The sequence below is a fragment of the Mytilus galloprovincialis genome, chromosome 4, assembly GCF_965363235.1.
Source record: "Mytilus galloprovincialis chromosome 4, xbMytGall1.hap1.1, whole genome shotgun sequence".
Classification (NCBI taxonomy): domain Eukaryota; kingdom Metazoa; phylum Mollusca; class Bivalvia; order Mytilida; family Mytilidae; genus Mytilus; species Mytilus galloprovincialis.
In genome coordinates, this window is record NC_134841.1 from 11,156,314 (window position 1) to 11,217,261 (window position 60,948).

General features: G+C 32.0%; 3 protein-coding genes across 4 annotated transcripts in view; 1 reads left to right on the forward strand and 2 right to left on the reverse strand.

The window, feature by feature from the left end:
• Positions 1-1,754, reverse strand: part of LOC143070486 (toll-like receptor 2) — a 2,643-nt gene extending 889 nt beyond the window's left edge. Inside the window, exon 1 of the mRNA XM_076244759.1 lies at positions 1-1,754. This exon is cut by the window's left edge and continues 889 nt beyond it. Within this exon, the coding sequence (XP_076100874.1) occupies positions 1-1,744 (1,744 nt within the window). The 5' untranslated portion in view covers positions 1,745-1,754.
• Positions 1,755-20,718: 18,964 nt separating this feature from the next.
• LOC143071338 (toll-like receptor 6) lies at positions 20,719-24,254 on the reverse strand. Its single transcript, XM_076245581.1, has one exon. It carries the CDS (start codon positions 24,207-24,209, stop codon positions 22,068-22,070), a length of 2,142 nt encoding a protein of 713 aa, XP_076101696.1. The 5' UTR covers positions 24,210-24,254; the 3' UTR covers positions 20,719-22,067.
• Positions 24,255-31,566: 7,312 nt separating this feature from the next.
• On the forward strand, positions 31,567-60,664 carry LOC143071339 (stabilizer of axonemal microtubules 2-like). 2 transcript variants are annotated; one of them, XM_076245584.1, is made up of 5 exons: positions 31,567-31,720; positions 40,439-40,612; positions 51,063-51,175; positions 54,699-54,785; positions 56,242-60,664. In XM_076245584.1, exons 1-5 carry the CDS (start codon positions 31,689-31,691, stop codon positions 57,201-57,203), a joined length of 1,368 nt encoding a protein of 455 aa, XP_076101699.1. In that variant the 5' UTR covers positions 31,567-31,688; the 3' UTR covers positions 57,204-60,664. The 2 variants fall into 2 exon arrangements, with proteins under 2 accessions (XP_076101699.1, XP_076101698.1); XM_076245583.1 differs by lacking the exons at positions 31,567-31,720; positions 40,439-40,612 and adding an exon at positions 45,489-46,218.
• Positions 60,665-60,948: the final 284 nt, after the last annotated feature.

Here is a 60,948-nt window from a genome sequence, read left to right on the forward strand (position 1 = left end):
CCCACTTCCGGTCTGATTCACAGTAAATGATAAAAGCATCGTATTCAAAGCTTTCGGAGGAATTTAATCTGATGTATCCTTTTCTCTTCCATTTACTTACTCGAAAAAGATAAATTAAGTTCCGAATGTTGGCTTGACAGTTTAACATTAGAATCAACACCACAGTCACGAGAAAAAGTGATACAACAATTACTATTATTATTGTTAAAATCGGACTCCATGTTGAACAGTCGGCGTCTGTTGGTTTATAGTCCACGAGAAGAAGGTGTTTCTTGTTCTCTGGGTATATGCACGCGTAGAATATTGGCCAATTTATCAGTATTTTATAAATGTTTGACGATCGGCAATAATCAACAAACCATTTCTGAGCACATGTACACCAGAATTCATTATGCGATATGTCAAATTTGGTCAACGACTGCAATAACTGGATCGGAAATGATGATTCATTAATAACTCGAATGTAATTTCCATCCAAATGTAGTTTTCTCAAAGATTTCAGATTTCCAAACACACTTCGATTCCATGTTGTAATTCTATTACCTTTTAGATTAAGGGAATGTAAAAGTGGCATTTGCTGAAATAATCTTTCTGGCAATATCGCTATATGGGTTGCTTGTAAAATCAGTTCAGTTAAATTCACGAGTGGATAAAATATTTTCCGAAATATAACAGGGTCCTTCGGCATATGATTTTTTGTTAAATCTAGTGTTGTCAGACTACGTGTATAGTTGAAAAGTTCACTAGAATTATATAAATACCTATTCCTTTTACCCCTTTCCTTGTCAAAATGGAACCGATTGTTAGCAAATCTCAATACTTTCAAAGAATGACTCCTAAACGCTCTTTTTTTAATTATTGACAAATATGGTGTCCAACTTATGGAAAGTGTATTCAAACTTGTAAGATGCGACAAAATGTTATTTTCTAGCACCGCTAGACGGTTTTTGTCAAGTATAAGTATTCGAAGATTTTCAAGACACCTAAAGGACATTGGATGCAATTTACGAATTGCGTTTTCTGTTAGATCCAGGCGAATTAACTTGGGCACTAAAGACTGTCCTGTTGTTTCGGAACAGAAATTTGGAATTTCAAATAAGTTATTAGCAGTTAAAATTAGTTTTATAACAGAGTGTAAACCAGTTGCATTTAAGAATACGATTTCATTTCTTTCGACGATAAGTTTATCTATCTTTGAAAACTGCGACATCATACTGCCATTAAAATTCAAGAATGTGTAGTCCGTTATAAAGAGATTTTTCAGCGTGTAATTTTTGAAACCAGAGAATAAGTCCATTGGAAGCATTGTCCATCCATTGTGTATAAAACTCATATTTTCCATTAGTTGTTTGTTTAAACTCTGGAAAGACATTTTCAGGGAAGAAATGTTCAACATCTTTTCACTTGATATTTGTAAATATCTAAGATATTTCAGCTCCTGAAATGCATCTGCAGTCAGTACTTTTATTGAATTGTTTCTGAAGGTCAAACTAGTTAAGTTATTGTTCGAAACATTTCGGAATGTGTCCATGTTGATACGTGATAGGACATTGTTTTCCAATTGCAATTTCACTACATAACTCGGTACTCTTGGAATATACGTCAAACGTCTACATCTTGCGCTACTATGATTCTTACTGCAGTTGCAGAATTTTTCCAAACATGGTACATCGCTTTTTTCTGTCCAAACTTCAACATAAATGATCCAAAATAAGCAAAGAAAATATGTATGTAACATTTCCATTCTTACTTGTTCTGACACTTCGACATTAATGCTCTTGATGTTTATGTTAGGTCATGAAATTTGTTATAACAACTTCCTTCCGAACCATCGCTTTATTGAACTCACGGACAATAATACCATCTTGTGCCATTTTCACCCATAGCAAAACATGAATTAGTTCTCATGAAAATAAAAGGACTTTGATATCATTTTGACTGATTTTTTCATTATAATATGTTCTTTTTTTATTTTACAAAATAGTGTCAAACAAGGAAATAAAGGATACACTTGTTTCGAATTCATACTTTAATGTATGATGATAGCTTTCAAATATCCCATGATGACATTTTTCTTTAGATGCTTATCCCAGCTGTCTTCCAAAACCAATTTTCAGCATGAAAACCTTCATAATATAGTATGTTAATTTTCTATTCATTTATTTTACAGAAAACATTTTCAAGAAATCTGCCAATCCTTCAAAACACCTCATAGATACACAGTTTAATTTGTGTATTTCGAAGTTATATGTACGTAGTCAGGAATATGGTAGTTGTTAATATCGAATATAGTTACTATGTATGTTGGCGTTTGTTTTTGTAGAAGTTAAGTGTTTCTATTGTTCCTTTGTTTTCCGCTAATAGTTTATGTGTTCCCCTCGGTTTTAGTTTGTAAGCCGGATGTGTTTTCTTTCAAATGATTTATGACTTTTGAACACTGGTATACTATTTTTGTTTTTCTTTTGCAAGTTTCGGAGATAAAGATATGTGTTGTATGTGCGGCACATGTTCAAGGTAATTGATTTTGGTTCTGTATGCTCTTCGGTTAACAATTTCTCGAAAGTAAATAGTTTATTGTTTTGAATCACGACGTACGAGAAGATAGAAAAGCTTCAAGTTCTTTTTTAAATTTTGGCGGCTTTTAACAATTTTTAAACTTCATGATGCAAATGACATGAACCTCCGTCATCAGTATCTGAATTGACATAATTAAAGCTGTCAAAGATTAAAACTTTGCAATTTTTTTATAACAGAGTTATTGTACTAACAAACCACCATCAGAAACGAAAAAGTAAGTCTCTTTTGAGATGATACATGCCCAAATATTATGATTTAATAGAAAAATTGATTCTCGTTGACTCATCGTGCACAAGAACAACGTCGCCAACTTTAATTTGTTCATTGTTATTTCCATATGCTTTGTGATATTCCCTGAATGATGTTACATAGTCATTTTTCCATCTTGTCCAAAAGTGTCTGAATAATTCTCTTTGCTGTTCATTTTGTTTAGTTAGTGATGAATAGTCCATAAACACGGGTTCACTGTTGTCCTGTTCTGAATGTGGATAAGATAACGATCTTATTCTTCTACCACATAAGAGGTGCGATGGAGTAAGTGGTTCACTGTCGTTGATATTCGTTGAGGTGTATGTTAGTGGTCTGTCGTTCATCACACTTTCTACTTCCGTAACAATAGTGCACAAGGTTTGAAAATCGACCAATGATTTTCCGAGAACTTCTTTTAACGCAGTTTTTGTTACTGCTATTAGTCTCTCCTAAAATCCACCATACCAGGGAGCACGATTCGGAATAAATCTCCACTGTACACCTAAATCTGCGATTTTACTTTGTACATTTTGCGATTCAATTATTTGTTTGATTTCTTTTGAAGCTGCAACAAAGGTCAACGCATTGTCTGTAATAACCAATTTCGGTGTAGACCTGCGACTTGTGAAACGGCGAAAAGCTTGCATAAAACATTCTGCTAATAAATTCGGTAAAACCTCTAAATGTACTCCTCTTGTTGACGCACATGTAAATAAGCACACGTATGCCTTCGTTATATTTTTGTGCTCATCCCTTACATGTAGTGCTCCTGTAAAGTCAATACCGGTCACAGTGAATGGCGGTTCATCTTGTAGGCGTGCTTTGGGTAAAGGCGGCGGATTCGGAGCCTTATACGAAGTTCCATTTACTTTACGACATGCAGTACATTTACGTAAAATCTTATTAACAAATTGACGAATACACGGTATCCAAAAGTTTTGACGTATATGCAATATGGTACTACTAGTTCCTGAGTGTAGTAAATTCTCGTGTGCATCTCGTACTATCAACGTTGTTAGCTGCGTGTTTGCTGGTAACAAAATAGGAAATTTGGCGGACTCGGGAATCGGTGCATTCTCTATCCTTCCTTTACATCGGATAATATTGTTCTGATCCAGAAATAAATTCAACTGACGAATCTTTGATACATTCTTTGTACGATCTCCCTTTACTAGCGTGTGGTATTCCTCCGGGTAGTTTAATATTTGGCATGACCTTATCCAAAATTGTGCTGACTTCTGTATTTCTTTTACATTACATGGACCAACTGTTCTGTCTATCTTTGATAATCTACAGTTTTGAATAAAGCGTAATACATAGGCTGTGGTTCGTAATAGTTTATTGTATGAAGAGAATCGTTCAATTCCCACCAAATTGTGAATTCCTGTTGTTCTATTCTCAAGTGTTGGTTGCTGGACATCAATGTTATCAGTTAATGTAGATAGTACAGAGTTATCTTCAATCGTATGAACCGGGCGTTTTGTTGTATCTATTATCCATGACGGACCATGCCCCTATAGCATGCTTTCTGCATATTGTGTGGCCGTTATTCCGCGTGTAAGTATGTCTGCTGGATTTTGATCTGTCGGACAGTATCGCCATCTATAGGGTCTTGTTAACTCGTTAATTTCAACTACTCTGTTTGTAATAAATCGTTTTAGTGTTTTTTTTCGACATCAGCCAATTCAATACTATTTGACTGTCAGACCATAATTCTACGTTGCTAATGTTGGTAAACGTGGATAAAATGTGTTTTGTAAGTCTCGCGCCAATTACAGCTGCTATTAACTCTAACTGCGGTAGTGTTCAACTTTTAACCGGAGCTACTCTTGCTTTCGCCATAATCAATTTGGATTCATTCCCGTTGCAAAGATAGGCTACGGAGCCGTAAGCTTTCAAGCTGGAATCAGAAAATACTTGTAGTGTTAACGATGTGGTTTCGTTTTGTGTACCGGTAAAATAACGTCTCGGAAAAGGAGTCTTGATACTCTTTTGAATGTTTGTTGCGATGTCAATCCATGTTTCGCCTAACTTTGTAGGTAAGATCTCATCCCATTCGTAGTTTTTGCGCCAAAGTTCTTGGAGAAATAATTTTGCTCTGATTGTGATTGGACTCAAGAGGCCTAATGGGTCATATATTTTCGATGATTGCTTCAATATCTCTCGTTTAGTGATATCTGTTTCCGCTGTTAAGTGAATTTCAGGTTGTGCGAAATAAAGTTCGTCTTTGTACATCCCAACGCATTCCTAGTACTTTCGGTTTGGTGCCCTTGTCTAGTATTTTATCAGCGCATGTTATTTTCCGTAAAAGCTGACTGTTCGATGTCCACGATCGGAGATTAAATCCACCTTTTGTTATTAATTCTCTAGCCTCTTTGTAATACTGTACGGCTTTGTTCTCGTTACTTACGCTCGATATAATATTATCAACATAAATGTCCTGTTCAATCATTTTAGCTGTGTCACTATTCTTTCCTTGAGTCTGCACATGTTTGAGTAGTGTTGCGTTCAGAATAAAGGGGGAGCATGTAGCGCCAAAAAGAACAGACATAAAACGATATGTCACCAATTTACTGTTTATGTTTTCTGCATCAGACATCCATAAAAATCTTGTCGCATCTCTGTCATGTTCGTGTAAACCTACATGTAAGAATACCTTTTCGATATCAGTTGAAATTGCGATGGCGTTTAATCGGAAACGCAATAATAGTTTTGTCAAGTCATTAAGGAGGGGTGGTGTATTTATCAGACAGTCGTTTAAGCTCGGGTACTGATCAGATTGTCTACAACTACAATCGTATACAATGCGAATTGGTGTGGTTATCGAATCTTTCCTAACTGGGTGGTGCGGTATATAATGTACTGTCTTGTCGTTACATTCTTCACCATCGATTTTTTCAATGAAACCTTTAAGCTCTTGGTTCTTTATAATATCGTCATACATTTTCAACATACCTGGTTCCCTGTCTAGCCTTCTGATTACAGATTCGGTTCTTCGTTTGGCAATACTAAAATTTGTCGGAAGTTGATCATGTTCTCTTTTCCATGGTAATTTTGCGATATATTGTCCGCCTTGAAATTCAATGAAAGTGTTCTGATACGTTTTTAAGTAATCTTCATTTTCTTGATCTAATTCTTTAGAGTTTATTCCCATTGATTCCAAGTTCCAAAATGATGCGATGTCGAACTTCTCGGTTTTATGCGAAATAAGCATTTGAAGTACTGATAGTGAGTATGTAGGTAAAAGGTAACCTAGTTTCGATTTAACAGCAGTAGGTCCATCTCCGCGGATGATTTTGTCTTCAATAAACTGCCAATAGTAATCTGCTCCTATCAATACTGTAATTTCAAACATACTTTCGTCGGTAATCGGATGCGCTAAATTCAAGCCTTGTAAATAAATGTAGTTTTTTTTTCAAGTCTAGTCTTCGGACATGATTCTGTAACGGAACAGCTATTTTCGGTACAACAAGAACCTCAATAGGTATTTTCTGTCTCGTCTGTGTTTCTACCAATAAAGTACACTTACCTAAGTGTCGAATGTTATTACCTGTGTCTCCGAAACAAGCCAGCTGTATTGTTTCTGTGCTGTAGATTTCAAGTTTTATTTTTAAAGCAAGATCTTCTGTTATGAACGAACGTTGTGAACCTTCATCAAAAAATATATTTGCGTCTATACCTGTACTGTCAGACCAAACGGGGGCAACTGCTGTTTTCAGTAATACGCTTGAATGTATGGGAGCTTTACTTTGGACATGTGTACTTCTTTTATCGACCATTGACTCATTACATAAGCTAGTATGATGTTTTTTCTTGCAATGACGGCATACATGTTTAGACTTACATTCACTGGCACGGTGCGTACCGAGACAATTAAAGCAAAGATTACTGCGTTTTACAATATTTTTCGTTCTTGTGTGTCTGTAACTCGTGTACAGTTCGTCGGTGCCTGAATTTCTTGACAGAATATGCATGGCCTCGCGGACAGAAAACGTTGGTTACTTTTTACATTATCGACTCTTCTTTGCATATATGATTCCTTTCCGTAACTGGGAGATTTTGTTTCAGTGAGAAACGTGCATGTAGGCGTTGCATAACTTTGTCGGATACCGTAATCCTGACCTGCTTCGATAATACTTATCTCGTTCTGAATAGTTTTACGTAAATCGTATAAAATCCATGTGTTTGATCCATGGTCTCTCGCTAAGTGTTTCCTTACTTCTCCGGGAAGCTTGCTCAACATTATTGGGACCAGTAATGTGCCGTAAGTGTCTTGCGATTGGACTAACGCTTCCAATCCGCGTACGGATGCCTCTATGCGATCATAAAATATGTGTAAACTGGGTAAATCATTATTGGGTGGTGTAATGTCTAACAATGCCTTCATGTGTGCTTGCGTACTCTTACTAGATTGTCCGTATCTTTCTTTTAATACGTTAATTGCCTCCTTATAATTAGCGTTTGTCAATGCGAACCCACCAATTGTATGTGAGGCTTCACCTCCAAGTTGTGATTTCAAATAGTTGAATTTCTGGTAGATTCGGGTTCATTTGTACTGCTGATTCGAAAGAATCCCAGAAAGATTGCCATTCAATAATATTTCCACTGAAATTGGGTAAAGTTAATCTCGGAAGGTGGTGTGTTTGATTGCTGCACTTTGACAATAATGGTGCAATAAAACTCTGTTGCTGATTTTCAATACATGAAGTTGGAATAAAAGGTGGTGCTTCATAATTCCATGTTTGATATGATGAAGTAGACTGCTGATGATTTATCGAATTGTCTAAACTCTGTATGAATATACGCAAGTGTTTTAGTTTAGTTTCTAAATCTAAAGTATACTCACCTGTGTTGAGAATTTCTTCTTCAATATCCTCTGCATCGATTGCACTTATAACTTGTTGATTCAAATCTTCTAAAAGTTTCTTCTTCTGTTCCACACTTTCGAATGTTGCTAAAAGATCTACCCTGGCTAACTCCGCTTCGTTTTTCAAATCGTCGATTTTCCTTAAATGTCTTGTAACAACACTTCTGTTCGCTTTCCTTATCGATTTCAGCTTATTCAAATCCATTGGTCACGGCACCAAAATGTCGGGAATACGTGAATTAAGGAATAAAACGTTGCATGTTCTAATAATGTAATCGATCTATATAAATGCCCAAGTATACAAGTGACACGTCACAAAGTCTTGACGTTACAATATAAGACATAAATGACGCTCCGGCGTTGTGTTCGCGCCGTATTTACAACACCAGTAGTCAACACTTCGGTGTAGACATGAATATAAATAATGTGGTCATTTTTATAAATTTCCTGTTTACAAAACTTTGAATTTTTCGAAAAAAACTAAGGATGTTCTTACCCCAGGCATAGATTACCTAAGCCGTATTTGGCACAACTTTTTGGAATGTTTGATCCTCAATGCTCTTCAACTTTGTACTTGTTTGGCTTTATAAATATTTTGATATGAGCGTCACTGATGAGTCTTAAGTAGACGAAACGCGCGTTTGGCGTACTAAATTATAATCCTAGTACCTTTGATAACGTTTTACACCACTTGGTCGCCATCTCTATGTGCTCGGTTCAGACTCCAATCATTATATTTGTTTTACGAATTTATCAAACCTTCTACAAGTAGGATATTGAACAGTATAAAATAGACCTATTAAACAAAACTGAATAAAGTTAAAGAGTATCAAAAGTCATCTGTCATATTTTGTCCGATTTTTTTTTTTTTTTTAATAAATCATGAATAAATTGCATGTTCGTTAAAGAAATAATTTAGGTCAACACAAATAATACTAAATCCATTGCTTTTAAGAATAAAGTAGAGGCTAATGCCTTCCCAATTATAATACGCCAAATTTAAATTGAAACACACTCGTTAAGCAATATTTATGCAGCTTTATTGATACATTTTGAAAAATCATATAATAACAACAACCCTAACAACATTTTAAAACTAATGTACACAAAAAAGGCCTTTCTTTGATTGTATTTTTACATTAAGTGTCAATCTTAATACAATGTTTAACGTGGTACACCAAGACAAATAAAGTGACAACCTCCAAGATATGAATCGAATGGGTTTTAACAAAATTAATCTACAATTATGTTGAGTACATATAAGTCGCATTTAGCTCAACTTTTCGGAATTTTATGTTTTCAATGCTCTTCAACTTTGTATATGATTTAGATACTTCCAACTATTATGATTTGAGCGCCACCGTCAAATGTTGACGACAAAAGCGTATGCCGTACCAAACTAAAATCCCGGCAGCAGTGATGAGTTCTTTTTAGAACAAAATATTATTGTCGACTCTACAGAATAGCTGTAGGAGGATCCTTGAATGGTTTCATGACAGCTTTCGTAATCACAAACCAAAACAGATCTTCACCTAACTCTTGTTGATACTGCAAATGTGGTGTCGTGTCAAGTAAAGACCTGATAGAATTGGTCATGTGACTTGAATCTATTTGACTCTGCATTATAAGAACTAACGCATCTTTCCCATAGCGTCTTCTTCGTTCTTGTACAAGATCAAGTTCCCATTGGCACCATTCACTTTTTGTAAAATTATTCGACATAACAACAATCACTTTCCAACTTTTGCCTACATAAATTGTTATATTGTCTGTGATCGATTCTCCAACATCAAAATCTCAATAATGAACGCAGACTTTTAAATCAATTTCTTCAAGACGTTTAAGGAGTTCAGAATGGACCCATTTCCGGTCTGAATCACAGTAAATGACAAAAGCGTCGTCTTCAAAGCTTTCAGAGGAACTTAATCTGATGTATCCTTTTCTCTTCCAATTGCTTACTCGAAAAAGATAAATCAAATTCCGAATGTTGACTTGACAGTTTAACATCAGAATTAGCACCACAGTCACGAGAAAAAGTGATACACCACAACAATAACAATTATTATTGTTAAAATCGGACTCCATGTTGAACAGTCGGCGTCTGTTGGTTTATAGTCCACGAGTTGAAGGTGTTTCTTGTCCTCTGGGTATCCACATGAGTACAAATTTGGCCAATGTGTCAGTATTTTAGAAATGTTTGAGGATCGACAATAATCAACAAACCATTTCTGAGCACATGTACACCAGAATTCATTGTGTGATATGTCTAACTCTTTCAAAGAATGTAGTAACTGGATCGGAAATGATGATTCATTAATAACTCGAATATGATTCCCATCCAAATATAATTTTCTCAAAGACTTCAGATTTTCGAACACACTTTGGTTCCATGTTGTGATTCTATTGCCTTTAAGATTAAGGGTCTCTAAAAATGGCATCTCTTGAAATAATCCTTCCGGCAATGACGCTATATAAGTTGCCTGTAAAATCATTTTATTTACATTTGATATTGGATACAACATTTGCCGAAATATACCAGGATCTTTTGCCATATAATTATTTGTTAAATCTAGTTCCATCAGACTTTGTGTGTTATCGAACAGTTCGCTAGGGTTAAATAAATGTTTTCCTTTATTATTTTTCTCCTTATCAAAACGGAATCCATTGTTAACAAATCTTAAACTTTGCAAAGAAGAACAATTAAACGCTCCTGGTTTAATTACTGACAGATGAGGTATCCAACTAATCGAAAGTGATTCTAAGTTTGTAAGACTGGAAACAATTCTATTTTCTAAGACCATTAGACGGTTTTTATCCAGTGTAAGATGTGTGAGATTATGTAGACACTTAAAAGACCTTGGGCGTAGTTTTCGAATTGCGTTATCTGTCATATCAAGGCGAGATAACTTGGGTACTAACGACCGTCCTGCTTCATCTGCACAGAAATTTGGAATTTCAAACATGTTATTTGCAGTTAGAATGAGTTCAATAACTGAGTGTAAACCACTTGCATTTAGGAATACGAGTTCATTTCTTTCGACATAAAGTTTATGTATCTCTAAAAATTCCGACAACAGACTGCATTGAAAGTCGTAAACGTGTTGTCGTTAAACTGTAGTTTTTTAGTGTGTAATTTCTGAAACCAGAGAATAGGCCCATTGGAAGCATCGTCCATCCATTGTTTATAAAATGCATATTGTCCATTACGTGCTTATGTAAACTTTTGAACGACAGTTTTAAGTAAGAAATATTTAATTTCTTCTCTTGCGATATTTCTAAATATTTCAGATATTTCAGGTTATAGAAAGCGTCTGAAGTCAACATTTTTATTGAATCGTCAATGAATGTTAAACTAGTTATGTTATTGTTCGAAACATTTTGAAAAATGTCCATGCTGATATGAGATAGACGGTTCTTTTTCAAATTTAAGTTTTCTACATAATTTGGTATTCTCGGAATATAATCCAAACCGCTGCATTTTGCACTTTTTTGTTTCAATTTACAGATGCAAAATCTTTTCAAACATGGTACATCGCTTTTTCCTGCCAGAACCTGAACATGAGTTAGCCAAATAAAGCAAAGATAGTATAAATATAAGAATTCCATTCCTGCTAGTACTAATTTACCAACAAAAATATTAATGATATTTATATTTGGTCGGTAAATATTATATAAAATTTCGACTTAGATTCGAACGATTTCGTTATTGAAAACCTAAAATGATACCATCAATTTTGTCATTTATATAAAAGGTAAATGATGTATTAGTTCCTCATATAATTTAAAGCCCTTTGATCTTTTGGGTTTTTCGTTTTGTAAAAACGTTGAAAACAAGGAAATAAAAGTAAAATAACAAAAATACTGCACTCCGAGGAAATGTTTTTGACAGGAAAGTCCCTAATCAAATGGCAAAATCAAAAGATCAAACACATGAAACAAATGGACAACAACTTTATTTACCTTGTTTTGTGTAGGATTCACCCTTAAACAAAATAACTTCATTATTGCAAAATCACATATATCCACCGGTTACTAGTAAAAGGCTTTAATTGTTTTTAAGACATTCATTATATTTTCGATAACCCAAATTTTTCTCCACGAGGCAGATTGTCAAAACATTTAAAATCTAAATCTATCTTGCAACAAAACTTCGAATCGTACGTGTATTTTGAAGTCCGTACAACATTGTGCCGTATATATTTAAAGGGGTACTAGCTACGACAAAAACAAATCCGATTTTTTTTAATCCTTAATGAAAGTAAAATAGTGAAATGTAATTTTCTTTTTAACAGCCAGTTTGGTTCAAATAAGAAACATCACTGATGACTTATTCCCTTGCAAGTAAATAATTCGACCTCATTGAGTCCTTCAATTCAGCTCCCGAGCAAAAGATAGATTACACATTAATAAAGCGTGTTCGGTTATAAAAAGAATAATAATGTCAATATTGGCAGTTAAACAAGGTTAAAACTTTTGATTGACTGATTCGATCCACAAAAACGCATTCTTATAAAGGAAAAAAGCGATGATTAACATGTATTTTAAGCCTATAATATAAAATTCAAACAGATCTATAAAAATCCAATTGCACGAAATCTCTGTCTGTTTTAATCTATATTCATGTTTATATCGGGTTATATGACCGTCGACAGTCTTCGGATGTCCCCACGATGGTTGACTAAATGGCTTCCAAACAAGAATATCTACGAAATGAGAATACATATTATCAAGATCATGCATTGTAATTGTTAAATAATTTTTATAGATTGGATAAACGTTTTAGTATGTTTAAAATCAAAAATGCCAATTTTAGTCATATCGATGAACCTGCATTTGACAGCTAATTTCCCTTTACCATTTAATCAAATTAATAATTCTGTAATACGGTTTTAAACTGTCATTTTTACAAATTTCGACAAGTTTTTAATTTTACAGAACGTTTGTTATCTTTTCGGTGCAAGCACAAACTAATATAAAACCGTTTTGTTCTTATGTTGGGACAACAGCTATTGATCATTATATTTTTGCGTAATCATCGGATAAATGTTATTTACGGATTGGTTATATAAACTTTCCCCTTAAAACCGTTAGATGACGAAATTTCCGCCAGTTAGTTTAATGTATGATATGCTTCAAATACTATATCTGTATCTTGATCTTTTTAATGTTTGTTACATTTTTGAAAGGATGTTAATTTAAAAGTACTAATTCATAAGGAAACGTTCTTGTAAATAGTAGCAATAAAAATGAATTGAATTAAAAACAAAATTTCCATATAATTCGTACATTTACCTCCTTAAACAAAGAGTACAGCAGGCTATATGAATCTTGTGTAAAATTGGTATAAAAATATGCTGATTTTGTTCTATTTGGTGAAATAAATACAGGGACAATTTACCACACCATTTTAATTTTCTACCGTACTAATTTTGCAATCGTTATGAAAATAACGAAATGAAGATAATATGATCAGGCAGCTCCCGTTGTTGGTTGGTTAACTGTAAAAGTGGGTATTTGCGCCTTTTTAATTGTTTTTTAATCTCTGGGATTCCTTTTATGTAGGCTAGAACAAATCTTTTCCTTTTTAGTGTAAAAACAAATGAAAGGTTCCGAAAGTATACTATATAAAAAAAGTTTTGACATATGATCGACATAACTGTTAAATTTAAAAAGATAAACCTCATTAGAATAAATTTCAAAACTGTCAATTGCAGTCAGACTTTACATATTGCTATTTATTTGTTCATATGCTCCAATAGATATTTTATTGCATGTTGATCTTTTACTTGTTTTATTTTTTCTTTAACAGATTTAACATATTCTATATCATACAATATAATATTATTAAATTTCCACAAACGATTCCCAATATTGAAATCACTTATTTTAAAGTGTAGAACTATTGTTGAATGATCAGATCTGTAGCTGTTTTGAATTTCTACTTCTTTTACATTTTGATAGAAACTCCGAGATATTAGAAAAAAAATCAAGCCTAGTTTAAATTAACAAGTGTTATATTTTTACCTTCAATTGTAATATCTACACCAAGGAAATTTCCATTATCATCTTTTTTCATCTTATTTATTTTATATTCAAGATTATTTGCAAAAAATATGGCAACTCCTCTTTGATTGGAAGCAAAAGAATTAAAAATGCATTCTCCTCCCCATTGGTTTCTAATAAATGATTCATCTTTTTCAGTAAGTGTGTGTCTTGCAGACAGTAAATATGACAGAGTTTTAATTTCAAGTTTTCGAACACATCTCTCCATTTCTCTCTAGAATTCAAATCTTGACAGTTGTATGAGAAAAATTTTAATGAATCCTTAGTTATTTAAATAGCTTAGATATAGCATAAACTTTCCATTTATGATTTTCATTCCTTAAATTACACTTTGACTCATACAACTGTCTATGAAATAACAAAGCTGTAATATTATATCTGAATAAACAAGTTAATATACAAATCTACCTTCATCCATAAATAAATCTTTATAAAACATTGTGCAAACATCATAAGAATTTAAATAAATAAAAAAAGCAAGAGTAACAACAATCATGATTGTCATATTATAATATGTTTTCTGATTTTTATAAATAAAAACAAATTTTGGATTACCTGTTTCCAAAGAAAGGGGTTAATGGAGAAAATACCTAACAAACTTATACCCACTCAAACTAAATTACAACAATCAAAGAGAGACAATCCAAAATATTATCTCCCCTTAATTGTAAGATTGCAAACCATATGTGTTTGTCAAGGTTTTAGTCAGTATATTAAGGTTATTTTCAAAGTCTTATTTTGATATTATTTTTTTTCCTATTGTCCAAAGAAAGACATTGGTCTAATAACCTAAAAATGGACACATGTTTTAACACTTCAAAATGTTTTCCTTACATATGTTGGTTAATTATAAGGAGGATGCAAACTACATGTACAAAATGTACTACAATAACAACAAAAAAATAATCAACCAATTGAACAAAGCAACACAAAAAATCGATTTAGCATACAGTAGCATGCACTTTCATATAAATGAACACAAGCAATTGCAAACATGTTTCAAAAGTTACCATGTAAGCATTCCAAGCTTAAAGCAAATAAAATAAAATGGCTGTAGCCAATAAGTACAACTTGGGTTCAACCCTAAACTATAACTATTCTCTCAGAAGTAATTTATCAATTAAGACATTAACATTTCAGCCAGTGGTTAAATATCCAAATGAAAAATGAATATATAAATGCATATTTAAAAAGTTGTCTGAAAAAGAGAACTGATTCCCTTTTCTTTTTTCTTTCTTTAAAATTATTTTCCATTGATTCATTAATATTTGATTATTTATTTAAAAGTAATATGAGGTGATATTCTGTATTTTTGATTATTTAAATGAGAGTTTCATGTAAATAGATAGTTTTAGAATTGTATCCATTGTTCATTTGCATTATTATTAACAAATGCCAGCTCATAAACTAAAAGCACATAGAAGCACATTTAAGAACAATTCAACACACATATACTTACACTCATTGTAGTATTCTAAAATGTATAAAAGAATACATCAGAAATTGTAGATGTATACAAATATGCAGGCATAGTATATGTATTTTACTGGAGACAAAAAGCAGATATCTGAAGCAAAGTCAGTAAACTTATCAATAGTGATAATAGTATGTGACGGAGTATTTGAAGGTTTTATGCAAGTTAGCAACAACGGAATTGCTTGCAAATATGCCACTGGTCTCTTGAACTAGTGCGTGTTTCAAGGATTACAGTGCCTCCTAAATGACGAATGCGTGTTTTTAGTTTTTAATCTGACCTAATCTTGTATGCAATTTTCGCAACTTAATTTCGGGCTTCCTTCATGCATGGAGGCAGATCGTCTACAGTGTGGATATTCTTTCCGGCTAAATGTGACACATGTGATAAGAATAGCTCTTTATCGGCATAATGTATGAATCTAATTATTATGGGATTTGGTCGTTTTCTCTCTCCTGAATTCTGCCTAGCTGGTATTCTATGAGCATTTGCAAATGGTAAGCTCTTTACTTTAGGATTTTCCGTTCCTAAATAATTTATCATCAGGTCATCGATTACTTTCCAGATGTTTTCATCACTCTTTTCAGGCATTCCATACACTAAAGCGTTATATTTGCGGTCATGTTTTTCAAGAAGTAACTACTTTTCTTTTAAATTTTTCATGTCAGTCTCAAAACCCTGCCTCATTGACTCTAACTCGTCTCCCTCAAGATTGCACATTGAGTTCCATAGCCTCAACCCCTCTATGTAATTCATCGTGATCTTGTCTTAATTCTTTTAATGCTTGACCTGTTTTTGATACCTCTAACTTTACTTGTGTTACATCCTGCTTTACCTCCTGCACTAGATTTGAAAAACTTATTTTCAATTGCATCTTGATTTACATTTAGAAATTGACAATGAGGGTCGGTTGAAAAAAAAAATCACCACAAAAGAGAGCTGTCAAAAGTAAAATCACAAAAATACTGAACTCAGAGGAAAATCAATTCGGAAAGTCTATAATCTCATGGCAAAATCAAATAACAAAACGCATCAAAAACGAATGGACAAGAACTGTCATATTTCTGACTTGGTACAGGCATTTTCAAATGTAGAAAATGGTGGATTGAACCTGGTTTTATAGCTAGCTAAACCTCTCACTTGTATGACAGTCGCATCAAATTCCATTATATAGTCACCGATGCGTGAACAAAACAATAAGACATAATAGGTAAAAATGTCAAAAATAGGGGTACAGCAGTCAACATTGTGTTATCATCTTAATCACTTTAAAAACAACAAATGTAACGAAGAAGCACAAAAAGGCATACATCAAATTAACATCCTCATTTTGATTATATTATACGATTATATTTGTCTATGTAAAATGCACCCATCAAGGAAGGAGGGTATGGGTACTGGTGTAAAATTGCGCGTTTGAAATTCGCACAGGTAGACATGAAATAATTTTGTCGTTCAAAGTATGACGGGATGCATAAATAAAGTCACGCAAAATAGATATAACAAACACTGACTTAGCAGTTAAAGTAATAATAATAAGTAAAATAATAGTGTGGTTCAAAGTATAACGTGATACAAAAGTACAGAGTCACGTAAAATGTATATCACAAAAAAAGTTGGTTAACAGTAAAAGTAATATTAATGAATAAAATAATTTTGTCATTCAAAGTATGACAAGATACATAGGTACAGAGTCACATCATAAAATAATTTTGTCATTCAAGGTATGACAAGATACATAGGTACAGAGTCACATCATAAAATAATTTTGTCGTTCAAAGTATGATGGGATACATAAGCACAGAGTTACGTCAAAAAGATATCTCTAAAAACAGACAACAGTAAAAGTAATATTAATAAAGACAAATAAAAGAATAATATAACACGTAATTAAGATGATAAACAACGTCAGTACGCAAAATCTATACTTCAAGACCATCGTGTATTATTTGTGAAGTTGATACGGAATATTTATCAACAAGTTCTGGGTACCTTCCGATGAACTTTTTTAGAAAAAGGACGAGACGTTCTTTGACATACCCCTGGTTCATCAACTTTCTGCTCAGACACTGGTGACGTTTTACAAAGTCTGAGTAGGAGCTGCAAGCTCTTGAATACCGAATAAGTTGGGAAATGTATATTCCATATGCAGGTGAAGTTGGTATGTTGCTACTAAGGTGGGGGAAATTGATAATTTCAAAATCAAAATCGTCTCGTTTGTCATAGATTCTGGTACTAAGATGACTGTGTATGTCAAATTCGAGGTATAAGTCTAAAAATGAGGCGGATGAAGCCGTGTCTGTTGTCTCTTTAATTTCTAGTTCTGGTGGATATATTAATGGAACCCAATCAGAAAAGTTTGGATTGTTAATGGAAAGAACATCATCAATATATCTGAAAGTGAAATTAGATAACCTGGCTTCTTTGATCTTCTTGTTTTTGACAAGTGTCTGAAGGAACTCCGATTCATATGAAAACAAGAAGAGGTCAGCAAGGAGAGGCGCGCAGTTCGTTCCCAATTGTGAACTTTCGAAGTTTCGTTTTTTTAAATATTTTTACCTCGATCATCACTAAAGGAATATTTATTGTCGAAATCCGCATATTGTGCAGTAAATTCAAAAGTATCGTTAATATTTAATTGCAACAAAGTTGATACTTCTGCTTCTGAGGGTTTCAACAGCCGAATAGAAGGTTTTGAAATTCAAATACGGAAATTGTTTGATGAAGTTTGCTAATATGTAATTTTGAAATTCATTCTTTTTAGTGTAATCAGTTCGACGATGTATGTAGAAGCTACGTTTTTGATATTCAAAAGTACAGGCCACATGCATCACTTTTAAGATATGAAATGCTCATCTGCTCCAATAACATTGGTACGTACCACTTAATTTTAAACTTGTCTGACAATGAAATAATCATTTAGAACCTGTAATCAATGTGACGGAAAAATTCACATTAGAAAAGTGAGTTCGACCCAGTAAATAAGAAGTGATATTTGAAGGAATATATATAAAACAAAAAGTAAAATCACAAAAATACTGAACTCCGAGGAAAATTCAAAACGGAAAGTCCCTAATCTAATGACCGTTGAAAATCAAATGATAAAAAATATCAAACGAATGGACAACAACTGTCATATTCCTGACTTGGTACAGTCATTTTCAAATGTAGAACATGGTGGATTGAACCTGGTTTTAATGCGCTAAACCTCACACATGTATGACAGGCGCATCAACATAATAGGTAAAATTGTCAAAGTAGGGGTACAGCAGTTATCACCGTGTCACAAAAAAAACAAATATTTAACAAAGAAGCACAAGAAAGCATCTGTTAAATTTAACAACCAGATTCATTGCTTTCTTATATATGTATTTTAAATCAACACATAAAGGATTGAAATATTTCAAGTCCTGTGACTGAATGGCAAGGTTATCATCAACTCTAGTGCAGAGTCGCGTATTTGACGTCACACAGGAAGAGATATAAAATAATTTTGTCGTTCTAAGTATTATGAAAGTTATAATAGAACAATTCAATAATTGCATTATTAAAGAACAATAACATAATGGTTGGACTTTAAAAAGTACAGAGACACGTCATATGTACCAAAGAAACACAAAAGGTCACACGTACAAAACACACCACCAAAAAGAAAGATAATACAAACAACACATTGACGGGATGTACCGAGACACGTCAAATGGATATCACCGAAAGCAGACCAAACAGTAAAAGTAATATTAATTATAGAACAAAGACAAAGAAAAGAAAAGAAAATATAACACGTTGTTAAGATAATAAACAACGTCAGTACGCAGAATTTATACACCAAGACAATCATGTATTATTTGTCAAGTTGATACGGAATATTTATCAACAAGGTCTTGGTACCTTCCGATGAATTTTTTTTGGAAAAAGGACGAGACGTTCTTTGACATACCCCTGGATCATCAACTTTCTTCTCAGACACTGGTGACGTTTTACAAAGTCTTAGTAGAAGTTGCAAGCTCTTGAATATCGAGTAAGTTGGGAAATGTATATCCCATATGGAGGTGAAGTTGGTATATTGCTACTAAGGTTGGGGAAATAATTTCAAAAATTTCTTTCAGTCGATTATTCAATTTCACATAGTTTCCAATATAACATTTGCACGTATAAAGTTCCAAAGTCATCAGTTTTGATATAATTGTTAACGAAATAAAAGATATGAAACGTAAAAACTCGGGTGCGAAGAATCATCACGATACCAATTTTCATTAATTTCGTGGGTACGTGGTAACTGTAAAATTCTGTGTAAATATTGTTGATCAAAACCACTAAATCAAAATCCACCAAAATAAAAGTTTTTCTCAATTCATGAAAATTGATACCTAGGAAAATAAATAACTCCACAGTATGTGAACTAAGCCATGGCACTTGATACCGCAGGCTGAAAAGTTCTCAAAAATTTTCAACACAAATAATGAATAAAACACTCTATATTGATTAAGGAATTTCCATGCGATGCTTTCAAGATTAGCAGTGTTATTTGAGAATAAAAAGAACGAACTAAAATGGACGCTCATGATCGTTACGAACCTATTGTGTCTCTTATGTGTTTCCAAAAGTTTACATAGGATTTTCACCTGAAACCAAATGTTTTGACCTTGACCTTGGACCTAGGAAGTGGTACATACATTATGACACACCCTCTGATGTTGGTTAATAAACATATCAAATATAACCTATGTAATCATAACGATTTTCAAGATATAGAGCGGACATGGTATTTACCATAGGACAATGGGTTGTCAGCTGAAACCAAAGTTTTTGACCTTGAACGTTGGCATTGAAAGTTGTTCCCATTATGACAAACCCTCTGATGTTGGTAAAATACGTTTCAATAAAAAAAAACTTTGAAATCATTACGGTTGTTAACATATAGAGCGAACACGATCTTTATCGAAGGACATGGGGTTGTCAATTCAAACATAAATTTTGAACTTGACCTTTGACTTTGACCTTGAAGTAGTCCAAACATTATTACACACCCTTGTTGGTTAATATACATGTCAAGTGCCAAGTATAAAGTATGAAGTTTTAACGGTTATCTAGATATAGAACTGACACATTTTGTTACAGACGGACGAACAGACTGGTCACTATAGGGCGACCCGTCATTCGGCGGGGCCCAAACTATTAATGTTATAATTTGGAATTATGTATATTGTACGTACAACTAAAAATGTCTTGGAGGTTCAGACTCCAATATTTATACTTGTTTTACGAATTCGACAAACATTCTACAAGCAGGATATCAAACAGTATACAATTGACCTATTAAACAAAACTGAAGCAAAATATAGAATATTCAAAGTTTTCTGTCATATTTTGTCTGATTCTGTTTTTTTTTTTTTATATATATCAAATGATGTCAAAATTGCATGTTCGTTTAAGGGATAACTTTAGTCAACACACATAATGCTCAATCCATCATTTTAAAAGATTGTGTAGATGCTATTCCTCTTGATTTATAATACGAACAATTGAAATTGAAACACGTCCTTTCATGCAGATTTATTGATATATTTTGAAAAATATGAAATTACAAAATATACTATCGATAATACTAGTACTATATACAATTATAGCTTTTGTATGAGATCAAACTATAGTGTTATGAACTGGCTGTTTCTGTATTGGCAGGCAGTGACAATACAGACATAGCCAGGTCAGAATACTTTTTTTTAAATAATCCAACTTTTTCAATACAGACTTGTTCTCAATGCTGTACATCAAATGTGAATACAGGGCCAATATTTCCAATACGGACTGGCAATGATGTGAATATAGGGCCAACATTTCCAATACGGACTGGTAATGAATCCTTTTTCAGTATTAGACCGGGCTATACAGATCACATGATTTCCATGACCAGGACGACGTCACCAGTATGACACGTTTAAGTAGTATTAGGGCTGTTTTAATCGTATTATTTAATAAAAGGATGAATTGAACTGAAAGAAGTATTTTGAGTTAGGACGAAATCAGAGGTCAATATACTTCTTTATGTCGATATATCATGTATTGACCTCATACAAAGGCTATAATTGTTATATTATTTATTTCCGACCACATTTGTTTTATAATCGTCAGTGTAATATATTCGATCATTTGATTTTGTTGAAATTTTATAGATATTATAATGTCTCCGGCCAGTTGTTATTTCATTTATCTTTTATGATTTTTTATACATCTTATGTCGGTTGTTTTCTCCGAGCACTCCGGCTTCCGCCACCAATAAAACTGGCCGCCACGAAATAGCCTAAATGCGGTGCTTAAAAGTGGCGTTAAAATACAATAAATCAAATCAAATCTACCTTCGAAAATATAGTTTAATATGTGACTATACCTAAACGAATCAAATTAGTTGAAATATACGAATTAATAATATCATATTAGGTGAAAATTAAAAAGTCAAAACAACTCTTAAAAAAAATCAAACTAATGTACACAAAGACAGCCATTATTTACTTGTATTTTTACATAGGCTGTCAATCTAATCACAATGTTTACCGTGGTACACCCAAGAAAAATATAATTACAAACTCAAAGATATCAATCTAATGGGTTTTAACAAAAATCAATTTAGAATTTTGTTGAAAAAATTAGTCGCATTCATATCAACTTTTAGAACTTTTGTGTTTTCAACGGTCTTACATTTCGTATATGATTATTCTTCCAACTATTATGAGTTAAGCAGGACCGTCAAATGTTGACGAAAAGCTCTTATGCAGTACCAAACTACAATCCCGACAGCTTGATGAGTATTTACAGTACAGCATGAAATTGTTGATTCTACAGAATAGCTGTAGGGGGATCCTTGAATGGTTTCATGACAGCTTTCGTAATTACAGACCAAAACAGATCTTCTCCCAAACCTTGTTGATACTGCAAATGTGGTGTCGTGTCAAGTAAAGACCTGATAGAATTGGTCATGTGACTTGAATCTATTTGACTCTGCATTATAAGAACTAACGCATCTTTCCCATAGCGTCTTCTTCGTTCTTGTACAAGATCAAGTTCCCATTGGCACCATTCACTTTTTGTAAAATTATTCGACATAACAACAATCACTTTCCAACTTTTGCCTACATAATTTGTTATATTGTCTGTGATCGATTCTCCAACATCAAAATCTCGATAATGAATGCAGACTTTAAGGTCAATATCTTCAAGACGTTTCAGTAGTTCCGAATGAACCCATTGTCGATCTGATTCACAGTATATGATAAAAGCATCGTATTCAAAGCTTTCGGAGGAATTTAATCTGATGTATCCTTTTCTTTTCCATTTACTTACTCGAAAAAGATAAATCAAATTCCGAATGTTGGCTTGACAGTTCAACATTAGAATTAACACCACAGTCACGAGAAAAAGTGATACAACAATTACAATTATTATTGTTAAAACCGGACTCCATGTTGAACAGTCGGTGTCTGTTGGTTTATAGTCCACGAGAAGAAGGTGTTTCTTGTCCTCTGGGTATATGCACGCGTAGTATTTTGGCCAATGTGTCAGTATTTTAGAAATGTTTGAGGATCGACAATAATCAACAAACCATTTCTGAGCACATGTACACCAGAATTCATTATGTGATATATCTAACGTTTCCAATGTTTGCAGTAACTGGACCGGAAATGATGATTCATTTATAACTCGAATATAATTTCCATCCAAAAGTAATTTTCTCAAAGATTTGAGATTTTTGAACACACTTTGGTTCCATGTTGTAATTCTATTGCCTTTAAGATTAAGGGTCTCTAAAAATGGCATCTTCTGGAATAATCCTTCCGGCAATGACGCTATATATGATGCCTGTAAAATCATTTTAGTTAAATTTGATAGTGGATAAAGCATTTGCCGAAAAATACCAGGATCTTTCGGCATATAATTATTTGTTAAATCTAATTTCATAAGACTTTGTGTGTTTTTGAACAGTTCGCTAGAGTTATATAAATGTTTTCCCTTATTATTTTTCTCCTTATCAAAACGGAATCCATTGTGAACAAATATTAAAACTTGCAAAGAAGAACAATTAAACGCTCCTGGTTTAATTACTGACAGATGAGGTATCCAACTAATCGAAAGTGTTTTTAAGTTGATAAGACTGAAAAAAATTCTATTTTCTAAAATCATAAGACGGTTTTTATCCAGTGTAAGTTTTTTTAGATTATGAAGACAATTAAAAGACGCTTGGTGCAGTTTCCGAATTGCGTTATCTGTCATATCCAAGCGAGACAACTTGGGTACTAACGACCGTCCTGCTTCATCCGCACAGAAATTTGGAATTTCAAACATGTTATTCGCAGATAGAATAAGTTCAATAACTGAGTGTAAACCACTTGCATTTAAGAATACCAGTTCATTTCTTTCAATAGAAAGTTGATGAATCTCTGAGAATTCCGACATCAGACTGCCATTAAAAGTAAAAAATGTGTTATCATTAAACATTATTTTTTCCAACGTGTAATTTCTGAAATCAGAGAATAGATCCATTGGAAGCATGGTCCATCCATTGTTTATAAAATTCACAGTATCCATCACTTGCTTATTTAAACTTTTGAACGACATCTTCAAGTAAGATATATTTAATTTCTTCTCATGTGATATTTCTAAATATTTCAGATATTTCATATTATGAAAAGCGTCTGAAGTCAATACTTTTACTGAATTATCAATCAATGCTAACCTGGTTAAGTTATTGTTCGAAACATTTTGAAATGTGTCCATGCTGATATGAAATAGACGGTTCTTTTCCAATATCAATTTAACTACAGAACTTGGTATTTTCGGAATATACTCTAAACCAGAACATTTTGCGGTAGTTTTATCTTTACTCAATTTGCAAGATCTTTTCAAACACGGTAAATCGCTCTTTCCTCTCAGAAAATAAATGAAACAAATAAAGCAGAGATAGTATAAAGTAATTAATTCCATTCCTGTTAGTACTAATTTACCGACACAAAAAAATATGATAATTAATTTCGGTCATTAAATATTATATAATATTTTTACTTCCTTCCGAACGATCTCGTTATTGAACTAACTTAAAATGATACCATCATGTGTCATGTGTCATAAAGAGCAAACAATGTATTATTTCCTCATATAATTCTATAAAGTCCTTTCAACGTTTTTGGTTTTTAATTTTGTAAAAACGTTGAAAACAAGGAAGTAAAAGATTACCTTGATTGTATAGGATTCACCCTAAACCAAAATAACTTCACCATTTCAAGTTAAAATATGTATTATATCTTTAGGTTTATATGGCTATAAATTATTTTTTCATAATCTCATTATATTTCCAAAAATCCATTTTTTGTCCAAGAGGCAGATTCTCATAACACTTAAAATCTTCATTTATCTTGAAAGAAAAAGTTATTTAAAATTTACTAAAATTTGAAACGTGCGTTTATTTTGAAGTACTTACAACATTGTGTCGTATATCTTTAAATTGACACTAGCTACGAGAAAAAAAAATGAATTCAGATTTGTTTTGTTAAGTCATTAATGAAAGTGAAATAGTGAAAAAAGTAATTTTCTTTAAGCAGCCAGTATGGTTCAATTTTATCAAAAAAAGATAAGAAACATTGGTGATGAATTATTCACGTGTAAGTGAATAATTCTACCTTATTGAATCTATATTCATTTGACCTTCAATATAATCCCTAACATAGAGATAAATTACGCATTAATTAGGCGTGTTTAGTTATCAAAAGGACAAGAATGTCAATATTGAAAGTTAAACAAGGTTAAACCAGTTGATTGACTGATTCAATTCACAAAATCGCATTCTTTAAAACGATGATAAACATATATGTTAATCCTATAATATAAAATCAAACAGACCTAGAAAAATCCAAATGCACGAGTTCGCTCTCTGTTTATATTTATATTGATGTGTAGATCGGGTTATATGAACGACGACCGACAGTCTTCGGATATCACCTCGATGGTTGACTTAATGGCGTCCAAACAGGAATATCAACGATATGAGAATACATATTATCTATCATATGCATTGTTAATTGTTTTAGAATGTTTTGAATTTTGATATACGTTTTAGTATGTTATAAATCTTATATGCGGATATGATCGATTAGTTATATCCTAGAACATGAATTCTTCCTTTGAACGAAGCAGTGCCATTAGTGAAACATTAACTGCTTACTTTCCATAGATATTGAATTCGAGCATTGAATTGGCATAATATATTAAGGTCATTAAGAAATAAGAACCCAACCTAAATGACGACGATGACACAGATGCATATACCTACAAGTATTTAAAAAGAATGCGGAGGCATTTAAATGGAACCATGACGAACATAAGCACCACGATAAGTAGCACTTTTGTCGGACAAAAGACTGATATTTTTTGCAAGAATTAATCACTTAAAGTTAATGGACTACGAAAAACAAAAAAGCCACTTCTCTGCAGATATCATCTGAGAAGCAAGGCTAATCGTAAGAGACTTAGTACTTCAAGACGCAAACAAAATAAAATATTTGCTGCACTGTGACGAAGGCTGACCTGATATGCAGATCAATGGTGGGATGCAGAGAATTCGATCGAGATGGTTGTTATGTCTGGTAAAGTAAATAAAGGCAGTAGTAGTTAACAGATGTTCAAATTTCGTAAATCAATTAGAAAGAGCAAATCAGATCCCCAAAGATGTATAACGTATGGAAAGTTGTCATGGTCATCTTCGCACTTCGTCCTCACTGCTCTTCAACTTTGTCCTTGTTTGGCTTTATAACTATTTTGATCTGAGCGTCACTGATGAGTCTTATGTAGACGAAACGCGCGTCTGGCGTACTAAATTATAATCCTGGTACCTTTGATAACTATTGGTTAAGAAGAGAATGTTATCCGAGGTCTGTCATGTTGAAAAGATTATTTGAACAGGCATATATTGTATAAGAAATTAAAAAAAGAACTTAAGTTAAATTTTAGATCAGGAAACAGATGTCGTTATATTCGAAAACATAATTAACACATAATCTGGAGATAGCGATGAAAATATTCTTTTTCTCCTAATGATATGAAAAGAAATAGACGTTTAAAAAAAATGATAAAAAAACAAAGTTAAGGACAGCGAGGAAACCTACTTCATAATTAAGAATGGCTTGTTTTTCAAATATACAACCCCAACAAGAAAGCAGATACAGTATATAAATAGATACAACTTACTGCAGAGAAATCGTATGTTAAATTGCACATGACATCCCGTTGACAGGCAATTGTAAAAAATATAAATAAAAACATTTTCTAAATTAGGAAATGCCTGTACAAAGTCAGGGTCCGAATATGACAGGTGTTTTCCATTCGTTTGGTGTTGTTAATCATTTGATTTTGCCATTTTATAAAGGACTCTCCGTTTTGAATTTCCATTGGAGTTCGATATTTTTGTTATATTCCTTTTTGCAAGTGTCTCCAGAAATTTCGTTTTGCCTTGCATAATATTAAAGGATATAACTGAATACTGCTTTATATTTGAGCTGTGTTAAACAGCAGTTAAACGACCGGGTAGAGCAAACGCTCCATTAGTTCAGTGCCTTTATATAATGATCTTTAAACAAAGATGCCATTGGCTTAGCAGGACTTAACCAAAGACCAATCGTGGGTATCGGTACACCTTTATTTCAATGATTATGTAACAATGTACCCCCGAAGCTCTTGGAGTACATGGCATTGATTAGGTTAATATTTTATACATGTTTTTGTTACCTTATGATTTAGTATAAATGCAAGGTGCAAATTTTACATTCGAATCGATGCATAATGTTAGAATATTGATGAAAATACAAAGGTTCCGAACATCAGCTAGCCATCTTAAGGCTAATGCCAAATGAACTTGTGGGAAAGTTAAACGGTAGATTAAATGCTTTGTCTCTTAAACTGAGTTTTACTGTGCGTATTGATGTGTGTTTGGTTTTTCTACATTGGCTAGAGGTATAGTAGTCCGGCTGATTGGTGCAGATATCGACCAGAATTGCTAACTAGATGCGCCTAGTGTGTCCAAAATATCTTGCCCAAGTATACCATCGTCTGTTAACGGCGCTTTGCACACATCCCATTGTATGTTTACTCTTTCAATGTCGAGAGAGGTGTTCTTTATAATCTGCCAATTAACCAGCTGTTAACCCAAACCACGTAGCGCTACGGTCTCCGAATCTTCATAATCTGCCGGACGTAATTTCTCATTTACTAATGTTATCATCGAGCAGTGTCCACAATCCTGCTCACATTCTAGTCATATATAGTACCTCGTACTGCTAGACTTTTTCCAATGGTTCGTCTGATGGCAATATCGGACGAACCATTTGGCCTCTGTTTGGTTTTGTCATGTGGTGATGTTTCATGGCCAAAAAGCTCGAGCTTTGGACCGATGGCCCGACCCGTTGCTGTTTAAAGACTACATTGTTAGGGTTGCGCTTTGATTTGCTCTGTATCCTGGTGGAGATGACCGTTGCCTGAAATAAAAAGGATTTCTGTAGTTTGTCTGTGGCGATGCTGGTCGTTGTGCTTAGGGACTATATGATATCTGGCTTGGTGGGGGTGTTGCTGGTCAATAGGCATTAAACTTGGATATATTTTTATCTGGCGATTTACCGCCATAATATTACTCAGGGGATCTTCCACGTGTATATTGATCAGGTGATCTTCCATTGATCTGGTGATCTTCCATGGTTACGCTGATCAATATATCGCCATCTGGTTGGCTATTGAGGTTTTCAATTTTGTTAACGCCTTGTTGATCGTTTCTGGTTTCCTCTCTATTGGATGCCTTGTAGCTATATAGAATTTTAACCTTTACATCCTCGGAGGAATGCTTCGATCCTATCTGATCTGATCGTCTTTCTTGGTGAAGCGCTGCTTCAATGCTTTTCTTAAGGCCTTGGGATTATCATCTGTGTTTACCTTGCGAGCACACTCCAAGGCAACATCGGCCAGGCAATCTAGAAGCCTACACACCTTTTTTTTCCTGTTTTCCCATTAACGTCTACCGATAGTTCGTTCAAATTGGTAAATGAACACCTTCCAAGTCATGAATACTCTTCCATTGATTATTTGCATTTTTTGTAGACTTCGGCTCCGGTCCCTGGCACCAGAATTTTCTTGCCATCGGGTATTTATATTCTCTCTCCAGAGAGGATTCTGAAGACGAGCTGTTGCCACACTCTTTTGGTTTGTTCTGTCCTTTCCTGGTTGTCAGAATTGGAGTCATAAATGTGGGAGGATGATTTGCCATTGACTCGACAAGGGCCCTGACATAGAACTTCCGACTTTAGGTGAAGACACCAAATGTGCCTTCAACAGAGTTGGTGTGGTTGTTGGTTCATGCGAACTAATTGGGGAAAGACCTAAGGCATGGAATTCGTTATGTACTTTTGATGTACTTGCGTTATACTGGCTGAGGTCAAATTTTGGCTTAGATAATGTGTCCATTGCAGGAATTTAACCTCTTTATTTCACTTGTCCACTAATTCACTAACAACAGATACCATTTGTTGGAAAGTACTTCTGCTCTGTTTCATATTGCGGTCAATCTCAGCTGTTCTTTGAACATTAGATTGCCTATCTGCTAAAAATTATACTAACAATTGTTGAATAGTCATTTCTGAGTTGTCCACTGTTAAAGTGTCTTCAGTTGTGGGTTTCTCCATATCCCCAAGTGATTGAGTTTCTGCCATTTTGTTGTTCTTGTCCTTGTTGTCCTCAATTCCTGCTATTTTACTGATATCTGTTTATTCAATTCTCAAATCACAGTATAATATCTCAAATTGCAAAATACTGCAATCAAGAAATAAGATAGGCACTGAATAATATATTAGGGCAGATAAATCTAAAATCACAGCTTTTATGTGTGACCCAAGACAAAAAATATTGCAGCTTTTAACGAAAGCTACTACTGCAGCTTTTTAAAAAAGCTACTACTGCAGCTTTTTAAGAAAGCTACTACTTTGTATATGAAATGGCAAGCCAGGCAAAATCAAAAGGACAGAACTGGAACAGAGACTTAATCATAAAATGACACTATGCTTTATTAAAATGCTTAAATTCAGGTCTATTTTCAATAATAAATATTTGCTTATTTTTTTCAGGCGACCATTTTAAAAATAGCCGCCATTATGAATTTCAAAGATAGCTCAAAACAAAATCTTGCTAGGTACACCAAGTCATTCAAATATGTTGAATATTGAGCTTCCAGCATCAAATCCACTATGAATTGTGCAATACTGGGAAATATTTTGAATGTATGGCAGCCATCTTGAAATAAGCCGCCATATTGAAAGTTGAGGGTGGGTCCATAGCTATATTTGCTCAGTACACAAAAATGTACCATCATGCAAAATTTGGTGCTTTCCTCAATATTTGAGCAATTTTTTCACCGATCGTCCGGACTATAGTGGGAGTGTTGAGATCTCAAAAAACATGTTCAACTCCGCCGCATGAAATAAAACGTTTGAAATGTATAGGAAAAGTTATGCTTCTAAAAAATGAATACAGTATGCAATCAAATCTATAGATTTATAAAAGAGTTGAAACATAACTTTATTGAATGAACAAATGATAAAAGAAGATATTTTTTTATATTTTCCTCTAGATACTATCTTTTGATTGTAAGAAGCTTATGTCCCAGTTTGGTAAAAATCCAGGATGGTTTATGAATTTAATGTATGTTTTAAAAACAACAGACTGTGTGCAATGTTAACTGAAAGTAAAAGTCCGTTTATAAGGAATATACGGAAAACAGGAAATGAATTTTACAGAATCGTCCGTCCTTCTAGATATATATATACTCGCTTTTGATCATGAACAAGCTTCTGTCCAAGTTTGCCGGGTAGAAATACAGGACAGTTTAAGAACGTTATGAACAATTTTAAAACTGAACCACAAAGTGAATGTTATGTTAACTGGCAGAAAAACTTAGTCCATTCATAAGTAAAAAAATGATCATAAGCAAACTTCTGTCCAATTTTGGTAAAAATCCAGCTGTGATAGTTTCAGAAAGTTAATAAAAGTTCCAAAACCTTAACCACAGAGTTAATATTTGTGGACGACGCCGACGAGAGAATGTAGGATTGCTGCATTTTGTATATCTCGCTGTTGCGATCAAAGTCGCAGACAGACTCAACAAAAATGAATGAAATAAGTACATAGTTAATTAGCTAAAATACTTTGGCAACTGAAAGGTCCAAACTGCACATCTTATTATCCAACACATCGCTCACAACTGCTTTAAAGTTTGGAAAGGTCATTAGCTTTACCATCTGACTTTAATACTAGCTTCATAAAAAGGGATGAAATTGAACTGCTGAAGTACCAAAACCACCGTAGATGATTTTTTTTAATATTTCACCCTTTCTGGGACATATGAAGGAAACCTTGAAATCGATCAACTAATATTTTTTTTTAAATACAATATTCATAAATGACATCGAATAACATAACATTTGGAAGATTGAAAAGTTTTTCTAATATTATTTTTTTTCAAAGATCTTGTGTGACTTGTGTGTACTTCTGGTATATCATTTCATAGGTGGGGTCGACAGTGTTAAAATTATTTTGTTTAGCCCTCCACCTTTTCCCTGAAATTGTTTTAGGAAATGGGGGAGAGCTTTTTATACAAATTATCCGGTCCACATGCAACTGACTACCTATGACCAAATATTTTTATTATATAGGAAGACTCCAAATCCTTGCAATGATCTGCAATGACTTATATGGTAAATGATTAATTGATAATTGCGGAAAGCTTTATACTATTAGCAGAAAATTAAAAAAGAAAAGAAAAGAAAAGGCGACGTTACGTATTTTCAAATTTACTTTATGATTGCAAACCATTTTTTATTAGATTTTACAATACTTGGACAGAATAAGTGACAAATCTAACCGTGACATAAAAAGTATTTTCCTCCAATGTAAACTGCATTATTTAGCGTGGTAATCTTTAAATATAACAAGAAAGATCATTTCGCTATTCAAGATCATATGCGATTATGATATGCGTTTGTTCCTGTTTATTTCACATCACTTTATACAGTTTTAAATACTTAAAATGTTACAGTTGGCTGAAAGAGAAAGTTATTATATTTTAGGGTAGACAGGTTTAAAAGAATCAAATAATTTTAAACACATGTTATTTTATATGGACATGATGCTGATAAAACCTTATGTTTAAATGTTGAAGTGTCATTAAATGACATTTTGTTTAAAACAATTTTTTTTTACAAGACATTTATAAAAAAAAAAAACTACGTCTCCCTACAGTCTAAGTCGACTCGTCTGTTGTCACCCACCATCTTTGATAAACATTTGAATGCATGTATACTTAGCAACGTGCATCTAATGTTCTGAAATTTAGAAAAGTAAAGGAGAAATTTTCAAATTGCAGTTTAAAATACAAAAATGTCGAATTTGTGTACATTATGTATATGTGGGTAAGTAATTTTAATAAGATTATCTGTTACAATTTATAATTCAAATTTAAAGGGCAATGGGCACCTGTTGGTCGTATTACCGGTGATTTAATTAACGTATCGGATTACAGTAATCTCTTAAACTTGTTATTGGACATTGTATTGAAGACAAAGAAGTTGCTGAGATTCAATAGTAAAATCAAATTAAAATGCTGTTTATTATGATATTCAACAAGTCTAATTTCTGTAGCATGGGGGATAACTCTACACTAAAATAGAGTTGGCTAATGAACTACAATCATCTTTATTTAGGACTTAAAGGTTACAATGAAATGATGGATCTGAACTGTGTCAATAAATCATTGACAGATATGCCTTTGAAATCATCTTGGACCAACATGTAAATGTACATGTATTGGTCTCAGAAATAGAATAAACCTGAATGCTGTGCTCAATTTATATATTTTGAGACTAACATCATTGTTACTCTATTGTAAATGGCACATACAAGACATATTTGGGGGAAATATTACACTTTTTCAAATAATAATGGAAATTATTTTACATCTTAGACCACTTATCAAAAGATTCCAATAAAACAATTGTGTATAGCTATATTTATCTGCCCCTATGGCCTAACAGGTCCTTATATCAAGTACATGTATCTTAGGTATTTGTCGTATTCTACAGTTGATGTATATCAATGCTAAGATATAAATTTACATTTATTATGTTATTTGACCAAAAATTTTAGCTCTATATACATGTATGTTTGCATCAATTCCTTTTGTTAATTGTTCAACCAATGATTTCAAAATTCATATATGTTTTAAGACGTAAATCATTTTCATCATGGATTTTCATGGGGGAATCATTACCAATTAAATGCTAAGGACCATTCAAATTGGCACAAAAGTTCCATCTATCTTGTAGTATAGTGGGATCTTCTACTGCATATTCAAAGCAATGATATAATATATTTGATATGATATAAAAATGTATATGTCACTGAGATGATGAACAGCAGTTGTGATTACATGTACCTTCCAATCGCTGGAATACCTTCCAATTACAGTAATAATCTCTCAGACTCTCAATTGCTGGAATACCTTCAAATTACAGTAATAATCTCTCAGACTCTCTATTGCTGGAATACCTTCAAATTGCTCATGGTGATCATGAATCAAGGAATTTAGCATATCCATTCTTCTACACCTGCATACAAACATAATCTGCTTTTATAAATGCCCAGACATTTCAATCCATTTGTATAATTCTTTACCAAATAAAGTAAGATTGACATTTATATGTGTATACATGCCTAATTGGTTTGTTCAACTACATGTAAGATTATACTTTACTTACATTTTGATTTCAATAACACAAAAAATGATGTAAAAGCTTCTTTGTACTACTGTTTTTCTCTCTGTTCAAATGAATGAATCTTGCTTTGCATTTAAAAATACTATTGTTAATTTGTATAGTTATTATTACTTAAGTTTGGTAGTGTCTAGCATAAAATTAAATATTTATGATAAGTGAGCATTTCTTATTATTGAATAGATCTTCATATGAAATAAGATGCATTTAAATGCACAAATTGACACTTATATTCATGAACAAAAATGAAATGTACTGTACATTTTTTAAATTATTTTTTAAAAATCCTTCCTCAGTAGCCTTTTTATCTTTTTATCTTCAAAACATATTTAAAGTTGATATTCAAACAAATAAACTTTTCAGAATTATTGAATAATAAAATTTTATAAATATATGATATATGAACAACTGAAAGCATAAAAACAAAGAAATGTTTATTTTTAGCTGTCAAATTTTTAACTGATATGTTTTCATATGGACAAAGAGAACTCTGTATTATACTTAACTTTACATTAAATATGACCATATCAGTTTCAAAATGAATATAATCAATAGTTCTATATGAGAATACACTTTCCAAACTGTTGAGCCATGGAATATGACAGAAAAGAATATTTTAAATGTTATAGTAAACCTTTCAAATATACTGTTGCAGGAAAGCTGTGAAATTTCTAAACATTAGGCTAACTTTATTGAGTATTCATTAAAAATTGAAAACTTATTGAAATTATTCAATTGAATAGATTGAAATATCAACTCCTTAATCATTATTATAGATATTTTAGAAGGGTAATACTATTAGCATGAACATCAATTCTCTTGAATATCATGTAAGATAGATGTAGACAAATGATTCCTATGGCAATACAGAGTATAGCAGACACAATTATACATGTACATGTACACTGTATAAATTGTTTAAGTCCATGTTGAAAAACAAAACTTTTATTTTTTTAACTTATTATAAGACAGATACACGTAAATGAGGGTAGGAATGCCCTTTACCGTCAGACTTCTAACAGTCATTTTTCGGCTACTATTAATGTAAAATTGGTTAAATTTTTACTGTGATTTGTCGAAATATCCTTACCATGATTCAGATTGGCCCAGGCCGGGGGTCCAAAATTATTAATTTTATCGATATTTAAAAAAAAAGAAGTAATTTGTAAAAATCAGTAGATTTTTTTTATCATCTTAAAGAAAGTGTACATTTTATCGTCATGCAGCAAAAATCACTGTTAACATCATTTGGCAAGATTTTTAACCGTTATTCATTATGAAGGTACCACCATACAACCATGATATGAACTTGTTTGATTAGAATTTCTTTGTGTTAGAATGAAGACTGTCAATGGTAAACTGTCACTACCATGATTTTCAATATTTTGTTTCCAACTCCCAGTAACATGAGTAACAAGAAAGAAAAAGACAAATGAATAAATGATTGTTGGCTCAACAGGTTGGCATAGGGTGAAATAATGAAAAACAAAATTCATCTATAATAATTCTTTGGTACACTTTCTATCTTTTTATCACCAATTTTAAATCTCCTCTACTTTATAAATATTTAAATGCTCTTTTTAAATCAAATTTTACTTCTATCATTGTCTATTGATCATTAAGATAAATATTTTCCTATATTCAATTTGCAAATGTTTGAGTAGAAAATATAAATGAAAGGATATGACAAAATATATTTGATTAATATTTCAATATATATATATTTATTTCTTTTTGTTGTTTTCCCCTTTCATCAAAGGGTATTTTGAAATGGAAAAAAATTATATATGAGGTGTTTTTTTTAAAGTATAAGTTGAAATAAATATTAAACATTTTTAGATACACTTTGAGGCCAGACTCATTAAATTCAAAGGCTATTCCTGTGTATAGGTAAAGTGTGACCTATTTTTGTTTAACCTGTGATAGTGATCCTGAGTTCCTTTTTAGACATCAATAACTTTGAATCTTAATGGAAATGTTTTTGTAATAAAAAAAAAAACAACAGTATTTATACTGTATTTATAGGGCAATAATTTAAGTGTAACCCTTGACTCTCAGTGCTTCTGTCTGTCCATTCTTTCGTCTTTCCATCTGAACCATTTTCCGTTGTCGTTTTTTTACTTCATCAAGAATATATCTTGTGATTTGCCATCTTGATTTTCTCTTTTTCTTAAAAAATTGTAATATTTGCCACTGAATTAAAGCCCACCAGAAATCTACCTTTATGAACAATACAATCTTTGAACTTTGGACAAATATGCTTCTAAAAATAAATTTATGGAATACAATATTCATTATAAAGTCCTTTTATTTTCACTTTTCAATGTTTTTATTTTAAATTTTGAAATTTTAGTTAAATTGTGAAAAAAGAGCAAAATTTCCAGTTTGAAAGTGAAGTACCTAGTCACTTTTAAGTGTACTTGATCTGAAGACACTTAATAATACCTAGGTGATCACCTGAACACAAATACATGTAGTTAGTATTCCAAGTTTGATCATTGTTTCAGATAAGAACCAGTATATATTACAGGTAAATTAGTATGTATGTTAAAGGTGTCAGTTATGTATTGATCCCTTAGTTAAAATTGATTACCAACTTTATACATACTATGTAACTGTCCGTTCAACTATTTTTCATCAAACTGACACTCCAATTTAAAGTATTCAAATATTATCTTTCTTGATAATTTGACAAGATTTACTTGGTATAATTATACCTAAAGCCTTAAAGTTTGAATAAATATATTATCTACGTTATGTATAATCTCCGATAATTTCTAAATGGAAGGCTGTTTGTAAGGAAGCAGTCAGAAATTCCAATAAAAGGATATAAGAAGATGTGGTATAAGTGCCAATGAGACTTTCTCTCCATCCAAGTCACAATTAATAAAAATAAATCATTATAGGTCAAAGTTCAGTCTCCAACACAGAGCCTTGGCTCAAACCAAACAGCAAGCTATAAAGGGGCCCTAAAAAATTACTAGTGAAAACCATTCAGACATTTTGATGGTACCAAACCTTCACCCTTATCTGAAACAATAGTGTAACATCACAACATAGAAAAACACACTATAAAATATCAATTGAAATGGTTTAACTCAATCAAAAGACATCTTAATTTAACACAAGTGGACATACACTGTAAGATGAAATTTGATCTATGATCGATACAATGTAAAAACAAAATCATGAAAATCATGAAAATAAGGGATGAATAATTAAAGTAACAGTATTAAGTTGCTGTGAAATGTGAAGCAATTTCAGGAAAACTATAAAATAAAATACAGATACTGAAAAAACCTTTTAGTTGGCTTCTTTTTCAAATTCTTATCAACTGCAACACATTTTTGTTGTCATTTTTGTTCGAATTATTTGTATGTTTGTTTGAAATTTAGTTACTTGTGATGTATGTTTACACAATTTGGCTGCTTGATCCCTAATAGTCACATTTACCTAGTATATCTGCTTTGTCAAGCCTGCAACTTTTGTCGCAGAAAGCTCGACATAGGGATAGTGATCCGGTGGTGGTGGCTGTGGGGGAGGGTTAGCTAACTTCTTAAAAGCTTTATATTTTAGAAAGTGGAAGACCTGGATGCTTCATTCTTTGTATATGGATGCCTCATGTTATGAAGTTTCCGTCTGTCACATGTCCAATGTCCTTGACCTCATTTTCATGGTTCAGTGACTACTTGAAAAAAAAAGTTAGGTTTTTTGAAATGTTAAATTCTCACTTATTATAAGTAATAGGATAACTATATTTGGTATGTGCGTACCTTGCAAGGTCCTCATGACCGTCAGACAGTTTTCACTTAACCTCGACATCATTTAATGGATCAGTGAGCAAGGCTAAGTTTTGGTGGTAAAGTCCATATCTCAGATACTATAAGCAATTAATAGATCTAGTATATTTGGTGTATGGAAGGACTGTAAGGTGTACATGTCCAACTGGCAGGTGTCATCTGACCTTGACCTCATTTTCATGGTTAAGTGATTATAGTTAAGTTTTTGTGTTTTGGTCTGTTTTTCTTATACTGTATGAATTGGTCAACTATATTTGGTGTATGGAATGATTGTTAAAGAGGGATGACAGATACCAGAGGGACAGTCAAACTGATCATAAATCGAAAATAAACTGACAACGCCATGGCTAAAAATAAAAAGGACAAACAGACAAACAATAGTACACATGACACGACATAGAAAACTAAAGAGTGAATAACACGAACCCCACCAAAAACTAGGGGCGATCTCAGGTGCTCTGGAAGGGTAAGCAGATTCTGCTCCACATGTGGCACCCGATGTACATGTCTAGCTGGCAGGTGTCATTTGACTTTGACCTCCTTTTCATGGTTCAGTGGTCAAAGTTAAGTTTTTGTGTTTTGGTCTGTTTTCCTTTTACTGTATGCAATAGGTCAACTATATTTGGTTTATGGAATGATTGTAAGGTGTTCATGTCTAGCTGGCAGGTGTCATTTGCCCTTGACCTCATATTCACGGTTCATTGCACAGTGTTAAGTTTTTGTGTTTTGGTCTGTTTTTCTTAGACTATAATCAAAAGATTAACTATATTTGTTGTATGCAAGAATTGTTACCTGTACATGCCTGCCTGGTGTTGTTCATCTGACCTTGACCTCATTTTCATGGTTCATTGGTCAATGTTTAGTTTTCTGGTTAATGTGAAGTTGATGTGACAGTTGTAATAAAGCTTTATATTTTGGACTATCAACATAATAGCAATAATTAGTAAAAAAAGGCTAGACATTTCAGCGTGTGCACTCTTGTGTCAATTAAGCAGAGCTATAAACAACTTATACAAGTGGGAGGTTAAGCTAGCTATAAAACCAGGTTTAACCCAACATATTGTTTCAGAAAAGGCCTGTACCAAAACAGGGATATTACAGTTTTTTTCAAATAATCTGTTTTGATATGCCTTGAATTCTGTATTTTTGTTATGAACTTTTACATCCTAGATTATTTATTCTTTGCTGGATAGTTGTCTCATTGGCAATCCTCCCCAAGGGTGACTGGGGAATAGAAATATGGTCAATTGGTCTTCTTCTAACAGACAGTACAAAGCTTGCCAAAGTGGGGCGTCAGTTTGGCTGTGTGAGATGTGTCAAGTTTGCAGCCACCTCCGATCAGAATGGGGACGTTAAATCTGATGCCTACTGTAAAGAGAATGCCACACTCTTTGCATGAGAAAAACCTTTGCAACAACTCTTTGAGGGGTCTGTAGGTGGCCTGTTGCAAGGCAAGAAGTCTGTCCCTATCCAATATATCCTCATTTTCCAGTGGCTGTCCAAATTTCCCCTACAATCATCCTGGATGGCCTCTGTCATTACTAGACCTACCTTTTGTATTTATTGTTAACTTGTTCTCGTCCAGAACATGCATGAAATAATTGCCACTGGATGTTAAGCAACCAACAATCAATCACTCATTGGCAATCATACAGTATCTCTTTAATTTTTTTTTATCATATAATTAACAGACTATTATTTGAACTTGGAATTATTTTTGATTATGGAATTTGCTTGATTTCTTGTTATTGAAATTTTCAATAAATTCCACGTTTATTCTGTACTGAAATGTTCTGTGCTGCGCACAACACTTTCTATTACAAAGAAAATAGTATTTTTCAATAGAATGTACTGTGCCGCGCACAACACTATCTAACCAAAATACATTGTATGGAAAGTGTTATTAACCGCTCAAAAGATCATAACACCAAATATTACATGGAATTTATTACAAAAATTTTAAACACAAGAAATTATGCAAATTCAATAATTAAAAATAATTCCAAGTTCAAATAATAGCCTGTTATAATACTAATATAGAATATAGTTTATGAGTGTAATTTAATGATTCATGTATTATGAAACATATTATTCTTGTGGAGAACTACAAAATGAATTGAAATTGCAGGGAATAAAAGAACTGAAATTAACATTTTCTTGTAGATGTCCTGATGTCTTCATCTCCAGTTTTTATTCTAAGTTATGAACAGATGATATTGTAATGTTGAGAATGATGAATTTGTAAAATTTACCAAGTTCAGGTTTGCCTGTCTAACCAATCAAGAAGCCAAGGATAAATGAAAACAAATGAAATATATTATCATAAGTCTTTATTAAACTACAATAACTTCTGATTTTCCCAATGTTTACATTAACATATTTCCCCAATTTTAATTCATTGTATTGGCAGAACATGCCAATCTTTTAAAATAACATTATAATTTTGTTAATTTAGTTTTCATAATATTAATTATTGCTATAACATCTATATTTTTATTAGTTATGTCATTTTTAAAAGCAGTGCACTGCATACTTTGATGAAGTTTTTTGGAAAATACTACCAGCTCTGTTTGTTATCATGAATAATCTTCCTCAGAATATAAAAAAACAAACTATTTTATTATTGCAAGACTTTTGCAAAATCTTATATTATTGTTTACAACATAACTTTGTAAAATCATGTATTCCTTTTTATATCTGTTTTCATCTAAATTGTTCCTATTTTGAAATACAGTTACCTCCCTTTGAACTGGAAACAGATTTGATACAATTACAGCTGTTATCAGTCACTTATTCTAATGCAACAACTTTTGTAACGTTCATTTTGATTGGATAACGTCACTTTCTTACATGGCATCAATTGACAATTGATGCTATGGGGCGTACGCACATGCGCAGACTGCATATGACAGATTTTAATTACATGTTTTAACGTTGTTTTCTGTCAGTTTCATTAGAATGGAGATAACAATATTGTATTTTAAGCTCCGACGGCATCAATTGGGGATTTGATGGTCGCAAATACCCGTTTACTGTCTCCGCTAATGCGTCGCCAGTAAACTTAATTTGCGACCATCAAATCCCCAATTGATGCCGTCGGAGCTTAAAATACAATACAGTTATCTCCTAATTGTCATTGTGTAAAATTTAGCTTAATTCTATTTGATACATGCATGTACAAAACTTTTATAATAATTTTTGAACACAAATTTCAGTTTAAACAACAGAATTAAAGTATTTGTAACTAGAATATCTTTATCATCATAAAAATTATGTAGGTTTGAAAAAGCCTATAGATATTTCAAAATTGAACAAATTCTGAATTTTTAAACTAATTACTGATGAATCAACTTGATAAATTGATAAAATTTATATTTCTGAATACATTAATCATAATAATATGTCTACATGTATATATATAAAAAAAATCAAATTACAGGAGAGTCCCTAAGTTTCAATGTAATCCATGACAATTTTGTTCATGTAAATATATATAGGTAGCATGATAATTTGATCTCAAGGTTATATACAGTATTCTTAAATTCATTTTTCCTTTCAGAAAGCATATGGTTCCACATGTTCACAAAGATATTATCGGCCAAGGTGATCCATCATATAAAACTACTGAATATTCCAATGTCTATAGGCAACATCCTCTCTGTCCACGGGAAAACTTTAAACCCAACCATGAGGCTATGCATGGTGGTGACTTCCAAGATAGAACTACACAAAGGTAGGTCTTAATACCTCACGTCTTAAGTCTTAACCCAACCATAAGGCTATGTTACGTGTAGATTTCAAAGATAGAACAACTCAAGGGTAGGTCTTAATACTCCACTTCTAGTCTTAACCAAACCATAAGGCTATACAAGGTGGTGACTTCTAAGATAGCCGTATACCCGAAGGGAGGTCTAGTCTTAAACCCAACTACGAGGCTTTGCAAGGCGTTTACTTCCAAAATAGAATTACTCAAAGGTAGGTCTTAATACCTCAATTTTATATATATATATATTCCAACATGATGAGGCCTTACAAGGCTACAAAGTTCATGAAGGTAGCTTTTGATGGTCCTTCCTATACATGTTTTGTATAAGTGTCAAAGTTGCAATTTTGAGCATATTTTGCATTTACTATTCGGTCACAGGTTAGCAAATACATCATATGTTGATAAAAACCTACAGTAAAATGAATACAAAAACGATTTCAGAACCTGAATTGCAAAAAATTAAAAACTGGTGTTAAATAAGATTGAAGGGAAATTGGCCATACCTCTTTTTATTGATACTTGACACACATAAATTAGGCATGTATGGAGGTATAATTGAAAAAAAATCCACCAGGCCCTTATATGTTTTGGCCCAAATTGACATTAAGGTACAGGTAGGTTATACGAATTAACACTATGTTGATGTTGATTTTAAACTTATGAAGAACAAAATTACAGTCCACAATAATGTTGTAGGTTTTTTGTTGAAGGATTTCTTCTTACAGATCTAATCAAAACTTCAGAATGAAATATCAATCTCTTTTTGGTAGAAATTGGAAAGAGACATAAAAAGTTGTAGGAACTTGTACATATATAACCCATTACATCATTTCACCTTTCAAACCAATTAGTAAGCTTCCATTCCAACAAAAATCCAAAGCTGATTTAGTAAACATTATAACTGTGTTTTGGATATTTGAAATTTAAGATTTAAATATAAAATAATGTGTAGGTAAATAATTCTAAACACGACATCATTATGTCTGAGGGAGATCTTCAAGGTTGAGAATTATAAAAGGGAATGTCAGACAATAAACACAATATCAAAGTAAACATATTTTATAAACACAAGCATTCAATGCATAAAAACCTTGAAAATTTATTAATCTATCAGATAAAACTCATTTATGAATAAACAAGCTAATACTTACCACAAGGATTTCTAATACCATCAATACCTAAAATTCTTTGAAAAGAAACAGAAAACAACAATAGTTACTGTATTTCATATTTAAGCAAAACATGGATGGTTTTGTTTGATTATGTGTTATTGAACCCATGCTCCTAATCATATGTAATAATTATCATATACTTAGACTAAATAACATATAAATTTTACCGTATGATAATAGCATTAAATTGACGTAAATTCCATATTTTTCGAATTGGTGCTTAGCGGGCTGATATGAAAAGTTTATCACATGCTTCGATTGTTATCACATGCCTTTCCGTAACGTTATCACATGGCATTCCGGTAATACTCGGCCAATTCCGGAAAATACACCTTAATGTTACGTTTTCAGTGAAAAACATTACAAAGTAGTGTACAAAATAATTTCTTGAATACTGGAAAGTATATTGTTTAAAATAATAAAAAAAAAAAAAAAAAAAAAAAAAAAAAAAAAAAAAAAATTATTTAATAAATGCATTTTTTAAGTTTTTCTGAAACATAATTTAGAAAGTTTCTTTAAAAAGTTGACTTTTCCAAACAATGATCATTATGTATATTGTTGACTTATTTTTTTGTCGATTCGTCCATATTTATATGTTTTTTTGTCTTTCTCTCTCTCTATTGAGGCATATAATAGAAAGATTTCAGATTGAATGTATCAAATTTTGGGTCCGACGGCCGTGAACTCATGTTTTTACTCTTTAAACTTCGGGAACCACGTAAAAGGATCAATATATAAATCTGTTATTTTTCTCTACTGTTGAAGCATATGATAAAAAGATCATAACATGTCATTTTTCATATCGCATGTATTATCAGCCCTCGGTCAATATCAGCCCTCGAGCCATGCAGCTCTTGGGCTGATATTGAACCTAGGGCTGATAATACATGCGATATGAAAAATGCCATGTAATAATCTGATAATATCATAGACATAAAGGTTTGCATAACAAAATATCAACATTATTTTAAATATAGTAATTGTAAATACTACCAAAAAGTAACATGTCTCACAGAACATGCATGATATAAGAAGAGTTCATGGGGGGGGGGGGGGGAAATAGACATTACTAGGGTATGCATGCAAGACATGATACATATACAACACATTTTAGTGTTGTATTAACCAAAAAAAAAATACCGGTTGTTGTGATTGCAATTGATCATGTTAAAGTAAGGCTATCTTCTTTGCCCTTTCAATCCCGTTTGTCAGCTACATTGTAAGTTGCATACACAAAAGTCCATGTAAAAGAGGATGCTTTTGCAAATTATTCTATGTTAAAGGTGATATAAAAAGACTGACATTTGTGGGAATATTGTTTTGTTGGTATATTTTAAATCATATTTTCAAATTTTATACCAAACTGAGAAGGAGAGACTTGATAACTTACAAACTCCCAGTTCAAAGGTCAAGTTGCAATTCAATATTGAGTTCTTCTTGGTACAAACTTTCAATTGCGGAAATGTTTTTAAATATTGTTCCAAAGTGATCTTTCCTGATATATATGTTACTAGAACACACCCGCGAAATCGCGGGCATTCAGAGCGTAGTTTAAAGTATCAGTATGTAAAGTGTTGTTGGAAGAATTTTGTTAAATACAGAATGACTGGAGAATTTCAGCAAAAGTATCATATATAAGTCATAGGTTATTGGGGACAGGAAAATGTTTTTTTTTTACCCTCCACCTTTAATTCCAAAGTTCACAATTTTTGGTTTTCTATCAATTTCAATATGAACATACATTTAGTATGTTATGAACATTTATTTAAGTAGGGAGCCTGTAATTCAGTGGTTGTCGTTTGTTTATGTGTTACATATTTGTTTTTCGTTCATTTTTTGTACATAAATAAGGCCGCTAGTTTTCTCGTTTGCATTGTTTTACATTGTCATTTCGGGGCCTTTTGAAGCAGAGTATGCGGTATGGGCTTTGCTCTTTGTTGAAGGCCGTACGGTAACCTATAATTGTTAATTTCTGTGTCATTTTGGTCTCTTGTGGAGAGTTGTCTCAACATGGCAATCATACCACATCTTCTTTTTTTTTTTTGTAATCAATGAATTTTGTAAAAGATTTAATGACTGGAGAATTTCAGAAAAAGTATCAAAAGTTCACATGAATAATTTTAGCGCTTATCTGTATATTATGAACATTCATTACTATATAAATATTAAAGCGTATTTAAGTTTCAATTCTAAGTTTACTAATCGATCCATGGTGATATAGTATACAGACCCTCTCTATTTAATAAACTCTGCGACTGCCGTGGATAGTAAACTTGAAAATGATAACAGATAAAATTCTGAAAATACACTTTATTCGTAGTATATGTATGTTCAAAGTAACAGAAAAACGCAAACCGGAAGTCTAATCTGACTTAAAATTTCGTACAATGACGGGACAATACCCGGATGCCTTTTTTCTCGTTTTTCTCCTAAAATAACTCAATCTGAATAATCATATGAATGGATGACAAATGCGACTATGCACTGTACCTATAGGACACAGAGGCGTGTTGATTAATTTATTGTGGAAAGAAGAGAAGCGACACCAAAAATGAGGTCTTCTCGTTTAATAGTATAGATGCTGAAAAGGGGGATAACTCATCAGACTATTTTTTGTGCATTTTTAGACCCCATTTACTAAAATTCTGCCTCAAAGTGCCAGTCTTAAGCCGTTGTGGTCTTTAATCTGACCTTTAACTTAAAACTTTAAAAAAAAAAAAAAAATATGGACTGTAAGATGTGTGTCCTTTGATTGGCATTGGTTTCAATGTTTGTTCATTCAATTTTATGTGGGTTTTTTTCATACTACATTGTACATGTAAAAATATGTACATGTAAAATAATTTTCCACTTTTTAGTCAAATTTAAGATTTTTCAGTTACGTACACACCCTTAAATTTCATAAAAACTGAGAAAATAAAAGTGATATTATATAGCTACATCATAAATGGGAATTATTTTGAAGAAAATGTAAAACATCTTAAAATATACCAGTATATCATGCGATTATTACCATGTTACATCTACTGTTATGTCATTTTTGGAAAGGAAACCTTGGTATGAGTTATTTGGTCTTTTTATTTTGATTTTAATTTGAGAATAAATAGTAATACTGTACCAGTTTTACTAACAGTAAACAAAAATACAACTTTTGTATTTGAATGAAGAAAAAATAGTTTGCATGAAAAAGATCAATAAGATTTTTCATTAAAGTTTATTTTTGGTTCTTGATTATAATTACTGATTGTGGTGACAGAAATGTTGAAAGTAAATAGTTTTTTAACACAAAACATAAAAAAGACAGAAAGCTAATAAATAAACTTGCCAGTTTTGATTTTAATTATTCTGTAGATTAGTTTTAACTCACGGTGATAAGTTCTATGAATGCTCTGATATCCCTGATCTCATTTTATAATTAAATAATATGTATTCATAGCGCAAATTTTCAGTATAATTCATACAATAAAATCTCAATTTGTCAAATCAAGTATTAAAAATAATAAACAGTCGGCCAGAGCCATGGTGATTTATTGAGCCTATCTGCTTGCATACATAATTTTAAACTTAAACTCGGTTAAGCTACAGGGTACCAATAAAAATTCAATATCGAAATGCATCAACATGAAGGCTCATTTAGGGTAACCGTTATCAAAAACTATTGATAACCATGTATTAAAGGGTCTTATGAATATATTAGAGAAATCGTACCTCTATTTGATAACAATGTATAAAAATCTACTTAAGCCAATAGATATTTACCCTCATACTCTGTAATTATAGTTCACACCCTTGAAAGCAACTTATTATTTGGTATTTAATTCGGGGGACTAGCCGTCCATACAAGTTTTAGGAATTTATATACCCCATCTATAATGTAAACATGCCTATTTAAGCTCACATGATATAAAAGGTGAAAAATCAATTAAGAAGACATTATCTTGGAATACCCACATCAGTGAACATGGCTTATATTCTGTTGGATAAAGACGGGGGTATCCCTGGACACAGTAAGGAGGCAATGACTCCAAGAAATACTCCCAGGGATACAAATGTAAGGCAGCATGATCCAGAATTCTTTACAAAACTGGATGAACAAAATATTCAGAGAATAGATGACCGTGAAAGTCGACGTAAAGAGGATGCTAAATGGATGATTTATGATAAAAGAGGTGATGATAGAGCAATGCCTGTTAGTAGGCAAAATAATATTGGATATACACAGGAAGATATGGCACAAAATTCGCCTCGAGATCATGAATTTTATACAAAACTTGATGAGGAAAGTGTCACTAGGATTCGTGACAGGGAAAATAAACGTCAAGAGGCTGCTAAATGGATGGTTTATGATAAAGTTGCCTATGATAAAGCAGTTCCTGTAATTGGTAAAAGTCCTAGGCGAGGGTTAGTACAATGTTGTAGGTCCCTATTTGTAAGAAATAAAAAGATAAATTCATGAAAGATATAGAAAACATGTCTACTTCATGTTAATTTTGTCTTTGTTCCTCATGTTCTAGACTGGTTGTATTTTTTTCTTCTTTTTATGAAAGTTGAAAACTAAGCTTAGTAATTTCATGGTTAAGTTTTGTTATAAAATCCTAGATCTTGCAAAAAAAAAAACTAGATTATGGCTTTAGTTTACTTTGGGCATAAAAATATCACGATTATGGTACATTTTGGTATTTATTCATGAAAATAAGTTGTATGACAAATCTAGATGCATGGTAAGTATGATAAAACTGTTCCATGTTTCAAAATTTATACCATAAAAGGATAAGTATGATCTATTCACTATTACTGTTTTTAAAGACTGAATGGTAATGTATTTGTTTCCTGATTTTACAGTCCTTGCCAAGCAGGGAAGGTATCATCATCAACTTGTTTCTTCTTATTAAGTTTTGTATTTGCATTATTAAAAAAAGTTACTCAAGTCAATGTTTTATTTACTGATGTACATGAAGAATGTTTCTTCGTTCAGTTGGACAAATCATGCTATTCAGAATAGTCCTTTATATCTATGTCAGATCCGGTCTACCATACTATTAAATGTAACTACAATTTTGAAATAAATAAGGCAATTAAATGTAAAACTTTAAGGCTGCAAATTACTAAGTAAAATATTTAAATAAAATTTGTAGAAGTCAATTATACAAGTTTTGATTTAAACAATAACATTTATATACAGTATAGATTTTTGGCTACATTTAAAGTCATTACATTTTTGAAATTTGAAAAGATCTTTAGGAAAAAAAATTTAATTATGTGCTAGCTTACAGAATACAGTTACACAACATCTCACATGGAAAAGTGATGTATTTTAAAGTATGCCATTAAAAATGATTAAAGGATGAGACAGTTTAAACTCTTGTAATGTCATATTTTTACCAGATAAAATTCTTTTATCCAGTTCAAATGTCTTTTTGGATAGAGGGTCTCGTAGGGAGGGGTCTTGATGACTGTTTAGTCTGATTCCTATATCCCACTTATTATTGTAATAATAATGCTTTTAATTTCATGTGACAGCCGACTTTGTTTCCTGTTTTCATGCACAATAATTTGACTTTGTTGAGTCAAGCTTACAAAAAAATAAGTCAATCCAGCATCATTGCTTATAGACCCCAATGAGACCCATTATACATTGTACCTGTTGATCTATGTAGTTTATTCCGGATACATTTGCTTGACTTGACTCCTATTGTAAATGTAGATTTCATTTTTATTTTGTAGTTTTTCAATTATTTTGATTTTTTTGTACATTCTTCTTTGTTTTGATACTTTATTGATTATCTGTCATCATTCCAGACAATATATATCAGCATTCAAGAGATCTAGGACTAGCTATACCTTTATGTCAGAAAAGACAATGCTCATGAGAAAAACTAATTTGCTTAACATACCTTGTTTGTTATTTTTTTCCCTACAAGCTGCTTTTATTATCTGGCTTTGTTTATTCCTTTTTAAATTGACCACTTGCAACTTCCTCCTATATCAATAAAATTGTTCATCTGACTATTTTTATGACATAAGATAAACGTTTGAACAATCATTCAGAAAATTCTTTTTTGAGGCAGCTATAAGTTCTTCAAAGTTATAAGAACTTGGAGTTGGTGGCAAGGTTTTAATTAATTCCCATTTATTTAGAACAATTTAATTTTATAGGTAGACACTATAGAGCTTTGAAATAGACGTATTGTTTTGATCCCTGTTTATTATTATTGAAGGCTGTTTAAGGACCTCTTGATCTCTAATTTGGGTTAAATCTTTCTCTGTTATTTGATTGTCCTCTCATTGAGTGATGCATTGTGTTCTGCCATCTTCTTTGATATAATACATATAGTTTTTATGCCCCATTTATGGGCATTATGTTTTCTGGTCTGTGCTTCTGTTCGTCCATCTGTCTGTTTGTTTGTCCGTCTGTTCGTTTGTCAGTCCATTCGTTTGTCCATCTGTTCGTCCGTCTGTCCCGCTTCAGGTTAAAGGTTTTGATCAAGGTAGTTTTTGATGAAGTTTAAGTCCAATCAACTTGAAACTTAGTACACATGTTCCCTATGATATGATCTTTCTAATTTTAATGCCAAATTAGAGATTTTCCCACATTTTCATGGTCAATAGAACATAGAAAATGATAGTGCAGTGGAAATGTTTGATGATGCTGAATTCAGACCCCTTTATTGACAGCCAAAGAATTTTTAAAAAAAGTGTTTACAAAGCATCATAACACTATAGTTATCAAGATTTGGCACCAATATAATTTTATACTTATAGCAATGCTTCTAGACTGCTTTTCAATTAATTGAGTGAATAACAATTTTCATGGAATGAAAAAGAGTGGGTACCAATTTTCATGGAATGAAAAATATAAATATTCTTGGATACTTGATTTTGTGGTTTTGCCAAAAGTTGAAAACTTTTCATAAAATCCTTTCCTATGAGAAATTTTCACCAAGAAACCTACAAATCCAGGACAATTGGTTCCTAATGAATAATAATGAACTCTGAGTATATGGATAGCTCTTAATCACAAAGAGCCTGGTCAAGTTGTTTATTAATTCAGTAGAAACAGAGACATTTAGTTAAATTTATATTATATTTCTCTTGTAGGAATGACAAAAGATTTGACATGGTTACAAATTTTGTTCATTACAGAATAGGTACAGAATACTTGTTCTAAAAGGAACAGATATTATCTGATTGTTTATAGCACAGTTTCCATTTTCAGGATATCCAGATTTTATTTTTTTTTAATTCTGGACCTCAGGACCCCTCTGACCCCCCCTCTTAATAGGCTGACCAAATATACAATGACAACTTCAATACAAAATTCTTAAGAACAAAATTCATAAAGAGATAGAACAATCTACTGTTGAAACTATGTATGTTGGACATACATATAAACTAATGGGAGGATATGAATAGTATATTGAGTACTCAACCCTCCCCCTTTTTAGCTCACCTGGCCCAAAGGGCCAAGTGAGCTTTTCCCATCGTCGTCCGGCGTCGTTAACTTTTACAAAAATCTTCTCCTCTGAAACTACTCGGCCAAATTACACCAAACTTGGCCAAAATCATCATTGGGGTATCTAGTTTAAAAAATGTGTCCGGTGACCCGGCCAACCATCCAAGATGGCCGCCATGGCTAAAAATAGAACATAGGGGTAAAATGCAGTTTTTGGCTTATAACTCAAAAACCAAAGCATTTAGAGCAAATCTGACAAGGGGTAAACTTGTGTAACAGGTCCAGATCTATCTGCCCTGAAATTTTCAGATAAATCAGATAACCTGTTGTTGGGTTGCTGCCCCTGAATTAGTAATTTTAAGGAAATTTTGCTGTTTTTGGTTATTATCTTGAATATTATTATAGATAGAGATAAACTGTAAACAGCAATAATGTTCAGCAAAGTAATATTTACAAATAAGTCAACATGACCGAAATGGTCAGTTGACCCCTTTAGGAGTTATTGCCCTTTATAGTCAATTTTTAACCATTTTTCGTAAATCTTAGTAATCTTTTACAAAAATCTTCTCCTCTGAAACTACTTGGCCAATCAATCTAAACTTGGCCACAACCATCTTTAGGGTATGTAGTTTGAAAAATGTGTCCAGTGACCCAGCCATCCAATCAAGATGGCCGCCATGGCTAAAAATAGAACCTTGGGTAAAATGCAGTTTTTGGCTTATAACTCAAAAACCAAAGCATTTAGAGTAAATCTGACATGAGGTAAATTTGTTTATCAGGTCAAGATTTACCTGCCCTGAAATTTTCAGATGAATTGGACAACCCAGTTTTGGGTTGCTGCCCCAGAATAAGTAATTTTAATGAAATTTTGCTGTTTTTGGTTATTATCTTGAATATTATTATAGATAGAGATAAACTGTAAACAGCAATAATGTTCAGCAAAAAAAGATTTACAAATAAGTCAACATGACCGAAATGGTCAGTTGACCCCTTTAGGAGTTATTGCCCTTAATAGTCAATTTTTAACCATTTTTCGTAAATCTTAGTAATCTTTTACATCTTCTCCTCTGAAACTACTTGGCCAAATTACACCAAACTTGGCCAAAATCATCATTGGGGTATCTAGTTTAAAAAATGTGTCCAGTGACCCGGCCAACCATCCAAGATGGCCGCCATGGCTAAAAATAGAACATAGGGGGTAAAATGCAGTTTTGGGCTTATAACTCAAAAACCAAAGCATTTAGAGCAAATCTGACGGGGTAAAATGGTGTAACAGGTCAAGATCTATCTGCCTTGAAATTTTCAGATAAATAGGATAACCTGTTGTTGGGTTGCTGCCCCTGAATTAGTAATTTTAAGGAAATTTTGCTGTTTTTGGTTATTATCTTGAATATTGTTATAGATAGAGATAACTTGTAAACAGCAATAATGTTCAGCTAAATAAGATCTAGAAATAAGTCAACATGACCAAAATCGTCAGTTGACCCCTTAAGGAGTTGTTGCCCATTTTCTTCAATTTTTAACAATTTTCACTAATTTGGTAAATTTTTGTAAATTTTTACAAAATATTTTTCACTGTATCTAAAGGTCCAAGTTTATTATAGATAGAGAAAATTCTAAGTACCAAGAATGTTCAGTAAAGTAAGATCTACAAACACATCACTATCAGCAAAACACAATTTTGTCATGAATCCATCTGTGTCCTTTGTTTAATATGCACATAGACCAAGGTGAGTGACACAGGCTCTTTAGAGCCTCTAGTTTATCTCATTATTAATCCTTTCCTTTACAGACAAGATTATGTGCCACATCCTATTGAGAAGCCGTATGTTAGACAGGCTGAGCAATATAAAAGACCAGAAGGAAATATGGATGGCATGACGTCTTACAAGAAAGAATATACAGGTTGGTTGGTTCTAACTTTTAAAACTGAAAAATCTGTTACTGTTTCCTTAGTTTTATGCTTTTAAATATATCTGTCATTAAGTCTGTCTGTTTTTATTTTACTTCTTCCAACTACAAAGTTCATTGTCAATTTTAGGTTTAATCCTAAATACATTCAAATTTTTCATTTTTACTATAATTAAAATTAAAACACTTTGAGGATTTCAATGCTTTTAAATTTGTGTCCAACAAAATAAAAAAAAACATTACTGGAAAACAAGAGATCCCAACAAATTTTATTCCAAATTGAAACACTCAACTATTTCTTTGTCAAATGTTTGGATTTTGATTGATATATATAAAAAAAAAAAATGCTTTCATGCAAATGTAGTATGTAAAAAAAATGCTTTCATGCAAATGTAGTATATATAAAAAAAACTGCTTTCGTGCAAATGTAGTATCAGTAACACTTTAATAATCTTTAAGTAACTTGGATTAAGCAATGTTTTAGGATTTAATTACAGAAAAGTTGCTTAGTCTTGCACAACGAAATATTATAAAATTGAGATAGTTTTATTATAAAACTGATACAGAAGAGTTTTCTAATTATTTTTGTCTCCCTTAAGACCTGAATCTTTAGTAATTGCAGCATCTATTGAGACAAGCAAACAAAATGTAATTGCACACAAGCCAATAAGCAAATAATTAGTAATTATCCTCATTATGAATGATGTTTGATATATAAGAGGTTTCTGAGTGTATGTATTGTCTAACTTACAAACCTGGAAGTTTTCATCAGTACAAGAAATGTAGGTTGGTTTAATGGCTCTGTTCCAATAATCTTTATTTTTCCCCAAAATATATGATTATTATTTTAAATATTCGTGTTTTCACTGTTCTGATTTTTTCTCATGAAAAGAAACTGTATTACGGTATACATGTAAATTGAAACAATACAAAGTTTGGGACAATAAGGAATTGTCAATCATTCACATGTCTTTCTCTTAACACATGACCATTGCTAGTTAGATGTATATAATTGTTTGTGACAATAATATTATGTTTTGCACTTTTGTCTTTATCAATAAACTGGTTTTGATATTGCTGGGATTTTATTTCAATTGATATGATGTTTCTCTTTAGTAGCTGTATTTTGTTATGGTTATTAAAAATTTAAAGAATTTTAATTCATATTTTATATTAAAACCATCATTTTTTTTATCATTTTAATATCAAGTTCTTTAATATTACGCTTCAGTTTCTATTGCTTTGACAAATCATTGTTATATAAAATGAAAATATGTTTTTTTACTGATATGCTCATTTTCAAATGATTTTAAAATTTTAATATGAATGTTTGATGAAATCCTACAGTGCAATCAATAAAATAGGAATCAGGTATCCTTATAAATTAAAACATCAATGCTTGTAATCTGGGCCAAAGTAAGAAGAATTGATTTCACGATCTGTTGTGTTATATATCCTAGTAACATCAAGTATTTTTTTTCCTTAAGTGCTATTAAGACAGGAAAATACTTCAACCCGCTACAACAATCTTAATGTTAACAAGAAAGATATCGTGAGAACGTGCAAGAAACAGGGATATTAGTATAGACATTGTTTTTAAGTTCAATAAACATGTATGTCTTTGTCAACAGCCACTATTATAACTTAATCTTGATACATTATATATTGTTTAAACTTTTACTTAGGCAAAGTTTTTGTTACAAGCTGAATACCTTACTGAGAAATTTCATGTTCCTTAAATTACAATGATTACAGGTTTAAATTCAAATTTTAATGTCTAGATAACATGATATTTTTTTTAGTTTTAAGCCAAGAAGTTGGTATGAAATTGGCCTTTGAATCAAATAATTACATAATTTTCTGAGATATATGCAGATTTTTTTAATACTGAATTGATAAAGCATTGCAGCTTTGGTTGAAATTATTTTCTTTTTCATGGATTATTCAATAAATACACATAATCATGAGCCCACTCCTTTGAGCATGTTGAGAAACCGTATTAAACACTAAATTCTTTGATTGCCCTTGTTGTTGAAATAACTCTTTAGTGCTGCAAGTCTTTTGTTCCATAATTTTTCTTATACCTTAAGTTGGTTTGACAATTTTAAAATATGTAAGATGGTGATATGTGATTTGTGATATTCTGTGAATTTTCAAATTTAAAAGAAAAACTGAATTAAAGGTCCTCTAGTTAGATATAAACTATATAGTCTTAAAAGATAAGTTTAACATATTCCTTTACAATTGATATGTTGTAAATGTTGTTCTGACCATTTCTACCTCACAGCCCATCGTAAGTGGAAAACTTCATTATAGGGTCTTTCTTTTAAAGTTATGTCCATAAGGAGTTAATAGTAGCAAATTATAATTTCTAAATATAAGATCTAGTCACTTTTTCAGTTCCCTTTATCCAAATTGCAAACAACAAGGGTATGTTGTAAAACATCAAGAGACTATGTAAACTTGTCTTGAAATTGCAATTTGTTCTCAATTGTTTCCTTAGATTCAAATTAAATTGTTAATTTTGTATCTGTGTTTGTTCTTGGATCATGCAAAATAAAGCCTTTCCTTTAATATATTTACTTGTTAGCTTAAATTATTGTAAAAATCTCTCCTGGTGTAGTCAGTGGATATTTCTACATAGATATTGAGATATGACAGAATTTTGAAGATTGAATATTCCTCATTAATTTTCATTGAACTGTATATCGAGTATGACTTTTGTTCATTTGTAAAATATGACAAGTAGTTATCAATGTCCGAGGTCAAACTCTTCAATGCTGATCATAGACTAATGATAAAAGGTACAAAGAAATTCCACTAGAATTGATTTACTCAACGTTTTCTTAAGATCATTGTTGTTAATATTTGAACTTCTCTTTTTCCGTATACACTTCATGATTTTTTGATAAATGATATATGGATTTATATTGACACAACAAATTTGAACTGATTTATAAATTTAAATGTCTGAATGGAAAAGACTAACTTGCACTTAACAATGTTACTTTGTTGATCAGATTTGGGTAAATATTGATATATTGATGATGTTGCTATTGGTGAAAAGGGGAGATAACTCAAAATGATATAATAAAATATTATAAAAAGTTGCTATTGATAATATCCTACTGTTTTAATTTCTTTTAAAGGATAGAAAACAGTAAAAACAATATATGTATTTGATTTAAATTATGGTTAAAAAAAACTCTTTAATCTAGTAAAGGGAAGCATTATTCAATAAAGTAAAGTAATAATTATGTATTGTGTAAAACCAGTATACTCTATCATCTATAGACCTGTAAAATAGGTATAAATAAGGTATAATGTAAATTAACTGAGATTTTGTGTATTTGGGTGGAGGAGGATTTTGGTTGAATATAAACTTTTGTATCTACTGACAGTCCTTATTCTGTGTTAGATTTAAATAAATTTGCATTTTTTTACATGATTTCTCTTCAGGAAGACTAACATAACTGTGAACACTACTAAAAACTAAATTCTATATTTGTATTTTCAGAAAAGCACCCAGAAAGAGTGCATGCTATAAAACATGACGGACAGAGACTACCAGGAGGAAGATTTGAAGGAGAACCTACATATAGAGGTACATATTTATATTCAGATAAGTAATAAAAAAAACCCAATATATTATAAGAATCAGGAGATGTGTTATATAATTACCAATGAGGCAACTATATTTACCAGAGTTTAAATGAAGTGGATATAAGTAATTATAGGTAACTGTATGGCCTTCAACAATTAGAAAAACCCATACCCAAAAGTCTGTTATAAAAGGCATGAACATGATTATTATGAAACAATTCAAATGTGAAAACAGCAAGATAAAACAATACAATTTGCAAAGAACATAAATGATAGATATTATTAAAAGTTATTGATTTGAAATATACTATACTAGAACACACCTGCGAAATCGCGGGCATTCAGAGCGTAGTTTAAAGTATGTAAAGTGTTGTTGGAAGAATTTTGTGAAATATTGAATGACTGGAGAATTTCAGTAAAAGTATCATAAATCGTAAGTTATTGCGGACAGGAAAATATTTTTTTTAATCCCTCCTCCTTTATTTTCAATATGAATATACATTTAGTATGTTATGAACATTTAAGTAAGGAGCCTGTACTTCAGTGGTTGCCGTTTGTTTATGTGTTACATACTTGTTTTTCGTTCATGTTTTGTGCATATTTAAGGCCGCTAGTTTTCTCGTTTGAATTGTTTTACATTGTCATTTCGGTGCCTTTTAAAGCGGAGTATGCGGTATGGTCTTTGCTCGTTGTTGAAGGCCGTACGATGACCTATAGTTTTGAATTTCTGTGTCATTTTGGTCTCTTGTGGAGAGTTGTCAACATGGCAATCATACCACATCTTCTTTTTTTTGTAATCAATGAATTTTGTAAAAGATTTAATGACTGGAGAATTTCAGAAAAGGTATCAAAAGTGCACATGAATAATTTTAGCGCTTATATGTATATTATGAACATTCACTATATAAATAAAGTGTATTTAAATACTTTCAATTCTAAGTTTCTAATCGATCCATGGTGGTCATTGATATAGTATACAGACCCTCTCTATTTAATAAACTCTGACCACCATGGACAGTAAACTTGAAAATGATAGCAGATAGAATTCTGAAAATACACTTTATTCGTATGTTCAAAGTATACAGAAAAATGCAAACCGGAAGTATAATCTGACTTAAAATTTGGTCCAATGACGGGACAATATCCGGATGCCCTTTTTCTCGTTTTTCTCCCAAAGTAACTCAATCTGAATAATCATATGAATGGATGACAAATGCGACTATGCACTGTACCTATAGGACACAGAGGCGTGTTGATTAATTTATTGTGGAAAGAAGAGAAGCGACACCCAAAATTAGGTCTTCTCGTTTAATAGTATAGATAGTGAGGTTTACTTTCTGAACTCTGGGTTTTGCATTTAGAAGGGTCTAACAACATGTTTTTTTGTAATGGCATAAATCTGATAAATTTATATCTTTCATAAAATGTGAAAAAAATATCATCTTCTATTTTATAAGCTGACTACAAAAAATGGGAAACCAGCAGACAAGAACCTTATGGCTTAAGAGATTCCTATCAGGCTCCAACACAACCATTTGGAGGGGAGAGTACCATGCATCATGATTTCCGTAAATATAACCAGGCCAAACGTGAACCATTAAGACCAATGGAAGCTGCTATCGGATCAGACCAACCTTTTGCTGACATGACAGATTATCGTGCTGAATACAAGAAACATGCTCTCCCCGCCAAACACCTTCATCAACAAGAGGGATACAAACCATCATCAGCACCTCTGGATGACCTTACAACCTTTAGACGAGACTACAAAGGTCAACATGGACAACCAACCAGAAGCTTTAAACCTGATAATGCTGCTTTCTCATCTGGACAACCATTGGAAGATACAACAACCAATCGTAAAGATTATATCAAGTGGCCAATGGATAGACCATATGTGCATCAACATGACGCATACCAAAAACCTGAAGGTGAAATGTACACACAAACAACTCATAATGCTACATACAAACAACTACCATTAACAAAAAATCTGGCAATGAGACCAACATCTGCTGGCAAAGCAAGAAATGCTCCTTTTGATGGTACTACTAATTATTCTCAAGATTATAAGAAATGGGCATTACAAAAAAATCAACCACACCAAAGAGATGAATATCAACCTAATAATGCTCCATTTGAAGGCATGCCCACATACAAGGCTCACTATGTACCTCATGGTGTTCATCCTACCCAGTCATTCCGTCCAGATAACACAGCATTCCAGAGCAATGCTAGATTTGAAGATGGTACAATGTACAGAACTGATTATACCAAAAAACAAATGCCACTTTGTCCATGCCATGATCCACAATTACCAGCTAACAGAGTGATCATGTGTGAAAGGCATAACGTACCTGTCATGTCAACGATACAGAAATTACCCATGTCGGCACGTACACCAATGGCTGTCGCATAACATTCTTATATCTTTCTTATGTCTGTGATATATACTATATTTTTATAAAGAAATGCTGCTGAACCCTATTACATAATATGATATCTACATGAAAAGAATTTATAGTGATAAAGACATTTTCTGGATGGGAAGATGTTGTCCTGTATCGGAATACATGTTCCATATTGTATACTTTAGATTTTTTAATTAACTTCACTCAGGTTGTTTAAATTATTATCACTGAAAAAAATCATGATTTAAGGTATTTTATGAAAGATTTTTTTAAATATGTTAGAAAAACATCAGGGCTTGGTTAAGATTTCTGCCAATGTTTAAATAAGTTATAAAAACAAAAGTGCAGTTTTTGTCATATCTTATTAAGTGAAAATTTAAAGATGTTGTGGGTTGTACTTGGTATAATACCACTTATAGAGTGATTATTGTCTTGAAGATTTCTTGGGTATAGAAGTGTCCTTTATTATACTATAATACTCTTTTGCTATTGTTTATTTATTCTTGTAGTGCCATTGTTAATTTTTGCAATATTCCTCTGTTTTATGTATTGAGTCGTTTCCTTTAACCTGACACTGTAAGTTTTGGTTAAAGGGGCACTAGCTACGAGATATATAAAAAATCAAAAGTATGATTTTTTTTGTTCAATCATTAATGGAATTGAAAAGGTGAAATAATAATTTGCTTTTATCAGCTAAAATGGTTCTATTTTGTCAAATTAAGCTAATAAACATTGATAATGAGTTATTCACTTGCAAGGGAATAATTCTACCTCATTAAATCCATATTCATGTGAACTCCAATTTAACCCTGTAGAAAGTGAAAGAATAACGCATGCATTGTCCGTGTACAGGTATTTAAAGGAAAAGAATGTCAACATTGAAAGTGAAACAAAGGTAAATAATTTGATTAACTGATTCGATCCACACAAAATCATTCTTATAAAAGTAAAAACGACAATAAACATAAATTTTTTAATCTATAATACCAAATTTAACAGACCTATAAAAATCCAATTGGGCAAGTTGCTTAATCTATTTATATCTGTGTTTATGTTTACATCGCTTATATGGTCATAGAAGGTCAACTGGATAGTTAATTAGATGAAGTCTTGGCTAAATATCACACGAAACAATGCAACATCTTATTGAGACCATGTCCTGTAAATTGTTTATTTGATATTTTTGATAGTTTCGAAAAATGTTTTACATTGTTATAAATAAAATATGAGAATTTGAGTCAAATCAGTGAACATGAATTTGGCAGCTAGTGCCCCTTTAAGTCAGGCCTATTGTGTGGAAAATAATTACTGGATTTGTTTTTGCTCACTTAGAGTAGCACTGTTAAATGGCACTAGTAAGGCATGATATGCAAGTTTTCAAATAATTTTATAGAATGGTGCAAGTAATTTGTATACCCCTCCTCCCCCATCTAACTATGAGACTTTACATATTTGACCAATCAATATTGCTTATCCCTGTTGAAAGGTCACAGCTTTGGCCATTCTTATCTGTCCAGATATCATGCACGAGGACACAGACTGTGCTAAGTTGGTAAAAAACAATTCCGCTATGAATGAAATGTCATATGACTTTAATTGTAGATTATTTATCTGGAAAATATTTGCTAAATGGATTTAGAGTTTTAGGTAGTGATGTGCCAACATATTTATGCTTTAATAAAGCACATTGATTTATGATGTAAATAATTGTGATACATGTAGATAAGCTTGCCATGGGAAAACAGAGATTTGCAAAAGATTTCTATTTTTAGAAAATTATGCATTCAACAGAGTTTATTCATTATTATTTCTTTCGACATCATTGATAATATATAAAAACTTAAGCTCTTTTTCTATTTTGATATTTCGATGTTTTGAGAAATTAATATTTGTTTTATTATAACAGGGCTTTATCTTTCTTGATTTTGATTTTATTTGATAATGACTATATATATAGCAAATGACTAGATGATCTTTCATTTAGGTGTATGCTGCCATTAAGTTTTAAAAATAGTGCCTCAAAGATTTATATCTCAAAAAGTGCTTTTTAATATTTAATTATTACCTGTCAATCACGACATGTAAAAAATGAGTGTAAAGAAATAGTGCTTTCTAAACAAAGATATAATCCGTCCTTTTCATGTTGTCTGTGATTTTTTACTTATTAATCTATTCACCGTTGTTATTTATAAGAGTTGTTATTGCACCACTTTATTATTTACTGCAGCTGTTATGAGTTATATTTTATATATTGTTAGTATGTTTTAGTGTCATTTTGTTATATTTCATTCTTTGGTAGTTAAGAAACAAATGCCTTATTTATTCACTGTTGCCATATTTAGGTCTGTTTGATTATTTGGTTTTATTTTGGAGCATCCTTATGTACAGATTTATAACCTTACCTACAAGATAAGTTGTCAATAAGATTGATAGATACTTAGTATCTATAGCATTATGCAAAAACATTTTCTCCAACAAAAAAATGATTAAAAAAGATTGAAGACAAGGTCATATACCTGTTAATAAATAGTATTCTCTTGCTAGTATGAATTTGAACTTTCTTAAATATTTTCAATTAAGGCTTATACTGTTTACTAGGCCAAAAAAGAACTCTCTTCTTTATTTTCTTATGTAAGACTAAAAGCATTCATACTCTGATTAAAATTGATTAACTTAAACAACTGATGACTTTTACCCTAAATAACTATGTTGATTCATGTCTAACTTTTTTGCTATGACCTTCAAAATTATTATAAGGGGAGCTAATTTGTCTTAATTTCCTCTCCAAAATTAAATTATACTAAACCATACTAATTTTTCCAGATGTGTTCCACTTTGTTACTTTACAAATGTTACTGTTATAAGAAATTCTTTTTATGCTTCTGTTATTTGTTTTATTCTTTATTTAAACAAATTCAGCTATAATTGAAATTGTAGCTTTGGTAAACTTAATCTTTACTTTTAATGTTTCGAAACTTTTTTAAAAGTAAAGATTTTTATGTGATATTTTTTTACAAAATGTGTATTCCTATTTCTGATTGATAAAGGATTTAATTTTATCATTTAAATGTCTCTAACAGATTACAATGTCAGTTAGCAGTTAATTTAATTTTGACAGTGATCATGATAAATGGTACGTCTTAACTTAAATATGAAATCTCCTTTTGAGCAGAAACCTCTTAAAGTGCAATTTGAAAATCCTCCTTCATAAATTTTAACATGAATTGGGAAAATAATGGATTAGTAGGTAAAATTTATTCAAAGCCTTGGCATTTGATATAAGTTATTCATACATTCACGCCACAATTCATAAATCATGTATTAAATACATCAACATTGCTTTTTAGAAATTTTTGTAACTCACTGTAAATAAATCAGACATTGTCTTTGTAAGACAGATTCTAAATATTTCACAATATGGAGAAAAATGGATATTATGTATTAGTAGAACATAAAAAAAAAAAGAATATATACACAATTGTTTTTTATTTAATGGTCAGTTCCAAAACCACCTTGATGATTTTGTGGTAGAGTGCTCATCTCAAATTCAGAAGGTCAAACTAAAGACTAAAGCTGGTATAAGCTGCTTCTCTGCGTTTATCATTCAGTGATAGCAGCAATGGGTATTGCACTTGGAAAAAATTATGTGTATGGTTTAATTGACAAGTCTTCCTTTAGACTGTTATCTTGAATGGTGTAACCACGGTGGAAGAGTGGTCTTAGTATTTCATCTACAGTAATGAGGTTGTGAGT

Excerpts from the sequence above, each read along its gene's own strand:
- LOC143071338 (XM_076245581.1), bottom strand. The coding sequence starts at position 24,209 with ATGGAATTAATTACTTTATACTATCTCTGCTTTATTTGTTTCATTTAT.
- LOC143071339 (XM_076245583.1), top strand. The coding sequence starts at position 45,779 with ATGGCTTATATTCTGTTGGATAAAGACGGGGGTATCCCTGGACACAGT. Across the intron at positions 46,219-51,062 it reads GGTAAAAGTCCTAGGCGAGG|ACAAGATTATGTGCCACATC; the intron begins GTTAGTACAATG and ends TTTCCTTTACAG. Across the intron at positions 51,176-54,698 it reads TTACAAGAAAGAATATACAG|AAAAGCACCCAGAAAGAGTG; the intron begins GTTGGTTGGTTC and ends TTGTATTTTCAG.